Source organism: Coturnix japonica, chromosome 1, assembly GCF_001577835.2.
Source record: "Coturnix japonica isolate 7356 chromosome 1, Coturnix japonica 2.1, whole genome shotgun sequence".
NCBI lineage: Eukaryota > Metazoa > Chordata > Aves > Galliformes > Phasianidae > Coturnix > Coturnix japonica.
Genome location: NC_029516.1, coordinates 174,456,260 through 174,527,233, shown reverse-complemented (window position 1 = coordinate 174,527,233; position 70,974 = coordinate 174,456,260). Strand labels below are relative to the sequence as shown.

Below are 70,974 nucleotides of genomic sequence, written 5' to 3'. Positions count from 1 at the left end.
AGCCAACCTAGGGAGGAGAAACCTCTGCAAAATAACCCAAGCTCCCAGGGATCATAGAATCATTGGATGGTTGGGGCTGGAAAAGATCTCTCAGATCCCCAGCCCTAAAACTCTGGTTTGGTGCAGCCCTGTGTGACATGCATTGACTCTGCCTGCTCTCAGGTCCAGATCCTACAGCATGAAACTGAAGATGGGGCTGTGACGTGGTGGATACCCCACCCCTGCAGATACCCAAGGTTGGGCTGGATGGGGATCTGAGCACCTGATGGAGCTGGGGGTGCCCCATTCGTTGTTACAGGGAGTGGTACCAGATGGCCTTTGAAGGGTCCCTTCCAACTCAAGTCATTCTATGATCCCATGATGCCTTCTTGCATTAGGATGCAGAGGACATCTTCCTCAAAATGACCAGGAATGAATGCTAAATTGGCAAACAACAGATACGAATCTTATTTCAAGTTGAAATCTACCATGATTGGAATGAAAAAGGTCAATTCATTGGTCAGTGAAGTCTGATCTCTTCTAAGGGTATTTTGTTAAGAGGAAAATCTCCATAGGTTGTTCCTACACAAGGCCAACACCTCGCCTTGCAGTCTTGCTCCTCGCCTGTGGGTGTCACTTCAAAACCACCATCCCTGGGCTGCCAGGATGGGAGAGCTTCCTCAACCTGGAAAGGGTGTTGTTCCTACATCCTCCCTTACAATTGCAAGTAATCTGTTTTTAACCCCAAGACTTTGAGAAGCGTTGACCCATCGTCTTTTTTTAAGGCTCGCAGTGTTGACTGGGAGGGGCTGCTGGGGCAAAGAGTGTGTTGGGGGCTTCTTTTCTCTCAGCAGATGTGGGATTTTTAGTCAAATCTTGATCTGGAGCAGATTCTAAAGAAGGGCCAAGATAATGGAGGTTGTTTTAGCCCAGATTACCAGGTGCTGGAATTCTGTTCATGAACATTCATCCCCCTTTGTAAATGCACCATGTTGCCTCAGCATTTTAGGACCCCAAGCAAACACATGTCCATGCTTATAGGAGGTGTGATGGTAATGAGAGCTATGGAAAGAAAGGAATCCGATATTGGCTACAGACCAAAACCATTTCAAGTCCATCTCTAGCCACCGCCATCTAAATGTGCATGGAGAATCAGGATGGCTCATAGAATCATAGAACTGAGTAGGAAAAGACCTTTAAAAGTCATCTAGTCCAACTCCCCTGTGATTAATGGGTTCTTAGGAGAAACACTGTGGCTCAGCATCCAGCTTCACTATCCAGCTCATCTTGGTCAAGCTTTGAACACTTTGACCCTCTGTCCACAGCAGACTGTTTCCCCTCCAGCATCCTCCACTAAGCAGAGAAGTACATGATGGTACACAACCATCTCTTCAAGTGTTATTAGCAAAGCACTTTGCATTTACACCCTCTGCTTATGAAAAGGGAGAGCCAGAAGATCCCAACCTGCCCACATGGGTACGTGACTTGCTCCAGGTGGCCCTGGTCCAGCCTCATCTCTTTCCTGACCACAGCATTTCCATGCAGGGATTTGGAGGATGCATCACTCCTATCACCAGGTTGGACTTTGTTTGAGGTTGTCGGAGAGGAGGTGTCATTTGCACAGAGCTGCTATTTTGGCTTTTGAGCAGTAGCACACACAGCATCAATGTGAAACAACTCTCTTCTTCAAACTCAAGCTTTCAGATGAATCCAAAATCTCACAAAGCAGAACAGCCTATAATGGCTTCAGTCTCATCTAATCCTAAAAGCTTGGAGGCACTACCTTAACTCTAACAACCCTCTGCTAAATCATATCCCTGAGCACCACAAGGTGCTGAGCATTTTCAATGCCTTTTTGTCCCAAGACCCCCAGGGGACAAGCTGTGCTGTTCCAGCCCATTCTGCGTGGTGCTGGCCTGGCTCTCCCCAGCCCCACGAGCCAATCTCCCCAGTGCTGCCCTAACACCTTCCAAGCAGTGAGGAAGGAAAGGAGCTTCTTCAGCCACGTTATTTCACTGTCATGCAGCAAACACGCCTGCATTAGCCCTTTCCATCAGTCATCCCACAATTACACCTCGACTGATTGACTCCTCTCTCTTCCCTTTCAAAAGCACAGCATTAATGTGTGAGAGAGCTGGATTTACTCCCCTGAGAGACCCCTCTCCCCCATCCTCCCCTCCCCTTGCCATCTGCTCATGACAAAGTGCTCTTGGCTCTCCTCCTGGACACCAGCATCCATCCATCTCCATCAGCACAGCGAGCCGTGCTGAGCGCGCTGCATAATAACACCTCTGCTTCCTAATTAGCCCCATGTATGCTGATTTCCTAGCCACAAAAAATCGGTTCAAAGGGCAGGAGAGCAGGGAGTGGGAAGGTACCTTGTCCTCAAATACCCATTTGTTCAGGTTATGAATATGCAGAGCTGGGTGACAATGAGAGGGAAAATATTTGGAGTTTTTTCTGTTGTTGTTATTTCATCTCACTGAGTTTATACAGGGATGTGACACACAAGACATGCAGAGACCATCTATCTGCTTCCCTTGTTTTAAGGGTTCTCTTGGATCCAGAGAAGAAATTCCCTGGGATTTTTACAGTCCTTTTACTACACCTCCACATATGGAGGACCATATTCATCCCAGCTGTGGCTGAGAACATCAGTATGGCCTAGAGAATTCAGAGGCATGTTTTGGGAATGGCAGGATGGGGTGGAGTGATGAAAAGGCTCTTTGCCCACAGCCACTGAGTCAGAGAGACCCGAAAGCTGCTGTTTTCCCCACTGCAAACCAACTCTGACTTGAATTAAAAATTACTATGCCAAGAAACACAACGTGCTGGGGGATGTCTCAGCAGTGTGAAACAAAGGAGAGACCCACCTACACCTACATAAACCCACCTCCCTGCAAAGGCAAATAACCCTACAGAGAAGGCTGGGCAGAGACTTCAATACATGGGTTGGGAGGAGTTAATTTTAAGGCTTTTCTCCATGATATACATAGAAATGAAGTGCATTATGGAAGGCTTCCATATGGAAGAGAAACCCAGGGCAAGCTCATGGAGCTGGTAAGAAGCCACCAGGAGAATTAATGACATTAAAGTTAATATTCTTTCCTAACACAAAAAGCTTTGCACTCTAAGCAACACAAACAGAGGGTGAAGATAAATTGCTGATTGGAAGCTGACGACTGTTCAGGGACAAGGGATATTGAATTGCTTACATTTAATTTGGGTAGATAGGGCAGCCACAGCTGGCATCAGTCTGTGTTAGGGCTTCGCCTGCATGTGTCTGTACCTGCAGTCAGTGCTGATGCAGGGCTGACTTCAAGAGAAATGTTATGATTGAAGTTAAATGCATGAGATACTGCAGGGAAAAAAAACGTCTGTATCTTTGAGAGAGTGTGTGGAGATGTCCATACAATTATATAATCTAGATGTTGGACCAGAGGAGCCACTGACCCCAAGACAAGCCCATTTTGCCAGCTGAACCATCCTGGCAGTGCAGCTGCAATAGCTGCAGCTGAAATTGCTAGAGCAATGAAGGCAAGCTGGCTGACAAGGGAGGGCAGGGTTTATTAGGGGCAGGGCTTTCTCTTTGGCTCACTACGCTCCTATTCAGATGTAGCTGGTATGTTGTAACAGCCTTGAATTGCAGCTTGGTTTTGCAGCCAATTGTGGGGTTAGGACGGGAAAACATCTGTCCTGTCCCCATCTGATGCTTCTGTCCCTCCAGCCTCTGACAGATGCTCTGATTTACAGATCCTCTCACTGCTGCAGACAAGACTCCAACCCCATCCAGAAGAGCTGTGATAAAGAAGGACAATTAGGCAGTTGTGCCAGCACAAATGAACAAATACTCGAGCAGCTGAGACAATCTGAACAGATTTCTATTGGGGAATGGAGCTGCAAAAGGCCATATGGCCCACAATCAAAACAGTGAACTCGTTATATGAGTTTCCACTCCGAGTGGGCACGGATTCTCATGGTTGTGTTTGTAAAGGGAAAAATCTTGCAGATATAGCCCCTATGGTGGGGTGCACGATCCAGTTCTGCCCTGCTTTTCTAACTGCTGGGTACTGCAGGGCACGCACTGATGTTCCCTCTTCATTTTCTATATGGGTGCTTGCAAGATGCTAAACACACAAGCTGGACACCAACAGCTCACACCAACTTGGGGCTTTCCCAGAGGACCCAGCTTACTTTGGGGTATCCCTGCAGCTGTGGATAAATCCTGCAGTCATTTCTTTTGTAATGAATGCATTTAGTCTGCAAAGGTTTGGGTACAGATTCTGAGATCCTCTCTGCCTTCTGCTGCCATGTCAGGGGAAGCAGAGCACAGACTGGATTTGTCTTTTCCTCAAAGGAGAGGGAAAATGCTGGCTGTAAAAGCAATGCATCATTGCAGCTGCAAATGGTCAGCTTGCAAAGGGCCTTGAGAGGATGTCAGCTGTGTTCAACAGCCTTTGAATGTGATTTACGACTCTGTTCTGATGCATCAGCAAGGAAATGAGCAGATCTGACCAGAAGCGGCTCAGGTGGTATTCAGCGCAGGCCATGCTGTACTGATCTGGTGTTGACCTGGAGTTCATGGGCAGCTAATGAGCTTTAAAACACAAAAAAATGAGTTACATGAAGCAGAAACCCAAGGAACATGCACCAATATAGCCTCATTTTGAGAGTCTGTGAACATCATCAAGAGCTGCTTCTGAGTACCGTCAGTACCCGCGAGCTGATGTGGAATTATGGTTATCATAAAAACAATTACCTTTATTATTATAATGATCCTTGAGATTAATTTGATTTCTCAGGGCTTTTGTTTGTTTGGTTGTTTGGTTCTGTAGTCATCACTGTAAATCCTCCCAGCTTTGTGTCATGCCTTCAACCTGAGTCTGCACCACTGATGACAACCCTCTGATGGTGCCTGAAGCTGTCGGACAACATCTTTGGCATTTCCTGCTCCTCCAAAATGGGTCAACCACTCAAACTGAAATTCTCACAGCAAAAATAAAGACTAACGCACCTGGGAAACTCATTTAAATGCAATAAATGGTGTCTCTGAAGAAGAACAATGGACAGTTCTTACTGCACTGAAGCTCAGAAGGTAAGAATACTTTGGGTCAGGAAAGACCGAACTTTGATGTTTGCACATCCCAGTGTTTCCATTTGAACTTCTCTTCAAGCAAAGGAGGAGAATAAAAACTCTCCAATGCAGAGAGCTTTGCTGATGGGAACATGCAATAACCATAACTTGGGCTTGGCTTTTTCATACTCTCAAAGTAATTTCCCCCTGCTGTCAGGAAAATGTACGGCCTTTCTTGAAGTAGCAGAAGCACCCTACAAATCAAGGTTTTAATTGAGCTGAAGACTAACATTGCTAGCATTTCAGATTTGATTTTTCTGCTGAGCTGGAGCCAGGCTGAAAACAGCGACGTAGAGAAGAACACAAAACCAGGCAGGTCTTGGACCGTAAATATTTGTAACTGAATCACTGCAATAATAAGGAAATGAGGCACAGACCGAATGTCCTAAGAAGCTGAATACCCAGATCATATTCTGATCGGAATTCTTAAGGTCCAAATCCTTGACTTAAAGGTTCTGCAATTTATTTATTTACTTACTTATTTATATATTTATTTTAATAAATGCTGTTATAAATGGCTCAGAAACCATTCACTCCTATAAGGAAAGGTTGAGGGAACTGGGATAGTTTAGCTTGTAGAGGAAAAGGGTGCGGGGAGACCTCATTGTGGGCATCCAGTGCTTGAAGGGAGCGAATAAACAGGAGGGGGAACGGCTGTTTGTGAGGGTGGGCAGTGATAGGACAAGGGGGAATGGTTTGAAAGTGAGACAGGGGAGGTTTAGGTTGGATCTTAGAGGAAGTTTTTCCCCCAGAGGGTGGTGACGCACTGGAACAGGTTGCCCAAGGAGGCTGTGGATGCCCCATCCCTGCAGGCATTCAAGGCCAGGCTGGATGTGGCTCTGGGCAGCCTGGGCTGCTGGTTGGTGACCCTGCACACAGCAGGGGGTTGGAGCTGGATGAGCACTGTGGGCCTTTGCAACCCAGGCCATTCTATCATTCTATGGTTCTATGAGAAACACACAGGAGGCAGCACGTGGCTGTGCAACATGAGGTTCTACTCTGTTCCTTAGGGCTGGCCCTGAGCACCATTTGAGTGTCCTGGTGAAGGTTTTTTCCTAACAATTCCAATTGTCTTCCTACAGCTGGTTCATAGAGGAGGCACAAAAGATAGGCAGGGACTCTGGGATGACCTCAGACCCTCGCCCCATGCGCTTGCAATGAGCACAAAGGCCTTTGGGCATACATGTGATTCTGCCCTTGGAGCAGATCCTTGCAGTGATTCTTATCCAGCCTCAAATATCAACAGAAGAGAGCTTTCCCTTGAGCTGGTTGGCCCAGACCTGACAAACCCATTATTCAGGGTGCTAGGACCCTGCCACCCAGAAAAGTGAAGGCTGATGTTTTCTGAACCTCACCTTGTGCTGAGTAACATGACAGTGATGGATCCTCGGGGGGTGAGGCGGAAGGGTTAACTCTGACATTACCAAGGGAGTAGGAGAAAGTTTATTTCTGGGGTCACTAATATGGTCCCTTTGCTGGAGGTCCAAGCCAGCCCCATGGAAACTGCATTTCACAGATGCAGTCTTACTACCCACACGCATTGCTCTGGAAATGGCTTTTATAAAGACTAATTGGTATGAGAAAACAAACAGAGAAGCCAGGAAGGGAGGTAATTATCCAGCATACACAGTAAGCCTCCAGGTTTCGGTTATTTTTAGAAAGGGCCCAGGCTAAATGCATAAGTCAGAATGGATGTAGATGTGGACACATCACATCCAGCAGCTCCCAGCTTTCAATAGTAACCGAGAAGAACAACCAAATGCAGGCAACTCTGTGTGCAAACATCCATGCTTTGAGCACGTAGTAGGTTTGCAAGCACTGAAGACTCATGCAAATTTGGGCCATAGAGATGAACGTATTCATTTGTGAAGTCAAGCTCAAGATTTGTCTGGAAGGGATTCATGATGGATAACTCTACAGGAGGTTAATAAATCTAATAAGTGAATGTAGAGGTGATCTAATACCTCCTTTTTCATTTTGTAAGTACTGTGATCTCAGAGGATATTTAATGGCTTTGAATAATAAACAACAACTCTCCAAATGGGAAAAATATATATCATGCAAAGTAGAAATGCACCCATTGAAATTCTTCAGTGAGGGAAAGAGAGAGAAAATCAGATCACTCTGTATTATTCCTGTATGAACAAGGGGACGTGGCTTAGTGGCCATGGTGGTGATGGGATGGTGGTTTTACTCGATGCTCTTAGTGGTCTTTTCCAAACTTAATGATTCCATCGTTCTATAACAGTCACTTTAACAAAAAAAAAGGGACTTTTCTCAGTGTGACATCACCATGCCCACGTGGACCAGATGAAACTTCTTATCTTTGGGTCAGATTCTCAGCTGCATCTGCAGCTCTTTGACGTGGTGCAAAAGGGAGGAGGCTGCACGGTGGGCTGTGCTGTCCCCCAGAACAGACACATTCAGCCTCCAAATGGGAAATGCAGGAGGTGGAAGAGTTAACAGCCAGGCACTTTCAGCAGTAAATCATCTGCCTGCTGTGCATCAGCAAAACCTCATCTCCATTCATCACAGCTCAGGAAGCAAAGTGCTCTCGTCTGGCTGGCTCTGCCAACAGCCAAGGGCTGAGCAGCTTGTTCTGCTCCACAGATGAGCTGGGCTGTCTCTCGTGTTCTTTCCATGCTTTAATTTTGATTGATAATTGCACAGGGCCGTCTCCTTCTCACAAAAGCATCATTTGAAGACCTTGATTCCTTAAGCAAGGCTGGATGGGAACGGCCAAACTGCATGAAAAGCTCACAGCAATGCTGGGGTATGGGACCTCCCAGCACCTATGGCCTGACCTCAACCAAGGATGCTTTGGCTGCAACATCCCATCATCCACTCCGTCATCATGGAGCCAGGAGTTGGGCTCTGTGAGTCTTATAGATCCCTTCCAACTCGGGATATTCTATGATTCTACAACCCTCATCAAGTAATTACTTACTGGCCCCACTAGGTACCTCCATAACATCTCTTCTGATGGCCAACAAGCTCCAAGGCCAATTCAGTCAAAAAAATCTACCTACAAATACATGAAGAAAGGCTGTTTTGGTTTATTCCCACTCTGTTTACACAGCATTGCATATCACTTAGGGAATTTTTGCCAGTATTAGCGGTCAGAGAAGCATTTCCTCCTGATGCTGATGCATTTGAACCCCATAAAGCACAGAGTGACACTTTTTTTGGCCCAAGAGTTTATTTACAGGAAAACAAATGCGATTCTAAGGATTATTCAGAGCCGGATCAAAGGCTGCAGATCATTTCAGCCAAGCAGGAGGTGTGGTCTCCAATTGGTTGGCTTTTTAGAACAGAGTAAGCATTTTGTTTTGACATTCTCAAAGTGAACAACACTGCATAGAATACTAATAGTAATAATTTAATATGATATCTCCTGATCGCATTTTGTTAAGTATAGATTCCAACAAGGAGAATTATTTCTGCCTTCTTCACATCTATGTGCATAAACCCTGGCCAAAATCGAGCATAAAGCATGCAGGAAGAGTTGCTGTGCTGTTCAGAATAATAAGAAGTAATTTGGTATTTGGGGTCAATCCAAATCTATTAAAGAAATAGCAGCAATTCTCCTTACTTCGTCCTGACCGTGCATTGGAATCATCAATAACAAGAACTCACCTATTTCTGCTGCCACAAAGCTTTTCAGCATCCCGCTGAGCAGAGAATGAGAGCACAGTGGGAGATCCCAGAGGAGGATAAAGAACTGAGAGGGGCAGATGTAAGCAGGTTTGTTTGCACAGGGCTATCCAAAGAAATGGAGCAATGACTGGTGCCATTGCAGGACACTCCTGACCACCTTTGAAAGATCATAGTGAGTGGGGAGCCTCCTGAGGTATGGAAGAAAGAAAATATCACTCCTTTTTTTCAGGAAGAGCAAGAAGGACATAAACAACACTGCATTCAAGCAATTTGCCTTTTTTATTCCTTGGCTTAGCAGTGAATTGTTGAATTTGTTGCCATCCTCTGCACAGAATCATATCATAGAATGATAGAATGGTTTGGGTTGGAAGGGACCTCTAAGATCATTCATTTCCAACCCCCTGACACAGGCAGGGCTGCCCCCCACCAGATCAGGCTGCCCAGACAGTAAAATTCTTAGAAAGAACGTGTTGCATACTGCATTTTCCCCTCATGGCGGTCACAAAACATCTCAGTGTAATCAACAACCAAAGGAGGTGTTAGTCAATAAAGTAAGGAAACATTTCAACCAGTAGGTACCAACTGGATGGCCTCCAAAATCAGTGATGGCCTTTGGGTCTTTTGGGGAGATCCACAAGGCTTGATGCCGTTCTGCATTTTCCTCAATGACCTGAAAATAAATATCAAATCACTGCTGACATAAGTGGCAGACAGCACAAACGGCAGCCAGCACAAAGAATACGATGAGTCACACGGAGCAATCTGGATCGCTTGGGGCTGAGCAGCCAAAATGCATCTTAATAAAGCCAAAAGCTAAGTCAGGAGCTGGGAAATTGCAAGAGGTCGTGGAATCATAGAATCACAGAATGGCTTGGGTTGGGAGGGACCTCAAGGATCATGAAGCTCCAACCACAGGAGGCCACAGGTTGGCAGATACCTAATGGATATCAGCTTAAGTGATGGAGCAGCGCAACCTTGACATACCATCGGGGACAATGCATTTCTATACTGAATTAAACTGGTCATCTTTCCAGTGTAGCAGTGCCAATTCCAACTGGATCAGAGGAGAGGTAGCAGTGACACCTCACAGCCAATGGCAGTATGGACTGATGGAATGTCTGGAGTGCCTTTTAGAGTGTAAAGATGTTCAGCCTTTCCTCATTTTATGTTCTCCTAATGCTGGGCTCAGTCTGCTCATAAAAATGTACGTCCACTTTTTGGAGTCTCCCTGCACTTCTTAGCCAGCATGTTTGCAGCAGGAACCTGATCAGAAGGTAGCAGAGCCATGGGTCATGGTGGAGGCAGAAAGAAAGCTGTGTATTTTGGTGTGTTTAACCTTCAGAATCAGCAGAGAATAAGGACATCTTCATGGAGAGCAATATTAATGAGCTGCAGAAGACCAGAACTTCATATCTGTCATGGAGATATCAGCTTAACCACGAGGATACTGGCAAGTAAATAGTGGCCAGGCCCAGCAAAAAATACCCTGTTATAAAAATGATCAATGGATGCCCAAGGTTGGGGCATCTGTGCCAATGCAGAGCTGTAACAAACCTCATTTTTCAGCTTAATGCTTAATGCATCAGTAGATGCTTTGTGACAATCTTTCCCAATGTGACAAACGCATAAGGCGAGAGATTTTTCTCCAGCGATGATTCTTGCTCTGCTGAAATTGTCTCTACAGGAGAAAGCTGGGGAGACTCTACCGTGTGTAATGAGAGGTGACTTCAGCATTTGGAGCAGGCAAAGTGGAAGGCTCAGATGCTGCAGGTGAGCAGGACTCTGCTGATTTCTGGGGAGTGTGGAAGGGGAGTTTTCAGTCCAGCTACTTGCACTGCGTATGAGGGAATTTATGTGCAAATGAACAAGAGTTTAATGGTTGTTTTTTGTTTCCCACACTGGAAATCCAGCATCATCTGCAGGGATGGGGCACCACCACCTCTCTGGGCAGCCTGTTGTATTTACTTGTGCACTAGGGATGGAGACCAAATGAATAACCGGGGAAAGGTGGGACACTGAGATGCACGAGTGGAAAAATACCATTTAAATACTTAACTAAGGACCATTTTAAAGCTTACTTTAAAGTAGCGGGATTTGTACTTGAAAACCAACAGAAACTTTACCTTTGTTTACATGACTTTGGCCCAGAAATCTCTAAGACCCCCAAATCCAGTCCACCCCTCCATGCCCACTGCCCACGTCCTTCAGTGCCACATCTCCATGGCTCTTGAACACCTTTGGGGACAGTGAGCCCCCAGTTCTCTGGGCAGCCTGTGGATATCTGCAGCCCTGTCTATCCCCATGGTATTATTTGGTTTGATGGAGCTATGAGACTCGACATTCAACGTGAAATCCACTTCCCTCTTGTAACAAAAATAACATCCCCTTCCAAACTTGTCTCACAGTTATCTGCAGCCCAGCAACATCGATTCATGATACGGTGATGGCGATAAGAACCCAACTGTAGCATCTTGTCAGCTAATTCAGCTTCCTCCTTCCCTTGAAACCTGTGGCTTATCTTGCATCAAAACACCACTGGGGACAGTACCTTCCAGCCCATTCCCATTCCATTACCCCAACATAGAAAAGCCATTTCAGGATGGTGATTTCATTATACATCATTGATAGGAGATAAATTATTGAAGCAGATTCATAAAAAATGAAAGACGTTTTACACAGAGAAGGAGTCCTGACAGTAACCTAGATCTGTCACAAAAACTGATTGCCACCACATAGGAAAACCTGCCCCTCACTGGAGCAGAGAGGGGTAAATGATGAAAGATGCATGAGGCTGGAAAAAGAAAGCGACTGAAATGACAGAGTGGGAGATAAACACATCAAGGCGATGGAAACAAAGGGGAGAAGACAATGGAGGAGAAAGGGAGAGCGAATGGGGGTTTAATAATTCAGGTCAGGATTTCTGAAGAAACAAGGGAGCGTGCCACCTATGAATCACTGGTACATATAACAAGGAAACATTATTCACAGCATTAGAGACAGCTGTTGGGCTTGGCCATTCATCCAGACCTTCGCTGGTGTAAACCAGCAACGAGGGGGTCATTCTGGGGACATCTGCACCCTCTTGAAGAAGTGGCCTATAAACCCAATAAATACAACTCCAGTAGTTTTAGCATCTACAGCACTAAAACTGTGGTCCTCAAATCCTAATGGAATACCCCCTCGATGGATTTGCCTGACAGCTCCTCTCCCACCACCTCTTTAAAAGGAAATAACCATCCAGATTAGGAGTTTTGCATCATTAATTTGTGTTAATGCCCTCAGTGCCTCCCATGAGCTTCATGAGGCTTCCCAGCCATGGGGATGCTTTTACCTGGACAGCAGTGCAAGGCCTCCAAGCTGTGCATCCCGAGTCCTACAGAAAGTGAATCCCATTCTGAAACACGCTGTGACCATTTTCCTCTTCTTTTGGGGGTTTGCTGTTCATGGCCCAGTTTTACTTCCCAGCCCCCAGGTTGCAACAAAGAGCTTTTCCTCCTGCCTCTTTCTCCCTCTGTTGCAGTTCATTTCTGATCTGGAAATATTCCTTTCCTTTCCTTGCTCTAATTTCTGGTCTCCTGTGTTGCTTCTATTTTAGCCTCGGCTTTGCTCGCTTGAGGGATTCCCTCCCCTCCATTAGCCTTACACTGCTGACACAAAGCCCAGCCACAGCCGTACAGAGGTACCAATCACACTAAGAATGAAAGCAATCCTGCAGAACTCAGCTGCACTGAATTCATCCTGCTGCTGGGAGCGTAATTCCTATTAATGACATCTATTACACTAATGCCTCAGCGTAAGTGAAAGATGGGCAGAGAAGTGAGAAGCCCCAAATGAGGAAAACTCCTGGCTCAAATGCTTCACAGTCTAATGAGAAAAGCATGGTAGGAAATGAAGTACAATGCCCTGGATGGGCAGTATGATGGTAATGAGTGTGGGAGAGAGCTCAGTGGGGGGGGACTGTGTAAGGGAAGTAAAGTGAGGTGGTTGTTACCAGGAAGAAGAGGAGGGAAGAATTAGAACAGGAGAACAGAATATATCGGGGCACAGAAACTGTTAGCATTTCTTAACAAACTGACTATTCCTGCTTGTGGAAAAATCATCAAATCCCACAGTGGCTTGGGTTTGGAAGGGACCTCAAAGATCATCCAGCTCCAGGGTTCCTTTAAAGGCCATCCAGTCCAACTCCCCTGCAATGAACAAGGACACCACAGCTAGATCAGGCTGCCCGGGAAATATCAGTTTCCACCACTGAGGTCTGCTTTACCATATTTAGGTAAGATTCTCAGCTGACTTTTTCCTTTGAACATCAGATCTAGAGACAAGGATTGGCTCCAAGGCATCAGGAAGCAACAGCCCCCATAGCCATGGTCCCAGTGCCCTGGGATACCCACAGCTCTGGGCATCTGGAGCAAAACTTCCTGCAGGCCTCCAACGTCTGGCATGAACATTTTGGATGGAGCTCCTCTCTAATAACGGTGTGATCATGGTAATTAGACACAAAATAATTTAATTACTTAATCATGTGTAACAAGGAGCCTTCAGCTAGTAAGCGAGGCGCACACTCAGTGCTATTATTCGCAGGCATGTAATCTACTTCCCTTTGTGCTGAATATTTCATTAGTTACTATTCACATCTTCTCAGAGGTGCTTTGCTATGGTTCGGTGACTGGATTTGCTCTGATTTCTTCTTGGCTTATGAAAATCATGTCACCAGGAATATTCCTCTGTGTTTTATTCCTTTAACGAGAGGAATCTTTCCAACCTTCTTGTTGCCAAGGAGAACTCACACCACAGATCTCAAGGTGAGTTTAGGTTACTTTTGGGTGGCTCCCACCATTTTGGCACCTTTGGGATTTTGGACATCACAGAGGGCCTTAGCAGTGGTACAATATGGACAACAAACAACAGGAGAAGCCAAGGGCCTCTGCAGGTGGAAGAGATTGGATCTACTGTAAGTCTGGATGCCTCATGCTGTTGGCCATCTATAAGGGACAGGCCGTAGGGCTGGGGTACACCTCTCATCATGCATCATACGGACATAGACAAACTCACCCAGAAAAGAAGATGGAGATATGATGGAGTCATGGAACATTACGGTTGGAAAAGACCCTTAAGATCATCAAGCCCAACCACTGATCTCCACCGTGCCCCCTAAACCACATCCTGCAGAGCTTTCAGTCTTTGAAGGATTTTGGTAAGACCTGCTGATCTTCCCATCTGAACTTCCAGGGCAATGTCTGAAACCCAGAATGATTCTCCCATGAGTTATGGACATGAATCTGAGTTCCCTGCTGCCCGTGTTAACCAGAGAGAACAACGAAACCAGTGCCATTCCACAGCTATGAATAAAGGGAGCATTGGACCCATTTTCTTTCTCTGACTTTACTGGTTATAAATCAAGGCACAGTCATGCTAACTGCATTATACAGATCCCGGTAACTTCTCAGTATTTGAGAGACAAGAGAAATTATCGTTCAGCTCTGCTCATCAGGTTTATTGTATGCCAACCAGACGATACACATTTCATGCAGACTATATGTTTGCTCCAACCGCCACTCGGAAGAAACTGCTCAACTTCACGTGCATTGCTCCTGCACTAAGGTACTTGGTTCTTGGTCTGTAGCACCAGTGATTTTTTCAGGGGTCCTGTAAGCAGAGAAAGAGCATCATTGCAAAGCTGTCAGAGCATCTGGATCATGTCCCACAGCAAAATGCCATCCCCGAGACGGAATTTGCCCCATGACTATTGACTCTACAGATCACTCCCCATGCAGCCCTGCATGTTTGGTATGTTCTCAAGACGGCTGGTGATCCTGGTCCTGGTCTCTGTAAGCAGATGTTTTAAAACCCACAGATGCTCATTACACTGAGAGGGCTGGAGCTTCTAATCCACTTAGGACCAGGATCAGGCTCACTCGTCAGCCATGAAAAATGCTTGCCAATTGATTATAACCTGCATCAAAAGAGCACCTCGCTGTAAAATTGTCTCACAAAGAAGCAGCTTGTTTCACTCTAGGTGGGTGGTGAAAGCCCTACAGAGCAGGGGAGCAAGGCCCTTGTGCTGCTCAGGAAGTACCCAGTGCCTGTTAAAACAGCAGATATAAAAGAAAGCAGAAGTAATGAGTCCTGAACCCCACCTGAGAACATCCCTCCTCCTCAGTGCCCCCAGAAGACACCAGGAGGTGGTGGTGACACCATGGTGTAGTTGGGATTAGCTCTGTCCCTGGGGTAAAATAGGAGGGATGCACCAACTTGATCATCAAGTTTCAGTTAAGCTACATATGCTATGGGTAAACTACAGCAAGTAAACATGAGGTGGAGCAAGAGAAGACGGCTCTGGATTTGGGGCAGATGCTGACAGAAGTTTTGGATGGGTGTTGAAGGGAAGGATGGGTCATCTTGGAGAGAGTGGAGGGAGTGTAGAGGGAGACACAGAAAAAAAAAGACTGTGGGAAATAGGGAAATCTGTGTTTGCTAGAAAAGAGGATCTTCAGGGCTGAGGAGAGATGGGATGGATGGGGAAGGGTCTGTGAGGCTGAAGAAAGCAAATGGAGAAGCAGCAGAAACATGTTCAGCTTTAAGATGGTTGCTTGGCATGGTGGTTACATTAAAGGATTATGGAGTTAACCTGAGTTCCCCACCCTGACCTTGGGTTTATGTAGGGAGCAACCCCAGTCCTGAGCTTAAAGCAGGGAAGGAGAGGATGACACCAGGGCCAAGAGAACAGTGATCACCTCCTTAGCCAACAAAACCTGCAACCCAGATGTGAGACCAACGTGCCCATGTGAGCTCATGGGACTGCACAGTGTGGAGAGCTCCTGCAGGGCAGCTCTCACTCCAGTACTCACCCTCATCCTGCCCTTCATGCTTACACTGCAGAGACTTCTGTTGCCAGATGTTGTTGGCAGAGGCCAGCAATGCCTTTTCCCAGCATAACCAGTAGGCACTGTTTGGAGGCAGCTTGTGTAGGAATGTTCTTACCAAGTCCTTCCAGCCTACAGGTTCCCATGACTGGGAATTAGGTGAACCCAGCACCCTAGAGGAAGGGATTAGGGAAAAAAAAAGGAGGGCAACTCTTTGGAAAGCTGTCCAAAGCCTGCATATCCTCTCCAGTAGTCAACATGTCCAAGGGCACGGGCAGACCCAAGGCTGTCAGCAGCTGTTCCCAGGAACAAAGCAGGTATCCACATCTAGTCACTGACAGTCAATGAAGCCAGAGCTCAGGTCTTTCTGTGCCCGTGCTCATATGATGCTCCACAATGCAACAGATCAGTGCCAGATTAATCCCAACTCTTCCCTTTGCTTCTTGTTCAACCCTGACCGAGTTGTCTGAGGAATTCACCCTTCTCAGAGGCAGCCAGGAAAGCTGTTGTGCGCTGTGTATGTCTGCAGATGGCTACTGCTCCATGGTAATCTCTTGGCTTATTTCCAATGTGTTTGTGCATCCTTCAGCCACGTAACTGGAGGAGAAAAAGGCTGAGCCCCATCCCCAGCCCCCGCCTTCTTCTTTGTTTGCACTGAATGCGTATAATAGTATGATTGCAAAGCTCATTCAGAACCTGCTTTAAACTGGAAGGAATGTAGCAGGGGGAGGAAATTACATTAATTTCCCTAGGAATTGGCATGCAGAGACAACACAGCACTGCACAGCCTCTCACCAGGAGGAGAGAATCCAGCCCTGGTTACCAGTGTTGGGAAAAGCACGGTGGGAGGATGCAAACGGGTGGGTTGAAAAGAAGCTTGATAATGAAATACAACAAATCTTAGCACACAAGCAGCAACATTTACAACTGATCTTTGACTTTGCCAAGTGAGAGAGCGGTCTGAAGACCCTCACACCAATGAGGACCATCCATGTCAAACTGGTGAAATCCATTTGTGTAGGAGAGGTTAATTATGGGATGTGACCGGGTCAAAAATGGACATGGATTGGAGATGACACTGTTATTCAGATTACAGTCAAGAGATAGAGATGAAGAGAGAGCACAAGAAATCCAGCAGGGGTTGGTTTCCCAGAGGCAGCAGCGATGTCTGGAGAGCTGTTTCTCATCCCACGAATGACTGTGCTCTTTCAACTTGAGATCCAAACCAGCTTCCAATGATGGTGACCCCAGCAGTTATCCTGTTGGTCACAGATGTGGAGGACCTGCTCCTGGATCGTCCCTGTTTCTCCCTATATTTGAGACTCTGTGTTTTGGTAACCTCTTATCAAATCAGGGCTGGAGATGATGTTAATCCACAGCTGAAAAATTACTTTAACTCAAAGCATTTCAACTATGTGATAGCTGCAATGAGCCCATACAGAATCACAGAATGCTTAAAGTAGGAAATGACCAGAAAGGTCATTTGGTCCAACAGAGCCAGCTCCAGGCACGCGAGAAATTAGAAGCTGCCTTCAAGAGCAAATAGAGGAGATCCTCTACTGGTGTCTCAGGAACAGCAGCACAGCTCCAGGCATGTCTATATATATGTATATGTCTATGAAGTCTGATGTCAAAGGGATATTTTCTACAAAGAACTAAGAGAAATCTGCCTCTTCTTTCCCAGATAACTGACTTTCTATTTAAGGCCTTTGTCCAATAGAACAGCATTCATGGTGCCTGGAAGATAAGAATAAATCAGCTCCTTGCCAAACGTTTTGACAGTGAGGTTAGAGAACGTGGAAAATCACTTCTTCTGAATGCTTTATTACACTTTGTGCAACAAAGTTTGCTTTCTGTGATAAAAGAGACAGAAATAAGTCTTCTTTGTCGTGGGAAACAGCCATAGCATTGTACTCAATAATGGCCTCAGTTACATTCCTTGGAAAGGGCCACAGCATCAGGTAGTGAGAGATGAAGCTCTAAGTCAAAGCAAGCAAATGAACAATTTCAGCATGGATCCAGATCTAACCTAGAGGATTGCTCCAGAACTTGGTCCCCTTTTGTAGTCAAAAGTAGGAGCCTGGAGGCAGAGGAGGCACTATGAAAGTAGAGAAGTAGTGTGTAGACATGGGAGGCACTGCCAAGAACAAGCGATCCTCTTTCTTTCTGTTCCCATTCTGTATGTATCCCAAAATCCCCAAGGCTTGGGGAAGTCAAGCACAAAACAGCTGCAGGTCCCACTTGTCCTCAGTGAAATCTCCAGGCTTCAATTGTGCTCCTGCTGTACTCACAGGCTGACGGGACCGTGGATCCAGCACTGGCCTGGGATGGAAGGAGCTGATGTTCAAGGCATCTTCTGGTCCTCAAGAAGCCTCCTGTGCATCCATCTCTGAAACATCTGCTGCTGCTCAGCCAGCTTCTCTTTCTTCCCCTGAGAGCTATATCTGCTTGGCTTTCCACTTCTGCTCACTGCTTTCTGTATCGTGCTGGGAAACGTTTCCTTTTGCATCAGCTTCTCCTGATCTACAGAAAAAAAATGTATTTGCTTAACATCAGCTTCTTCTGCTCTGAGCTTCTCCCTTGTCTTCCCAGGCTGTTGCATTTGTTGTGTCACCTGCCAGACCAGGACATCTCTGCACAGTGCTGAAGAAAAGCCAAACTCTTATCAGATGCACCAAAACTGAAAAGGACAGGAAGTAAAGGTGCCCTGAACATGATGGGCTCCCAAATAGACAACAAAACTTGTCACTGTGTCTGTAAAATAATAATAATAATAATAAAGGTATCACAGCAGAAAAGATGAGCAGAGCCATCCCAAAAGCCTACAGATAAAGCTGCTGTAGCAAGATCAACTGCTGAACTGGGCACAAGGACAGACAAAATGCACGGCAGACACAGCTACTGAAGCCACACCAAGAAATGAGGAAGGGCAGCCGGTTGGTGAGGTATTGTTTATTCCAAGCAGAGCACGTTACTGCACAGTACAGCAAAGAAAAAGGCTTACAGACCAAAAGAGATGAGACCAAACATGAGACAGCAATAACTTGGGAAGGATGGAAGGAGAAGGTTCCTGGTGAAGCTGGGTATTTAGGAAGCCCTGGAGGAAATAGGATCTGGAAGTGGCGGAGAGCAAAGGGTTGGGGAAGCTGTTGTAGGACAGACAGTGAAAAGACGAAGGGAAAATAGAATCATAGAATCATTAAGGTTGGAAAAGACCTGTAAGGTCATCAGTTCCAATCATTAATCCAGCACTGCCATCCACCACCAAACCATGCCCCCAAGCACCACATCTACATCTTATAAACACCTCCAAGGATGGAGACTTCACTACTTCCCTTGGGCAGCCCATTCCAGAGCTTCAAAGGGCCACTGGATTGGACACTCACTGCCCCAAAGCACTAATCCTTTAAAGGTGCCTGCTGGTTGTATCACAGCTGACAGATCTTTTGGAACACAACAAGGTGGCCACAGCCAGATTAGTCCTCAGTTGGGTAATAAATCCTGAGCCAGGCTCAGGAGCACATCAGACCCACAACCATGGACTGTTTTCAGGATAGATTATCTTGTCCATTGGGTACTGGCACCATCAAGTGCTCCTGGGTGCTGCTTGGTTAACTGGGGCAGGCCTGCCTGCCTCTGTGTGATGAGCTCCTCCCTACCATGTCCCATGGAGGATGGTACCCAAACCCCAGAGCTAGGAAAGGCACATAGGTCTCTGACTCCCAAAGAAATATGGGGAGAGCTGGTTTTTCAGAGGGGTTTGGGATTGCGGCATGACTCAGGTTAGGGGAGGGAAGGAGGTGGGCTGATGACAATAAGAGGAGTTTGGAAATGTTTCCCCTTTTCCATCTCTCACTCAATAAACCGTTGACATTGAGGGAATGGTTATGATGCCTCTATGCTCTCACACACCCCTGAGGTCCATCACTGCTCCTCATCCATCAATTTTTTGGCAGCTGGTCCGTGCTGTTGGTTTCTATGGAGCAGACATCCTGCAGGGAGAACTGGCATTTTAGTGAGCATGAAGATGCCTTCCATCTATGAAGGGGCTTCCTTTTTATCTTTGGGCTCACATCTCCTCCACGTGACAGCCCTTATTATTAGGGAGCTGTTTCCGGGGCATCCTACAACAGAAAATAACATTGGTCACAAGCAATCTCCCCACTCCACAGAAGATGTCCAGGCCTGAAGTGCTCAGAGCTGTGTGGGAGCAGACCCAGCCACATCAGAGGAATCACTTCCCACCCAGAAAGCTCACGTGAATAAGGGCAATAATAGGCTGTTAAAACCCCAATGGGATTAAACTTACCAAGAGAGCTGAAGTCGGTGTCTGCACATCACCATATATTGCAACAATGCAGAAAATCTTTAAGATGTTCTTAGAGCTGAACACAGTCGTGTCTTCACAGTCACACCAGGGAATTCTTTTCTTTACTTCTCCTCTTCTTCATTCAGTGTCGATGTGCTGTTGGGATTGGTGGTTACTCCCTGGCTGCCCAGAGGTACCAGCTGTGGCAGAGACATCTTCCTAAAAGGTCACTGCAGTGGCACAGCTCTAAAAGAACCCGAAATCCAAAGGACACTGAGAAACAAGAGGCTGTGTTTGTATAAGGGCTGACACATCAGCAGATGAAACATCCCTGCTCATCCTTTGACCTCAGTCAAATTTTTAGTAACTCATTCCCAGCACTTTGTAGTGATACCAACACTACAACCTTACAACAGCCTTTGCAGACTGGTGGGCAGTGCCAGTCACTAACGACATGGCAAAGATTAATGAGTTAGATGGCAGATGTGAATGTAGACAGGGATGACTGAAGAACAGGGATCCTAGGTCTCCATGCCCATCATCAACCCTATCAGTCCTTGTCTCCTAGCAAAGCATCCTGCCCTCCAGGAGCAGGCTTGGTGACCACAAGCAAGTTCAAAGAGCAACAGGGCAGCGAGGGCACTTTTTACAGTACTGACTGTGGGTGGCTGTGTGGGACCAGGTGGATCACATATCCATGCTCTACTTTGCATCTTGGTAGAAACGTTTTGGCCAACATAGACATTCACAGACAAGCCCCATCAATGACCAGCCTTTAAATGTGAACGTTTTCTCCAGTTCCAGCTATGGTAGGGATGAAATGATGAATCTCAGGACCTACAGCTTGACTGAAATGCTCCAGAACTCATGTAGGTATGCATGATAGATGAGCGGATGAAGCTGGTGGAGAAGGGAGAGGGAAGGCATGTTGATACAGTACGATATCAGAAAACAGCATGTAGTCACAGGTAGAACGGAGTCAGAGGATGGCTTGTAAACCAGAGAGAGATGGAAAATAGCACCCAGAAACAGAAATACGATAAAGAGTTGGTGCTCCATGGAAGACAGCAGTGCAATGCTGGAGGAGAGATTTCAAGAGACAGCCCCAAAGCAGAGAATTATTCCCAGGTGAATGGGGATGTTATTGGGATATCCACTGAAAGAGAAAACATGGCTAAAAATAAAAACTGCAGGTAGGAGCTTACAGGTAAGGGAAAAAAAAATAGATGAATCTAAGAGCAGACTTCACCATTTGAAACCGAGCTGCACCCTCAGTCCTGTTTTCCTCTCAGTCAACACTTTATCCATACAGTCAGCACTGCCATTTGTACACCCATCAGCACTTTGCATTTCCACAGAGGCTGCCAAGTGCCTGACCAGAGGTGGCTAGGCTTGTCATATGCTGAAAGGGCTCAACCCAAGCATTTCCCATCACCTTCAGCAAAGACTTACAGCCTTTCAGCCCCTTATGGGTCCTTCAGGTGGTCTGGGGCACTAGCAAAAGCTGTAGGCAGTTGGGAAGAGGCAAGTCATTAAATCCCACACGGCCACAGCATCTCCCCTCCCTCCAGCTCCTGGTGGTTTCTGCTCCCTGATGCAATGCAATGCGGACACAAGCGTGCATGTACGGCACTCACCAAACAAACCCTCTGCTCGACACGCCATGGGTACAGAGAAAATGAAAGCAAACTACCTGCTCCGTCCACACGACTTCACTGTCCATCTTCACCCTTGCAAACGTTTAGCTCTCGGGTCAGGCTAGGCTGAGGGTAGCAGCTTTCTAAAGGGAGCCAGGCTGCAACAGCTCAGTTGTCCCTATGGCAGGCATGGAAGTGGTGGCTCTAGCAACACAAATCTGATTATGGTTGGAAAGGTATTTCACTTAACTGTGCTTCTTATTGAGAAAACAAGATCAAGGAGGTGGTATTTGTCTTTAGCATTTATTTATCATTGGAAAAAAAAAACCCTTTGAGCAAGCAAAGATCACAAGCACGTCACAATCAATTGGCTATACATTAATTTGTGTGTTTGGGTGTGTGTGTGTGTGTGTGTGTCATTCTCATACGAACAGCAAGAATGAAAAAGCACCACGAGGAGGTGTGCTTCACATGTTACAAGAGACAATCTGTGATACGCAACCAAACCCAGGCCACAAAATATTAATTAGACACTTCCTATCTGCCTCCAAGAGGCAAGAGTTTGTGGAATTCATGGGAGCCATGTTTTCTCAGCAGACGCGTTGCAAATGAAGAAGCAGGTGATCGGTGTGCAAAGCAGTCAGAAAACAGGAGCTCAGTAAGCAATTAGCACCATTTTGCAGAAAAGGAGTAACAGTACAATACAGTGAAAATGAGAAAGCAAGCAACCGACAGCATAGGAACTTTCACAGGGTAGAAAGCATGACATTGGGTTCTTTGTCTTTTTACAAGGAAAGCAAAACATATTACAAGTTAGCGGTGAAACAGAATCAGCATCGCGGTAGCTGGAAACACAGAACAGCAGAGCACTCTTTCCCCATGGGATTGACAAGCTCAGAGTCCAAAGTGAACTTGAAACGGCAGAGATTTGGTCTCGCTTCTGATAAACCTGAGTGGGTCGGATGGGTGTGAAGTCAGCGGAAGGTTGAGCAATGTGGGATTTCAGCCTGAGGCCTGACTGCTGCTGTTCCTGGCATTGAACATACATCTAAACTCTGTTCTCAGATGTGTGCTAAAGACCTGGGAGCAACGGACAGAATTTATAGCTCCACTTTGTGGCTATCGGAGATGGAGGCCCTGAGAGTCTCTCAGTTTAATTCTGCAATAATGGAAGCCTTCCAAGGGTCGTTCATCCCACCCAAAGAGGTGTCCAGAGCACGTGGATCAATGGCTCTTGGAAGGTGTCTCCACTGTAGGAGCTCTGGCTGGCTAACCCTTCACATCTAGCTTTGTAGTTGGATGCCACCCAAACCATCATGTATTAAGGAAACGTGAGGCCATATTCTGACCACTCGCTGTGCATATTTAATGCAAACACCACGATGGATGCTGTTCATTGTGAAGAAACAATCCTGAAGACCAGGATATCAAGCAGTTGATCCAGACCGTGGATATGTTTGCAGTAGGTGGTCTGAGCATGGCTCTCACTGACAGTCCTTTGGGCAAAATTTGGTCCCCGTTGAATCAAGGGGTAAGTTTCCATTGAATTCAAATCAAAGTGGTGGTAGCTGCACTATTTCTTCCAATGTGACACTCAGGGGCAAAAAATGGTTTTGCATGGTCTTTTCTTATGGCGTGGTGGGCTATTGATGACTGTCTACACGCTTTCCTGACATTTTCTGCCTGCTGTGACACGTCATCTTCACAGCTGTTGCTACATCCTGAGACAAGAATGGACTTTATTGTAGAGTTTGAAGATCTAAATGTGAGCATCTAAATGCCAGGAAACCACACAGAGCCCTGGAAGCTCGGGCTCCTCTGGCCAGCTGTCCCTAATGTGATGGGTTGGGAAGGGCTGAGGAAAGCACTCCCCTCTGCAAGCTCAATGCAAGCCTTTTGCTGAGCTGCTCTGCGGGCAGAGCTGAGCTTTGCACTCCAGCAGTGCTGTGGGGGATTCTGAGCATTCAGAAAAGCAATGGCCGCTATGGACAGGTCAGCGTCTCCATGGAGCATGCACATAAAAAATGCATTACATTCGCAAAGATTTCCACAGTTTTACTTCCTGGAGGATTTCCCTGGTTTCCTCCTAAATATCGGAGGCTTAAATATATATATTTCTATATATGAATATATATTTTCCACATACACAACCTGACTAGCTCATAGCACACAGTTCTAACACAGCTAAGCTTGGAAATACACCACTGAATTCAGAACACTACACTTACTTATACTCAAAGCTTCAGGCTGTTAGCGCAAGGCAAACAGGACACATCACACGATACACTGAACTTGGCATTTATTCATTACTAAGGCCAGCAAATGTCACTATCTGTATACCACAGAGCTTACCTCCTCCTTGGAAACTTTCTCTCAGCCTCGTAGCCCATCACTCACACGCACTTCCAAAAGATCCATTTCTAATAGGGTGAGATTCCAAAACTGAGACTCTTTACCCTCTCAGCCCATTTATTTTCCTACTGGATAGTTTCACATCTCTAAGATATCCTAGCAGCAAGACTTTCCTCACTCCAACACCTCTACTGCAACACAGTTCTGAAATTCCTCTTCTATCACCACCCAGCCCCACTTCCCATCCCTCTCTATTTGTTCTTCCCAATTGTCTGCTCTATGAAAGCTTCTGCATGGAAACGTAGAACTGCAAAAACAAAGAATGACCGTGCATCTCGACTTGCACCCTCTCTGTGCAGTTGCCACGGGAGAGTTTCACAGCTCAGCTTGATCAGATCAGAGTTAATCCTGATATAATTAGAACCAAATCCAAGAGTTACGCATGCAGATTTGGATTGGGACCACACCTCATCCGGCTCCCAATGGCTCTACGGCCCAAATTCTGGATTATGCTATGCCAGTCTGGCCCACCAGCATTACTTCATACTCACAAACAAATGGTCCCGCTCTGCATACAGCTTCCAGACTAGCCTTGCTGGGAACAGTAAATAGCACTAAAAACCTGAGATCCTGCTTGAAGGCACTCTGAGGATCCCAGTAACTGGTTTATGGTCCTGGTAGGTTGCTTGCAAGCCAACATGAGCTCCAACAGCCAGAGTCAAAATAACAGAGTCTGTTGGCTCCAGCCAACCTTGGAGAGTCATTCCTTTCTACCCTTTGGAAAGCCACATCTGCAAACGAAACCTTGTTCTGGAATCTAGCTCTGGCTACTGGCACTCCAGAAGTAAAGAAAACAGACCAAGATACAAAACAAACCAGAGACAATCAAAAAGATGCACATCCTAAGCTAAACAATTGGGAAGAACTGCCTGCAGGTAACCTGGTCTGACCAGCCACACACTTGGGAAGTCTCCAACTGACCTCCATGCCTTCCCTCACTCCTATCTTGTATCAAGGCCTTCAAGTGATTATGATGAGCAAAGCTGCCCTGATGCAACATCTACCACAGCTATACCAGGGGATAATTTGGCTCTTTATTTGCAATGGGATCTCCTTCCCCATTGCTGGAGCAAAATTCCAACTAGTGTCAGCAGGAGAAATGGCTCTTGGCCATGTCACCAGTTCTAATGGACTGACGGCAAATCCACAGGTCCTCTCCATGTTCAAAGGCCTGCTGACACCAGTGGGAGATGACCAAGCCTAACCCCAAAAAGGGCCTTGTGGGATGAGAGCACAGCCCCTTGGCAGCACGATGGGCACTGAAGGACCAAGGGCAGGGACAGGCTATTGCACACAATGGCGGCTGACCCATAACCTCCCTCTCCTACAATCCTCATGCATTCCCACATCCCTCCTGCGCTCATCCTCACTCTGTGCAGAGCCGTGTTGTGCAGGCAAAGCAGAACAACCTGACCTCAGAAACAAGGATTCGCTAATCCTCCTTGGAAATAAAACAGAAAAGCTTCTAATACAGTCAGAACAAAAAGCAGATTAGAAGCCTCTAATTAATTTTGTGGCCTTTATTTAATCAAAGGAAAAAGAAAAAGAAAAAAAAAATAAAAGGAAAGGAAGAAGGAAAAGAAAAAAGAGAAAGAAAGGAAAGTGCAGTGACATTTACTCTTTTGCCTCAGCCAGTTTATTGTTCATCTCTTTACTTTTCTCCTTGTCCTCTGGCTTTGTTGTGTTGGAGGTCTCGGCGCTCTTTTTCTTGGCAGCCCGTCCAGATGCAATCTGCTTGTCTTTGGCCTTTTTCAGGGGTTTATGGCTTGTTGTGGTCTTTTTTGGTTTGGAAGGCTTTACGCTAGGCTTTTCCACCTGCATGGAGGGTGACATGCCAAACAACACAGAGACAAAGAGAGAGGGAGAGAGAGACACAGGGACAGGTGGAAAATAGGATTTAGACGAGAGCCATAGGGAATGCTGTTTATCTATTCAGCTATGCCCTGCCATGAAGGGAGGAGAGCAGCTCTCTGACTTCAGGAGGGCTTTGTAAGCCCAAAAGGGGCTCTTTCTCTGGGTTGAAAGCCAAAAAACAATGCTCAGGACAAAGAGGCAGGTACAAACCCAAGTTACCTGGGGATAGTTGGGGTGTGGGACACTGAGTGGCATCTGAGCGAAGTCTACAGCAGTGTCCTGCATCCACCTGTTTCTACAGCCCCCAAAGTAGGGGAGATTACTTCAAAAAGAAGAAGGAACAGAAGTTTTAAGCTCTTCCATGCTGGCCTTGCTGTCCCACCAAGACCTCACAAATCCAAGCAGTTACAAACTGTGGGAAGGAAAATGATCCCAGGCTAAAAACTGAATCCAATTACAGGCAAAACCTCTGATACTTGGAGAAAACAGAGGCTGGGTGAGATTTCAGCCTAAGCCCTCCTGGACACACCCTCCATCTAACCAAAGCACAAAGGGCTTAACGCCAGGATCCGTGAAGCTCTCTGTGTTAACTGCAGATGAAGATCTGGCTCTCACCAGGTTGTTCCTGGGATAAAGTGTAATGTGATGTGTCAATAGCTTTAAAGGGAAAAAGAGAAAGCCATCTAGATTAATTACCTGGGAAATAACAAAGCCAAATACAGCTCATATGGGCCCTACCCTCATTTTCGTACAGTTCTGATTCCAAAGTACATCAACTGGCCTAGACCCCAGCTACAGAACTAGCTGATATTTAATGTCCCTTCCAACCTAAACCATTCTCAGCCAGCCCTGAGGATGCACCAATTGGACAGAAATGGAGATACCACATAAGAGGAACAAACACAAGCGGTGCTCAGCCCAACCTTACTGTGTTGGACATGTCCTACCAGGAGCAGGGGTGGCCCTGGGGCCCTTCTGATGTGTTCCTCACCTTTGGAGGTTCTTTGTAAGGTTCACTGTAGAGAGTGCGTATCCTTCTGCGCTCCAGGAATTTGTTATCAGCTGGAGCAGGCTTACTGGTTTCCCCCTTGAACTGAGCGCTGTAACTGGTTTCATGGGTCATTTTCTCATCTGGAGGCTTGTACTGAGCCTTTGCTTTTATAGCCTTCACGGGCTTGACGTCTATCCAAGGTCTGAACTCGTTTCTGAAGATCGAGAAAGAAAAGGTTTCATGAGTCAATGCAAGGGAGGAGCAACGGTGGTGGGAACACAATCTGCTGCTCAGCAAGGTCTAATGGAAGGGGTTTTGCCCTTACAGATTTCATTACATTAGGCAAAAATGAAATGAATTCCAGAGTTACTGAAAAAAATTAATCCTTCATTTCCTTTGGATGGAGCTGCAGCTTTCTGAAAACAAAACTAAACAAAAACCAAAACACATTTCAAAGGTATTTCGAATCTGATGGACACATTCTGATCCCCATCTTTCTCTTGCATTTTCCCAGCAGAGCACCACCATCTTTGTGGTTTTGAAGCAAACCATTTCATTTTGTCTCTAAAATCTGCCATTCATCAGAGAATGGAGATGGAGAAGCTCCAGTGTGCTGCTGCCTTAGATAGGCTGTGCAAAGACACCAAATCATCACAGAAATCATAGAACCATAGAATGGCCTGGGTTGAAAAGGACCACAATGATCATATTTTTTCAACCCCCTGCTATAAAGCAGGGTCACCAACCATCAGACCAGGCTGCCCAGAGCCACATCCAGCCCAGGCATGGTCCCTTTAGATCCTGAAGACTCCAGCACAAGCTCCAGGAGTTATTCCAAAAGCAGTGGTAGAAACCCTCTGCAAAGAGGTGATTTTCCTTTGGAGAACAAAGCTCTGTTCTTAACGTTGTGACCTCTGAGGCAAGGGTGTGGGGGGCTGAAGACCCCATCCCTTCCATATAGCTGCCCCATAGGATGTATCACCAAGCCCCATCTCAGGGTACTGCATCCCTGCCAGTCAGTCCTTCCCTTAACAGCTTTGAGCATCTTAATCAGCTTTGACAAAATCTGACAAATGGTCCCGAAGATGCTCAGCTTTTACTTTTATTAAAGTCAGCAGCTGGGCTGAGGCCAAAGGCTCAGGAAAAGCTTTAATACATGCACATTCCTCCTTCAATTAATGGAATGCCTGCATTACGGTCTCACCACATCTGCAGGATGACTACATCCTTGTATCTAACACAGACACAAAGTCTGCAGAGCCCAGAGAACCCTTCCTATGCCAGAGGTGGGAGATTGCCTTAGGGTGACCTGCATGGCTCCTTGGGCTCATTTAGACAGCTATATTGATGAACCAAATTCCACGTCCATCTCTCCACCCTTCCTTAGTGTTGATTCCAGATACATCTATTTTTTTCCCTCAATTTCTTCACATCTCTTCCCAGTCTGTTACTGCTAAGCCCTTCCTGAGCTTGGATAATAGTGCCACAGGGCCACAGACACTGCCTGCGTGAAGGATGCTATTCTTCATGGAGTTGTGTTGCACTGAACAGAAACACATGAATGGGCTCATCTGTGTCCCCACGGCTGCCATTCACCAAATGTCACCCATTCATCTACAGATATCCCCTCTGCAGCCCATTGTTAAAATACCTCTTCCAAACAAAGGCTTGATTAAAAAATGATAGGAAACATCTTTAAAGAGCTGGATTAAAGATGTGGTTTTACTGATAAAATCCAGCTGCAGCTCGTAAAGAAGATGGTAAGCTTCTTCCTAAGACCCACTTTTGGTCCATAAGTAGATTACATTTTCAATTGCTTTTAAAGGAAACAAAATCACACGACATTTCTCCACATTCAGGTCTGTCTGTCACTCATCTCCCTTCCCAGCAACTCCTGAACCCACTCTATCTTTTCAATTGTATTTGCAGCAGAAAGCCCAAATGTGAAAATGACAATACACTGCATTACAATGAACAGAGGGAACATCCAAATGGTGTTCTTCAGCTGAGGGAATGCCAGGCAAAATTCATTTTCCTACCCATTCTCAGGCCACAGATAGGTGGTCAGCCAACCCACGCCTACCAACAAGCCAACCAGTAAACCTGAGCTATCTCTTATTGCATCCAACAAATGGATAAGAGACAAAGGATGGGGGCAGCAGTTCCATGCACACAGGGGCTGGAGCCTAAAGGTGGAAGACAAGGCAGGATTTATTCATTCTGCTGCTCACAGAAAGCTTGGAAGCAGCGTGACCGTGTTTGTTACCATAGAGTCTGGTATCCTCATTATGCACAGCATTATGCAAACACACAGAAAGAGACGGATGCTCCCGGAAAGCCCAAAATCTCTATAGACGAGACAGACACATGGGGTGGGAAAAAGGGCTGCCAAAATGCTAAAGCAAAAACTCAAGCGTAGAGCTGAGCTGTGATGTCTGCAGAGGTACAACCAATATTACTACTGCCAATCACAACCAATCATGCAGAATACCCCAAGTCAGATGGGACCCACAGGGATCACGGAGCACAACCCCTGCCCCCACAGCATCCACAGCCCCCACCCTATGGCTGACAGTGGTGTCCCAATGCTCCCTGAGCTCTGGCAGATTGGGACTGTGAAGAGTCTAAAAGAGCCCAGAGCTCAGACTTAAAGTTCACCTACACCCTAAGGAAATCCCTTTGCTCACACTGCATGATGAGACATGAGTATGGGCTGGGGTCAGTGTGGCCATACCCAACACCCCCAGTTCTGCTTTCTTTATCTTTGTTGCTCCTCATTTTTTGGAGGAAGATTTGAAGCATCGCTATCTCTGCACAGCATGAAGGGGATGAGCTGAAACAGCAGCAAACTCCGGGTCTCCTGATTTTCTGCCCAGCTCTGAGCCTTGTAAAGAATAATCAGAATCAATCAGGAACTCAGTGCTGACCTCAAATGGAAATCGAAATTAAACTCATCAGCAAAAAGAAAGATGAGACATTAGATGACCTCTTGCAAACCAAATGCGGCAGGAAAAACTCCAACGAGGATAATGGGAGTTTAACCATCTCAGGACAAGAAGGCAACCTTGCAAATCAATGGGTGCAGATCATCTCAGGGGATGGCAGCAGCTGGGGAGGTGATTGGTGGCTCCCAGCAAAAGGAGGGGAAACAGGGTCAGGTTCAACCACTTCAAAAAGGACTTTAAGGAGAGGTTCCATTTGCTCCAAATCAGCCCACAATGCCAAACGAATTCTGCTGATGGCAGTTTTATTAGCGCTGACCCAACCTGATTCCCTCCTCCCAGTGTGCAAGTAGGAAACATCCAATGGCACAAGCCAAGGAGATGGGGAACTTCCCCAAGGGGAGAACTCCAGCTTAATCTGGAAAATGGCAGCTCAACCCCAGATGGAAAACAGTCCAATTTTCCACTGAAAAACAAAATTCCTTTACAAAACATTTGTCCTGAAAGGCTCAATTCACTCTAAAATCAAATGTAAACTTTCTTTTTCAGTCTATTTAGTTCTCTTCCATCCCTTTTGTTTGGCTCATCCTGATCACGGCGACATGAAATGACAATAGATACCAATATGAAAGTAAAGTGCTTCGGAAGGAATACTTCAGAACGTCACATTTCTCTTTAAGATTCATCTAAATTTAAAAGGAAAAAAGAAATAAGTGAAAAAAAATATACATTTTGGCCAAATTAAGTACTGAATTATTCTGGGATTCTCAATCTTGCCTTTCTCAAATGATTTCTCCCAGGAGATTTCCAGCTCCTTTCTTTTAACATAGGAAAAGAATATCCATTGGAGTGAAGCAGTGGGAAACCTACAAACAAGGACAATGCCTGGTCAGCCCCTGGAACACACAGCTAAAGAATGTCGCCAAAGTGCAGCAGATGGTGAGGTTTAATTAAGTCCTGGCTGCATAGATGGACTTTGAGAATATTTAGAGTTATCAAAGGAAATTTCAGCAACATGTTCATACAATCATGGGACCATCAAGGTTGGAAACATCCTCCAAGATCCCCAACCCGACCCCACCGTACCCACTGTTAACATCCCTAAGGCACCAAGTCTGCAGCTCTTATGTGTGTGCTTAAAGACAGCTTTATCCTAATGCCCACGCTATTATTTTGTACACAATAATTCACTGTAAAGCTGCGCTGGGAGCTGTGAATGGTGCCATGAAGCTCCTGGTGCCCGAGGAGGGGTGAAAATCTATATATCCCTGGGTAAAGCTTGTCACGTACAGCACTGGTATAGAAGAGAGGGATGTGCTGAGCCTCCAACAACTTCAATGCTGGCTGAAGCAGGCTGTGAGCAAGACATGATTAATGAAAGGGATGAAGTCAAGTCTTCTGGCAGAACAGAACCATGCTGCAATCCATTTATGAAAGCTGCTTGAATCAGCAGCCTACAAATCATGGATATTGCACTGCCCGAGGGCCACATAGCATGGTTTTCCAAGGATGAAGAATTATTGCTCGTGTTCAAAATGTCCCAAATATATGACTGAAGGGGATAGCGAACATTGCGAAGGGCCAAGAAGCTAAAAGAGTCACAGAACTGCTGAAGACCAAATGCTAACAGCCCTGGCATTGCTCATGCCTTGAGATAGAGATGTCCAAGAGAGCTGATGACTTTCCGTAAGGAACAGTCAGTTCTGGGACACTGAATAACGTGGAGAGGTCCATGCATGATAGAAATGAATGAACTGGACCTTAAATTCAGAGCTGAGGGCACATCTGGGCACCCAAGGCCCATTTACTTGTGGTCCAACACTCCTGTGATCACCTCTGGGGAAAGATAATGGGAGATCCCACTGTTTAAATGTTCATCTAGAGGTCTGGGAAGAGGTTAAACCCAACAGCTTTGAGACCTCAGCAACCTCCCTGCTGTGAATCATAACCTCACGGAGACTTGCTAGTTTATCCCTGCCTAAATTTCCCTTGATGTTACAAGCTCATGGGTTCTGCTGAGGAAGGGATAAAGGGAAGAAGATGTGAAAACACTACTGGGTTTCTAATAATCTTATTTGTAATCCAACTCAATGCAACTCCAGCATTCACTTTGTAACAGATGACTTTCCCAGGGTCTAAAAGGTGACTACCCACAGCACATCTCATTCAACTGGGAGATCCAGAGCCAAAGACCCGATTCCATTCAAACAGAAAGATAAGGCATGGTCTCAGTATTCCATTCTGGCAACCACAGCCATATCCTACACCAGGCCTTGACACCAATGGTCCGCACGTTGGCCATACCTTCTGGAAGCTGCTGTGCTGTCACTGTGCAAGCTCAAGCCTCTGAAGTCAGTGAATTTAATGTCACTGGTGAAGGCTGCTAAGAAAAGTTCCCAGGGTGACCACAGCCTGTTTCTGAGCAAGCCTGCAGAAGTAACCCGTCTATAAATGTCACATTCACCCCTGGAAAATGGGTCAGGGCAAGGTCGAAGCACTGCTGACATCCTCCTTAATGGCCTATTCTCCAGCTGGTTGGAACAAGAGTGGTGTCTCATCCCATTTCCCTTCCCAATGGGCATGGGAGTGTGAAATTCACCACAAGGTTAAGCAAACAAAACAGCTCATGGTATGGATGCATTGACACAAGAGCAGCACAAACAGGGCAGGGTAGCAAGATGAAGACAACTGCACAGCTACCGCTGAGTAATGGATACACACACTAACAAGGCTGTTGGTGGAGAAAAGTTCCCAGCATTTTTATATGACTTAAAAATACATTATTTCAGTTCAGCAAAACACTTTATTACATGCACAGTGGCTTCCTGCTGCTCCTTACACGTAAATATGGGCATTCTGAATCACACATTGAAAAAGCTATACGTGAATCTACAGTGAATTTGAAGAAGGGAACCTAACTCAGCAAGAAATGCTACCTGACGTTGAGGAAAATGAAGCTTTTTGGGTCAAGAAAAGCAATTCGAGTTGCTTATTAGGAAAATCTTCTCCCAGTGAGTGGTCAGGCACTGGAATGGGCTGATGGTGGGGTGGGAGGGTCACTGCCCTGGAGGTGCTCAGTGGGCAGCACTGGGTGGGCAGCTGGATTAGATGGTCTGAGAGGTCTTTTCCAACCTTAATAATTCCAAGGCTTTATAATTGCGTTTCATGAACCCATAATAAGATCAGTCCACCCAGAGATCCAACAGCACGACGGGGTGGGAATCCAAAGGCATCCCCATTCAGCAAGGATGAAGTGCTGCTGAGGGAGGGCTCACAAAGTCCATTCACCCCTGTGGTCCCCCAAGAAGGGTCTGCTGGGAAAAGTCCCATCCTGACTTTCTGGGAAGCTCTGGCTGAAGTCCCATAAGCTTCATGCCAGCTCCTCTTCCCGTGATTCTGGCCCTTCTCCAGCCATGCTTTAATGATGCTGCAGTTCAGCTGCATCAGAACCGCAAGGTTTGTCCTTGAGGCAGAAGATGCAGACAGGCAGCACTGGGAATGGCAGATAAGATTTAGTCCAAATTGGTTGAAATGGTCACACAAATCCTGGTGCAGAAGAATGGGCGTCTCGAAAGGAAGGTCAGGAGATGAAATGGAAGCTCTGGCTTTCTGCTGCAGCAATGCTATTCGACTCGCTGCGTGTTTCTCCTCCCTTTAGGGAATCATTACTTCCCTTCTTTCTGTGATTCTAATGCAGCTCAAAATTAGCGTTGCACTTGGACTGCCTTTCTCATCTGCATGACATGGTAATTGCTCACCCTGATATGGGAGCAGAAACAGATCCAGTGGTGTATGGGGTAAAGGAGGAGCAGCACACAGTTCAGACAGCAGCTATTGGCAGCTATTGGCAATTGCTTATTGCATTGATGACTTTGGTCATAGGCTGCTCACCACAGGAGCTGCTATATTCCTGCATCTGAATATCCTTTGTATGCTATTTGTGCACCAGGTGTTCTAAGACTCAATGGTACACATGAAAAATGAAGGAGAGAGTAAGTCTGAATTTCAGTTACGATAAAAAATGCCACTCTGGTGTCAGCTTTCATGTAAGATGCAGTTACTTGATTTCAAGAGGTGTACAAGACAAGGCAAAATCAACAACGATGTGGCCACGCAAGGGAAAGTGAGAGCTTGGGTTGGGATCCCCTTGAATATCTCAAGGGGACAGACTCTTCAGCAGGGTCTGTTGTGACAGTACAAGGGGGTTCAAACCAAAGAGGGGACGTTTAGATTGGAAAGGAGGTTTAGACAGGAAAGGAGTCATGTTCAATAAGGGCAGTGAGGCACAGGTTGCCCAGTGAGGTGGTGGAGCCCCATCCCTGCAGACACCTGAGGTCAGGGGAGGACTGATGGAGCTGTGGGTGTCTCTGTGTATTGTGGGGAGTGGGACCCAATAGCCCTTAGGGGTCCCTTCCAATTCAACCCACATTATGATACTATGATTCATAGAGGAAGCACTGAGGAATAAGGACCACCAAGTAGAACAGCACTGAACCAGGGTGCCAGCTCCAGTATAACGTGCATTTCAGGGCAAACAGTTCCACAGCTCATTGAGCTGTGTGTCCCAAGCGTGCAACACAAGCAGGTGAACTCATGCATGGGGAGGAAAGCTGCGCACAACATATGCAGGGTGACAACTACGCGGTTACAAGTAATGCAACATGAAGCAGACGAGTGCAGGATTAACCTACATTTGGTCTGACCACGTGCTTGTTCTGTGCCAATGTTTGTGCACGTGTTTGAGCTTGTGGTATTTCTTTACAAGATTATTGCTTTTAGCACATATGGTGAGTTGCTGGATTTGACAGAAAGGGCTGAATTCTGCTTTCTCTTTCATGCCTTCCCGTGCAATGTAGCCACTGAGTTAAAATTACAACATGGTAATTATTTTTAAGTGGAAGAAGCATAATAGAGATGGATGTTACATGAGTCTTGGTGGAGGGTCTTGACCTCAGCATTCCAGCAGGGCGGCAGCACAGGCTGCCCAGGGAAGTGTCCCAGAAAAGGGGAGATGTGGCACCTGGGGATGTGAGTTAGAGCAGTCACAGGTATGGGCTGCTGGTTGGACTGGATGACCTTATTGGTCTTTAATGATTCTGTGACTCTACGACCCTATGATGATGGAGCCAAGGGAAAGCAATGTGGGGCTGAGTCACATTCCCCCCGCCCTGACCCCTTTAACAGACCCAGAACTGAGGTGTGAATTTGCTTTGTAACGGAGAGCAGATTTTGGTGCCTATTTCTGAAGATATTATACTCGTAAAACACATCATTTTTAATGGAGCAATACTCAGTCCATGTGGTTTATGGTCTAGTCTTTCCTTAGGAGATATCCCTGCTTGCAAAAGGCATAAAAGTGGATAAACTGTAGAAAACGTGTTGAAAATGCCCACTGTGAGCATGGGAGCCATCAGCATCACTGGGGCATGGATGAGGATGTGAGGGGAAGACACACTGACCCCAGCTCCCCACTGTAGGATTTGTCCCATAGTATTGGATCTGCAAACACTGGGACCATCTCGAGGGAGGCTGAGAAAGGGGCAGTGTGGCAGATGGCTGCATGGCCACATCTCCTCCTAATTAACCAAAACGAGGGCTGGCGTAAATGCACAAAGCAATTACCAGGCACTGCTGGACCCACACTGACTGCACCAAAGATGTCATAAATAGAAGACTGCAAGGAGGGCTGGGGAAGCTTCATAGGTCTGCACCTTCTGCAAACCCAGATCTACAAAGGTGCGCTGCTATCCCCTTCCTAAAGCAAAACCAAACCAGACACCAACAAAAAGTGGTGGAATAAAAACAAAAAGCACACATTTACAGCTCCTCTGCAATGAACAGGAAGGAGGATTCATTATTGCTAAGCACCGCCGTGCGCGTAGCAAAGGTTTACGGCCTCTCTACTGGGTAAGTAATATGCATTTGGAAAGCAGATGATGTGCAAATACTTCTTCTTTTGGAGCTGTTCCAAGCTTCATCAAGAAATAAGACATGCAAGGGGTAAGTGTATTAAGCAGGTACTTAATTGAGAGCCGAGACAAGAGATGAAGGCGCCATCTCCCAGGCACAGCACACATGCTTTAAGCACACTCCTGGATTGATATTTATTGCAACTGACAGAGCAGAAAGGCTCGGAAGAAGCACTCCTTCCCCCTCCATAAATAATTCACCCATCGTAACAGTTCATAAAATGTTTATATTAAGTAATAATTAAATATTGCATTGCCTTAAAAAAAAAAATAATAACTTAGGTTGCAGCCAGGAAGAAGGGTGGGGAGAAGCGGTTGCCCTGAGGTTGTCACATTGGGTTTTCTCTGCAGAGTTAAAGGGTTTCCCAACAAATGGGTTTTTTCCATTGATCTCCATGAGAGGAGAATATGGATCTGTTTTCATGTATGGAAGTTGTGTGGTTTTCCATGCAAAGGCTTTGGGCAGGGTCAGCAGTCCCACATTAACCCTATTAACTGCTGAGCAATGACTTTCGACTTCAAACCATCAGCTATGCACACAGGCTTCAAACCCATTAATGGGTTATTCGGTCTTTGGTCATGGAGAAACACAAGGTCCAACATGGCATCAGCCTCCAACAGCTGCACCTCAGCACGGGAAATAGGATCAGGAACCAGGCAGAGAGAGCAGTGATGGCTGATAACATCAATCAAATGTCATCGTGCATACACCCAGGCAGCTCTTATTAAACCTTTAATTGCTTGATCCAACCTGCGCCCTGGGGAACGTAAAGAAAAGCAAGCGGCACCAAGGTCACTGCAGGCAGAAAATCAATGCGGGGAATGAATGCTAATGACTTTCTTTCCCCCTAGTTTCAAAAGGAGGGACTGTGGAGACATCCTGCTGCCATCTCCAGAGACCACAACGTCTCTCGGCCCTGCTGCAGCAAAACACTGGGCATGTTCTTTCATTCTTCACCCAAGCCCTGCTCCTCTCCATGGGTTGGAGCATCCCAAAGGAACGCCATATCTCTGCAAAGGAACTGCTTCCTTCCTTCCTTATCCGCTTCCTTCCTTCATTATCCGCTTCCTTTGCGCTCTGCATCCTGCCCACAGTAACTGAACACCTTCCCCCTCTTTACTGACCATACTTTCTGTATGATACCTTTGGTCCACAGTCCTGAAAAAAATACAAAGCCAAATCCTGAATAAGAGTCAACCAGAGGCTTTACTAATGTGTAAGAATGACACACCTTATGCACCACATTACATACGTACCAGCACATTACTTGTTTTGGTGTGGCTTTTTAATTGTGTTTTTTTTTTCTATAGTTTCTTTTTTAATGCAATAATATTTCTGACATTTGTTTTTTGAGCTACCACTGTTGATTTCTCCCTGTTTGTCACACTCCCATCTCTCCTGAACCACTTCACAGCATCACAGAATGGCCTGGGTTGGAAGGGACCTCAAGGATCATGAAGCTCCAACCCCCCACCACAGGCAGGGCCACCAACCTCCACATTGATACCAGCCCAGGCTGCCCAGGGCCCCATCCAGGCTGGCCTTGAACAGCTGCAGGGATGGACGGGGCATCCACAGCCTCTCTGGGCAGCTGTTCCAGCTCCTCACCACTCTCATAGTAAACAACTTCCCCCTTCACATTTATTTCAGGCTGTTCCAACAGTATGTCAGGATGTCTTTGAATTCCCATTCCAGCATGCAAAATAATTTCACCAAACACAAGTGATGGACTCAGCATACAGATGAAATATAGCACAGTACAGGCAGTCAGATGGGGTGGTCCTAAAGTCTCTTTCTGCTGTCCATGGTAACTCACAGATAATTAGTGATAGGATGAGAGGTAATGGCTTTACACCATGCCAGGGCAGGTTCAGGTTGGATATAAGGGAAAATTCCTTCTCCAAAGAGCACAGCTCCCAAGGGAGTGAGGGTTCACCATCCCTGAAGTCAAGGAGTCATGGAGCCACAGAGTCAAGGAGTCATGGAGTCACAGAGCCATAGAGCCATGGAGCCATAGAGCCATCAAGCCACTGAATCAAGGAGTCATGGAGTCATGGAGTCATAGAATGGCTTGGGCTGTAAGGGACCTTAAAGACCATATAGTTCCAAACCCCAAAATACGTTGTTTCTTCCAATCCTTTTTCTTTAGCCCACTAACAAGACATACAAGAGCAAAAGCCCACACAGATCAACTGGTATGTTCTAAATGATATTAAACATCTGTCCAAAAATTAGTTTGCTGTCATCAGCTGAGGGAAACCAGGAGGTGCTGTAAGGATTCAGTGGCTGGTGCCTTCTGGCCTATGTGCTGCACATCAATGGTCAGATCACCTGAATATACTGGTAGCTGAGAGTATGGAATGGATGTAAATGAATAAAATCTACACAAGAAAGAGGTAAAATCAACACATTCATATATTTTCCGTATAAATATCCTCTCTTTCCATATGATCTCACACAGAACTTTATACACCGCCCTCCTATTATAGCGTACTTATCCTGCATATATCATATCATAGCACTCCTTCCCCTTCCCAAGGGATGTCTCCATGTCTCCCAATACAGCAGAGGGATGGAGTGCCCACAGCAATCAGAGCCACAGTGATTCCTCTCATTTTGCCTTCTGCATAACACAACCATGCAACTTCTACACCAAGTGCATAGCCCCAAACCTTGGATGCTACCAGACTCTGGTCTCACAGCCCATTCATATGGGCTAGGACTTGGTGTCTGCTGAAGTCCAGGACTCAGACCACATCAATCAGCAGTATTTGCCTGTGTTTCAAGTGCAAACTCAGCCTTTCTGTACTTCAATAAATAAATAAGCAAGTAGAGTGGAGAGGCTATGAAAGCAACGTGTACATAAATAGACCACCTTGAGACATCCTCACCCTTCCCACCGCAAAGAACAACACAAGCCTTTGTTTTTCCCATTTTGTATCACATTGAAAGCGTTGTGTAGAAGCACCAAGATTGCTAGAAATGCCTGAAGAGATACTGGAAGATCAGATCATAGAATCACAGAATCACCAAGGTTGGGTTGGAAAAGACCCACAGTATCACCCAGTCCAACCATCCACCCACCACCAATAGCTCCCACTAAACCATGTCCCTCAACACAACATTCAAACGTTCCTTGAACACCTCCAGGGTCAGTGGCTCCACCACCTCCTGGGCAGCCCATTCCAGTGCCTGACCACTCTTTTGGAGAAGCAAATGTAGAGATATTGTAGTAGATATTAGGTTGTAGATGGTAGTAGATGTTGAGATAGGAAGGGCTGAACAGACAAGTCTCTCCCTTGCTTAAAGCAACAGCACTTCACATTTAACGAGAATTCATCTTCCAGTTGTTCACTTCCATCTTCATATCTCCCACCACTCTCAGTCTAAACTTCCAGGAGCCAGGCTTTGCAATGGCTGACTCAAATACTGGACTTAATGATCTTTATGGATCCCTTCCAACTCAGGATGTTCTCTGAAACTGTGATTCTACAACAGTGCTGTCAGGACTTCAAAATTATAAGCCCCAATATGTATCCTGGCTTCCACAAACCCAGCAAAGCAGTGGAAATATCAGACTTTTGCATCTATTTTCCCCCTTAGTAGGGGAAATAGATGCAAAACTTGCCCAAAACAGAGCTCGCTCTATTGCACTGGCAGCAAAAGTGTGGCTCAAACTGCAAGAACAGTGCAAGATATCTTGCAACGTGACCTTCTGGCAGAGCTCAGGGTTGATGGAGCCCCCAAATCCATCAAGTGGAGGTGGGAAAGGAAAAGGGTACCCTGCTCTGCTGGGAATGGCACCCTATTGGCACCTGCTCCATGAAGGTCTCTGCCAGGAAACCATCAGCCCCACTGCTTCCCAATCTGGGGAATGGGAAAAGCTGAGTTGCAGCAAGATGAGGACAAGCATGGAAAAGCAAATCTGAGGCATCAGGATGAGGATTTAAATCCTCAACAAACCCACAACGTGCTGTCTTACAGGGTGTGGGAATACACAGCAGCCCTGGCATGGAGCACCCTGTGCATTGCTGCTTGCTTTGCACCAGCCCATGCAAACCCCTGGGATCCCAAAGCAGCAGCAGCCTCTGCATGCACGCACTGTTGCAGTGCTGCAGGGTTTCCTCAGGTGAAGGCACCGTGTGAGAAAAGGAGCTATTAATAGGAAAGCAAAACGTGTTTGCTACAGAGCACCTGCAATGCTGAGCTTGGGGAGGGGAGATGACACGGAGGTTAAAGCAGTCGCTGAGCAGCCCCGTGTGGGTGTATATATAAACACAGTGAGACAGAGGACGTCTGAAGGGTATCCAAGGCGCTGAGTTACCAACCCAAGGAAATTAAACTTGCATCCTCTGTGGGTTCCCTGAAGCTGCCCTTCCCTGCTGCTCAGCCCAGCGCAGCAAGGCTCACCTGCAGATATCAGCACCAGAGCTATGCTCACATCCAGCAAAGAGCAAAGGAGAGCAAGATTGATGGAGGGGAGAGTGCAAAAGTACTGAGAAATCAAAGGGTTGTTCTGCTGGTAGGAGACAGGGAAAGCAAAGGTCATGCTCTAAGTGTGAGAGGAGACAAATTTACAACAGCTATTTGTGATTTATTTGGCAATGGAAGGGCAGAGAGAGTCCTGCTGTCTACATGAGACCATCTCTCCTTATCTTTATTTATTGTTTGCTCTACAGCAATAGCCTGAAGCTGCCATGTGGAACTAGGGGTCTGCTCAACAGCATCTGCTCCTGCATGAGGAAGCCGGTGGTCCAAACAGGCACAGCAGTGATGGGGAGGGGAGGAGGAGGGATGTCTGACACGTCCTTTGATACTATAACTGACTTAGCAGACAAAGGAAATGTGAAAATCTATCTAAAGCATTTGATACCGTGCCACGTGGGAGATTGTTAATTAAGCCAGCGAATATGAACATCAGCAGAACGAGAAACTGGGCATGGGAAATGGAAATGCAAAGTGTTGCATGCTGAGCTGGAAGGAGGTTAGCAGTGCTTAACGGTGCTGGGGTTGACACAAAAGTAGGGCAATGCTGATGAGACCTCCTAATGGCACTACACTGTAGGCAGCACTGGTAGGGAGGAGGAGACAGCATGGAGGAAGAAAGGGATTGACCTTGACTGCCATGCTCAAAATGGGTGAAAATCCAGCATGAAGCTCCAGGCTGGGCTCTAATTACTGGGATTTCTTGCTATGGGGTGGCAGCTGGAAGTCCTTAAGGAAAATGATGGGGTCAACGGAGATAGGGATGGCCACAAAGATGGTGTGGTAGGGTCAGGAAGAGATGGGCATCTCCTCCACAAACCCATAAACAGCATGTTGGATCCACATTTTGGAAATGCTGGTTTCCCCCAGGAAGAGGGAGAGAACAGCTGATCAGAGGTACATAAAAAGACTAAGCAATGGGATGCCTATAATTGGACTTAATGGTCCAGTGGGTTCCATCCAGTCCTATGCCTTGAAGTCCCTGCCAATGGTAAGACAGCTGCAACACTCATTTCAGTTCTCTTTATGTCTTCTCCATGCCATTATCCCACACAGCGGTCCCTGAAGCACCACCAGGATCTACTAAGGGTATGTACAGAGCCAAAGCCACTCAGCATCTCCCATTCAACCTCCTTTGCTGGATGGATAAAAACTCCCTGCTCCTTTCCCTTCTTTGTAGCCAACAGCAAATTTGGATCCACACATCCATATGGATTAATGTAACATTGCTCCCATGCAAGATGAGAGGTCATAGCTAAATGATGTTGGGAGATTAACTCTGCCCAGAAAAGCTGTGCTTTATTATCTCCTCCATCCTATCTCAGCACTGGGATGTGGACCAGACGACACCGGGAGGTCCTTCCAGCCCTACATTCCTACTTCCATAGTGATGGAGTTTGAGCTCCCCATCCTCATGTGAGCGGCTCCGGGGAGGACATCCCTCCTAAGTCAGCTCCTCTGTGTCTCACAAAGCACACAGCAGCTCCAGCACTGACTCATTCATCCCCGCAGCTCCTACACTTCCCATTTGCTCCACATTTCCAGGGCTTGAGATGAGCGACAGTGCATGAGCAACAGGCACTTGGTTCACGCTACAGGAGTCAACACTACTCCTCTCATTTCCTCTGATAGGAAAATAAATCAGTGGGAAAAATAAATAAACCTTTGGTCTATATACATATATATATATATAGGCATCTGGATAGGGAGCTAGGATATATGGTTTAGTAGTTTTCTGTAGGTATGGTAAAGGGAGGACGGTTGGACTGGATGATCTTATAGATCCTTTCCAACCTTGTGATTCTATGATTCTGTATGTCTCTGGTGATGAACCTGAAAACAAAGCCTCACAATGTTGCTTCTCATGGGGAACTTCATTGCATTATTACTTGCTTCAATACAAAGGGAGCGATGTTTCTCACATGGGACTTCCCCTTTCCCTTTTATTTTTATCTCCAGGGAAAAATACACAAACCCATCATTCCTCCTTGCTGTAAGATGTCCCTGTGTGGTCCCTCAAGGTCTGCAGGGAGCAGAGAGGAGGGTGATGAAAGCAGTGCAAACTGGCCCCATAGCTTTGCCTGGGCAGCCCGTGTTTTGGGAAGGGATCAGGTGGTCCCTGGGCAGCCCTGCTTCTGTTTCCCCACTGCAGAAGAGAAATAAGACCCTACATGGCAAGCAGATGTCAACATGTACAACCTGATCACCTTCAAGCCAACTTGCTCCCAAGGAGTTCAAACAACACACTGTCCTAGGAGTCCTTCACTTACAGAAAGCATTAGGATTGGATACGCGCTCAGTCATTTCCCTACATAAATGGTTTTCCCACTTATTCTATAGGATCTCATGGGCATGTTGAGTCTCCCGCAGGCGTGCAGTGCTGCCACAGCTGCTCTGGACTTGCTGAAGGCTTGAGTGAGCACAGTAGGGATGGGGTGATGGCTGGACTTGGGGATCTTGGAGCTCCTGTCCAACCTTAATGATTCTATGAGTGGGCACGGTGGGGATGGGTCGATGGTTGGACAAGATGCCCTTGGATGTCTTTTCCAATCTTAATGATTCTACTGTTCTAAATAATCCTCCAGCATCAGGGCTGGGAGCAGCCTCCATCCTCCATGACCAGCACCATCAGGAACTCTTTCTGCTCCATCAGTCATAGAATCATAGAATGACAAGGTTGGAAAGGACCTACAAGATCATCTAGTCCAACCATCCTCCCTTTATCATACCTACAGCAAACCATTAAACCAGATTTCCTAGCTCCTTATCCAGTCTGGGCAGACCCAAGTGGTCACAGCACGCGGTCCCTGCAATATTCTCTATAAGAAGGCAAAAAGAAGAAGGGAATTCCTCTCTTTTTCATGCAGTGACGACCTTGGTCTCATTGCTGAGCACATCCCATGCTCTGCTCCAAACACCCCAGTAAACAACACAGCAACACAGCGCATTGACAAGCCATTAGTGCTGTGTTCTTTGGTTTCACCAAAGGCCCCTTCTCAGCCCTGAAGCATCACATTACGCTGATTCGTAGCACTGGAAGGAAATCTCCCCCTGCTCTGCCTCCAGCCAGCAGCCACACACCAGCAAAGGGCACAGAGGACAAAGCCCCATCTTAGCCACCCCTGGGTTGTTAGGGGGTAATTCTGGCTGCTGGGTGGCCCCATCCTTAAAATGGAACCTCCATCCTTGGAGATGTTCAAATCCTATACAGGCAGGGAGACCCAAGAGCAGTGAGGTTTTCCATAGTAACAGGGATTCACAAAGTCTGGCTTTTAGAAACCCAAACAAGAAGCAACAATTAAAAGATGCCTGATTTGAACAGAAGGCGAGAGCAATTAGCCACAACATCAAACCTGGTCCCTATTGAGTCCAGCACCTGAACCCATCTGAACCCTCTGCACAGGGGAAGATGCAGCTGTAAGGACTTGTTGGAAGCAGACTATGGGGTGCACATAGGGATGGAATGGCAAGTAATCCGCATCTAAATAATTACATAAATAAGCCTAATTATCCTTTGTAGCCGTGAAAGAGTGCAAGGCAACAGCTCTGCAGCTCCATTCCCAACCCCAAAACAGGCAACTCAAATATCCCTGCCCATTCTCTGCCACCTCAGAGCACCTGAATCGCTGCATCCCCAGACAGATGGACGTGATTCCAAAATACAGCAAATACAAACCCTAAATCCCATTGCTTGACCCATTTCCCAACTGGAGAATAGGGGCAGTGGGACAGAAAACCCAGCCTCACAGCAAACCTGCAAGGATTTACTACCTGTTTGGTGGCAGAGCACGATCTCCAAACCCCCCCTTAGGGAAGAAAACTGTTGTTTCCCCAACTCACCCCTGTGCACATAGGCACAGGGACAAGCAATAAGCTGCAGCCACACCTAGGTCACAAAGCAGCCCCCCCAGCTCTGCTCTCTGCCATCCCCACCCTCAGCAGAGGTGGGCTCTGCCAAAGAAAGCTCTGGAAAACACAATCACAGCAAACCCTCCTTGCAAACAGCCGTTCAGGGCAGCGGCCACTTTGTTTTGCATTCCCGACGCATCCGACCCCGCTGAGAAACACAAGCAAAGCGAGGAGATTAACGCTGCGAATGCTAAAAGGGGTGAAATCAGGGCACTGAGACTGGGGAGGGGAATAAGAGGGGGAGGGAGAAAGGGGGGGGGAACACAGGGACGTGCCACCCCACACTGCGCCGCGTTCAACATGGCAGCATCCCAAGGCTGCCCCACCCAAGCAGCGCAGGGCAAGCATCACCCGCATCCCAACGCGGCCCTGGGATGCTTTGTCTTAGGGATGCTGCTGGTCCAGCATGGCTGGGGGCTGGGGATGATGCTGTTGGGATGTAGGGGGGAGGTCTGTGCAGCCAGGGACAATGATGCTTCAGGATGCAGGGATGCTGTCGGGATGCAGGGATGATGTCAGGATGCAGTGAGGCTTCTGGATAGTAAGAGATGGGGATGCTTTGGGGATGGAGGGCTGCAGCTGGGATTCAGAGATGCTGAATCCCAAGGGATGCTCTCAGGATACAGGGATGTTTTCAGGATGCAGGGATGCTGTCGGGATATAGGCTCACTGCTGGGATACAGGGATGCTGTCGGGATATAGGCTCACTGCTGGGATGCAGGGATGCTGTTGGGATGCAGGGATGCTGTCGGGATATAGGCTCACTGCTGGGATACAGGGATGCTGTTGGGATGCAGGGATGCTGTCAGGATATAGGCTCACTGCTGGGATACAGGGATGCTGTTGGATTGTATGGAGTCGCTGGTCAGGATAGCAGCTCACTGCTGGGATAGCAGGATGCTGTAGGGATGTAATGGGATTGCTGTCAGGATATAGGCTCACTGCTGGATACCAGGATGCTGTTGGATATAGGCTCACTGCTGGGATAGCAGGGATGCTGTTGGAATGCAGGATGCTGTCAGGATATAGGCTCACTGCTGGGATACAAGGATGCTTGTGGAATGCAGGGATGCTGTCAGGATATAGGCTCACTGCTGGGATACAGGGATGCTGTCGGGATGCAGTGAGGTCTCTGAGCACCCAGAGATCCTCCTGGAAGGGACTGGCAGAGCTTTGTACACGGCAGGGAAATGCCCAACGCCCCATCACAGCGGGTGGGGGCCGCGCTGCAGACCCTCCCCGTAGGACCCGAATAAAGCGGAACGGGCCGAGAGCCGGCAACGGGGTGACAAAGAGACAGCGAAAATCCTCGGGAACCAAACCTCCCCGCCCCCCGCGGATGGATGGGACGGCAGAAGGGGGGTCTCACCTGTAGGACGAGCTGACCCCCGCCGCCACCACCTCCTCCTTGATCTGCCGGTTGAGAGCATCGGCGGCCGCCCGACCCCGGCCCTCCTGCCCGCCCGCCTCATCGCCCCTCTGCCTCCCCTTCTCTCGGCCATCCCCGGGCCGGGCCGCCTTGGGATGCTCGTCGTCCGCTTCCACCTCCTCCTCCTTCTTCCTCCTCTTCTCCTGAGCCGCTTTCTCGGGAGATCCGCGCTCAGGGCCGAGCACGGGGGAAGGACCCGGTTTGGGGATCCACGGGTGGTCCCCTCTTTTAGGGATGGGCCAAGCGCGGAAATCCTTTTGGTACTGCGTCTCCTTCTCGAAGGGCGTATCGGACGGCTGGTACTCGCTTTTGGGTTTGCAGCTGGGTTCGGGGCGTTGCACCTTCCATGGTTTGTAGTCGTGTCGCATCACCGAGTCCGCGGGCGGGGAGCCGTGCGGGGCCGTTCCGGGCCGTGCGGGACCGGGAGCCGCGTCCCCCCCTCCCGCAGCCGCGGCATCTCCGCCGGGTTGGGTATCGATGGGCGCCGCCGCGCTGCGCGGGATTTGCGTGGGGAGGGGCTGCTCGGTGGCTTCGGAATATTTGGTGAAAACCAAAGGGACGGCGATATCGGCTTTATCCAGCTGGTTCCAAAAGCGGGCGATGCAGCAGGCGCGGGTGATGCAGGGCCACGCCATGGCGGCCCCGCTCCGCGCTGCTCCGCGCACTTTCCGCGCAGCGGCCGCACGTACAAAGCGGAGCGGCGCAGGGAGCCGAGCGGAGCGCAAAGCCCCGCGCAACCCCCGCGCAGCGCAGGGCGGCACGGGGCGGGGATGTGATGGGGGAGGGGATTATCGGAGGAGGGGCTCAAAATGGGGAGGGGCGCCCACCTGCGCTCATCGCACACGCGCAATGTATGTATGCACCTATATGTGTGTGTGCGTGCATCAGGACGTGTTGGCACATATACCTGCATGTATGTGCATGCATCAGGACGTGTTGGCACATATACCTGCATGTATGTGCATGCATGTGCCTTGCATGTTGGTTTGTGTTTGCATGGAGGGCTGTGTGTGGGTGTGTGCGTGCAGGTAGACATGTATGTGCAAGCGTGTGCCTTGTGTGTATGCATGTGACTGTGCATGCTCACACAGCTGCATGCATTCAGGTCATGCGTGTGTTCATGTGTACAAACATGTTGTGAATGCGGATGCGTGTATGGAGTTATGCATGCATGAATTCTTGCATGTATGTGCACATGTGTGGACCTGCATGCGTGTGCATGTTTGAATGTAGGGGTGTGTTGCTGCAAGTGTGTGCACAAGCCTGCATCCATGTGATTTCACTTGTGTGCACATAAATGTGTTTGCGTGTGCACAGATGTGTGCAGGTGTAAGTGCACTTGCATGTGCAAGCGTGTGCCTGCATGTGAATGTGCATGTGTGACTGCGGATGTGCATGCATACATCTTCATGCGTGCACAGCGCTGTGTGCATTCGGTTCACTGTGTGTTTGTGCAGCTGTTCATGTGTGCATATCTGTGTGTGGATGCATGTATGTGGTTATGCATGTCTGAATACTTGTATGTTGCACATGTATGTGCACATGTGTGTACCTGTATGCATGTACATGTTTGCACATAGGTGCATGCACAGATGTGTATCCATGTTTGCTTGCATGTGCACATTTGCTTGCAGGTGTGAGCGTGCATGCATGTGCCTGTGCACACAAACATGTGTGCAGATGTGTGTGCATGTATGTTTGTCACATGCATAATCACACGCATGCAGGCTCACACTTGCAAATCCACGTGCACATGGATCCAACTTGCTCACTGGGGTTTTGCACAGCACCCTGCATCCCTTTGGGCTCTGGGATTTTACATGTGCACGAAGCAATGGGCTGGATTTGCAGCAAAGCGCACAGTCATGCATCCCCCATCTCTGCTTCTTCCTGAGCTCTGCAAGGTTTGGCAGGGTGAGGATGCTCTGCAGATAGCAAGCAGAGCTGGATGAAGCTGGAAGCTGCAGAAAGAACAAATCACTCGGCGTCTCCCAGAGTGAACTGTGTGGTTCTATATATACCCTGAAGCTGCTCATTCACTTTCAGGAATCAGCAATAGAAAGAATCTAATCACTTACATCAAGTCAAATCCATTAGTTCTAATTAGCCCAATGGAGTTGCTGGCTGCAAACCTCTCTCGGAAAGCACAGGAGTTTAAAAAGTGCCTCAGAGTTCAAATTACAGCAGAAAGCAGGAATGGCTTTGGCTGTGGTGCCGTGATGGGATGTTGGGTTGGGTTGGGTCGAGGAATGGCATTCCCCTTTCTCCTAGATAAAGGCCGTGGTGCCACGATGGGACACTGGGTTGGCTTGAAGAATAGCATCCCCTGTTCTCCTGGCCATGGTGTCATGGTGGGATGCTGGGTTGGGTTGGGAATGACCAAGGACGCCATTGTCACTGCATTGGGATTTGCCCAATGGGGTTTGATGCCACCCAAGAAAGCTGGTTTGCATGGTGCTGGGGGTATCACATTGGGGAGGAAAGCACAGCAAACCTGGAATGTTGCAGCACCCCAAATTGGTGCCATTTCTATTTTTCTCTGCTAATCTGATGACAAACAGGGATTGTCTCCTTGTCTCTGATCACCAGCTGAGGTCTCACCACGTGCTGTGTGTGCAAGGTTTCTCCCCATGCACACATACCCACCAGCTGCAGCAGGTGATAATGGCATGCCATTGTAGGAGCAGTGCAGCAAAGCTCAGTGTAAGACCTTATGGAAGGGAAGATGGTTTGATTGGGTTGAGCTCAGTGATCCATATGGGTCCGTCCCAACTCAGTTCTGTGATTATAGAGAGACCATTGGCATCCTCACGAGAGTTGTGAGGCCTCAGCTCCAATTTAGACCCAGGTCACAGCTCTCCAAATGAAGTGCATTCACCTGGAGAAGTGCATCCAGCTCCACACCACCTTGATTAGGTGCAGAAAGTTCTTTTTAGCTAGATTCATATTCAATATCTCTGCTATCTCCATGTCCAAGCTGCATCCTTGAAGCATCATCTCTGCTTCCTCCTAGTAACTTCCCTCCCACTGGATGTACATCATTGCATTGCTCCTTGCAGGTGACCCTTTGGGTCCTTGGTCCTGGAGCACATCCAGCTCCCCACATGCAACCTGCTCCATTCTGGGTATGGGGTCCTATGGGGTCACCCCACTGTGATGCTGTGCAAAGCCTGATGACTTGCAAAGCCCACAGCTGGGTGACTCAGGGCTTCGTGGTTTGGCATTTAGAGATGGACATTGATCAACCCAATCACAAGGGCTGCTGATAAAGGGATTACAGAGAACAACCTATCGAGGGATTAAAGGGCTTTCTGCTCCCAAGCTAAATACAAGCCATTGGAGATGCGATAACTGACTATGATACCTGAGAAGGAAAAGGCCAAGGGGAATGTCACCAGAGAGGGACTATGGAGCACATGGAGAAGGAGGAATGGTGAGAAAATGAGATTTCAGTGACTGAGAATTAAGTGATCGGGTAAAAGAAGCAGCAGCCAAATTTCCCTGGAGGTGCTGCCATGGGACTGGCAGGGAGGAGGAGTGAGCAGCACTGGGTGGCACCAGTGCATGGAATCACAGCTCAGTGGTATCTCATTGATGCTCCCCTCCAGCCTCCCCACAACCAAACCCAAGTCAGCTCAGAGAACAGGTCAATGTGAAAGCAATCAGAGAAACGTGCAGGAGAGCTGGGATGGAAGTATGCTTCCATCTGTTCCACCATGTACAAATGGCTTATCTGTGATCTTTTGTAATGCTGTTAGAACACTATTTCCCTTTCTAGCTGACTAAGATCCATTGGCCCACCATCTAAGACTGCAACCTCTTTATTTTAAAGAAAGAAACAGAAGATGTTCAGTCACTCCACATCCGCACTGCGGCGACCTCTCGGCTGCAATCCCCTCTCATCCACATGCCATCCTCACATCCCATGCCCCTCCCATACCCCCTCCCTGATCCCTTTCCCGAATCCCCTCTTCAGCATGCCCAGTTCCCGCATGCCCATCCCCTTCGCCATCACGCCATCCCATCCCATCCCATCCCATCCCATCCCATCCCATCCCATCCCATCCCATCCCATCCCATCCCATCTAGCCTATCCCATCCCCTAAACATGAATAAGTATCTTCCCCTTCTGTGACCAGCATCAGCTTAAATTTCCAGCAGCAGTCATGCAAATAACATCTAATTGCTGGAAGATCCCATAGTGCAGGGCTCTGCCCCCCTGTAGCACAAAGCACAGATGTGGTTTCACCAATGCACAGCAATATCTACATCCCTCCCCCTGACTAACTGGAAACCTCTGAATCCTTTCAGGCTTTGGAAGATCTCAAAACCATTTCAAAGCATTTTTCTCTCCTGATTTAAGGAAACAGATACAAAAGGCAAATGGCATGCCCATGACAGAGCAGGACATCAATATTTATTACCCAGCTGAGCACTTGGTCAGCTTTTCTACAGGGCCAACTTGTACATCAATAAATCCAGAACATGATCTTTTTTTCCTATAATAATGAACCACAAGAAAAGAGCTGCTCAGGGAATCAGTCATACAGCAGCTGCAGGGGTTGGCACGACATTACTGGGGGCAATAGGTTCTTCCCAATATCTGGACCTTGTATGGGTCTCAGGTAGGATCCTTCCTAACAGCACAGGTAAAGAGCTGCCCAGTGAGACTTCAGGATGGGACACACACCTTAAGCATCACCCATGCACCAGGAGTGTCCCTGCAAGGAATGTCCCCTCCCTGGTCCCCACTGTGCCTCAGTGACCACCCACAGCCCAGCAGGACCTGGATCTGAGTAGAGATGTGGCACTTGGGGACGTGGCCGGTGGGCACGGTGGGATGGGTTGGGGCTGGGGATCTTGGAGGGCTTTTCCAGCCCTTATGATCCCATGATCTCTGCAGGGTGGTTTGTTTTGTTACTGCTGATGGTTTGCTTTGGGAATTGTTGATGCTTTTAGAAACTGCTGGTGGAAATTGCCAGGAACCGTTTCCAAGTGATGGAGCTGAAAGAGTTAAAAGATTTCCCAGAGCAGACAGGGCCAGAAGACAAAGAGGAGAGATGCAAACGAGATCAGAGCCCATTTTAGCTCAATTAAATCAACCAGTGTCCTTAGGAAAAGAGCCCCAGGGTCAGGGAGTCCTGAAGATGGAGGCAGAAAGATGCCTGTCCTTCCCATCCTGGCATGTTCCAAGGGCCTGACAAAGAGGAGGGCTTCTTTTCCAGCTCGCACCTCTGATTTGCTTTTGCCAAGGATTGTTATTTGCTTTTGTTCTGTCATCCTTGGCCGGGGTGAGTGCAGGGATTTGCAGTGCCCTCCGAGAAGCAAAGGATGCTTTTGTATGTGCGCAGTCAGCCCACTGTTTCATTCAGCCCAATGGATGGTTAATTCCGTATCCTGGTTACTGCTGAGCCCCGTGGTATTCTCAGATGACTCCTTTGTTTACCTGAGCAGCTTGTCAGTTCTCAAAGGATGTTTTTCCCGAAATCTTGGAGTTTTGTTTGTTTCCTTTTCAGCTGGAAGATTACAGGCTGGAATTTGATGCATGTGAGTTTTCAAAGGTACAGACAGGAGGACGTAGAAATGCAAAAAGGAGGTAGTGTTTCCAGGCTCGTGCACCCATGTAAGACTATGCAAGGAGGCACATAGACACGTGTCTGCCCCATCCATCCATCCATCCATCCATCCATCCATCCATCCATCCATCCTTTCATCCATCCATTTATCCACCTATCCTTCCTTCCTTCCTTCCTTCCTTCCTTCCTTCCTTCCTTCCTTCCTTCCTTCCTTCCTTCCTTCCTTCCTTCCAATCCATCCATCCGATCGCATTCCATCCTTTTCCAATCCATTCCATCCCATCCATCCATCCATCCATCCATCATCCATCCTTTCATGCCATCCATTTATCCATTTATCTATCCCGTCCATTCAATCCTTCCTTCCTTCCTTCCTTCCTTCCTCTTCCTTCCTCCTCCTTTCCTTCCCTTCCTTCCTTCCGTCTTCCTTCCTATCCTTTCCTTCCAATCCATCCATCATCACATTCCTTCCATCCATTCCATCCACCCATCCCTCCATCCATCCATTCCCCCATTTTATCCTTGATATTCTTTCCATCCATTCAATCCTTCTTTCCTTCCCTTCCTTCCTTCTTCCTTCCTTCCTTCCTTCCTTCCTTCCTTCCTTCCTTCCTTCCTTCCGTTCCTTCCTCCCTTGCCTTCCTTCCTTCCTTCCTTCCTTCACTTCCAATCATCCATCCATCACCATCCATCCATTGCCATCCATTCCATCCATCCATGTTCCATACCATCCTCACTGAGATTCAGAGCAAAGGGCGCGAGAGTGCAATGCCTGCACCTGGGTCGTGGCGACACCTGCATCAGTACAAGCTGGGGGTGTAAGGATGGAGCACAGCCCTGTCAAAAGGGACCTGGGGGTACTGGTGGATGGCAGCTGGGCATGAACAGCACGGTGCCCTTGTTGCCCTAAAGCCAGCTGCATCTTGGGCAGGAGATGGGTCTGTGAGCATCTGATGGAGCTGTGGGTGTCCCTGTTCATTGTGGGGAGTGGGACCAGATGGCCTTTAAGGGCCCCTTCCAACTCAAACCACTGTGATTCTGTGATCCATCCCTCCATCCATCCATCCATCTATCCATCCATCCATCCATCCATCCATCCATCCATCCATCCATCCATCCATCTCCATCCATCTCCATCCATCCTTCCATCCATCTCCATCCCTCCATCCATCCATCCATCCATCCATCCATCCATCCCTCCATCCATCCATCCATCCATCCATCCATCCATCCATCCATCCATCCATCCATCCATCTCCATCCACCCATCCATCCATCCATCCTTCCATTCATCTCCATCCATCCATCCATCCATCCATCCACCCCTGTCAGAGGCATGAAGTTGCTCATGCATCCTGTGCTGGGCAGTGAAACACATGCATACTTTGCATACCTTTCCGCTTCCAGCTCTTTCCACGCCCAGCAGACACAGCCTTGAGCTTTATCTACACAATATACATTTTGAATTGCAAAGCCACTCCTCTGCAAAGCCTTTTTCCTCCTTCCCCAGCCAATACTATTTCACAAGCTCCTTCCTCGCCTTTCCCTCCTGCTCTCTCCTGCAGCTGCTGTAGCACAAGGAGTGATGGATTTTGCTTTTCTGGAGCTGCAGAGCTGGAGGATACTTGCAGCACCCAACAACACCACAAGCTTCACACTGGCATAAAGTCAGTGACACATCCCAGCACCGTCCCCTGCATGTTGCACAACCCCTTTTACTGTAAAGCTGCATAACTATTGACGGGTGACTTTGCACTTTGCATTCACCACTTGCTGAGCTTCCTCCTCCTCCTGAGACCTGCAGGCAGAGCCCAGGATGAAGATCGAGTTTGCTCCGCTCTCCCTGCCGCTGCAGAGGAGACTTCAGACTGCGGCGGTGGTCCAGTGGGTCTTCAGCTTCCTATGTCTAGGTAAGAGGCAGCTCCTCCTCCTCCTCTGCCTACTTAATCTGGGTTGAAGACTGTGTAAAGCTTCTGCTTGGCCATGGCTGGACAGTGGATGGGTGTCTCAGCAGAACAGCAGCAGATTTGGGGGTATATATGGATCCTGGGACACACACGTCTCCAAATTGGTATCAGCAAATGAAGTATAAGTTGTGCTTTAGAGCCTCATTAAGTCTCTCAGATGGCTCAAACCTTTGCTACAGATCTGGGGTTGGATGGACTCTGCACCAGTGTCTGCAGGCCTGGAGCACTGGGCCACGCTGGTGCAGATGGATGTCTGGCTGTTTGCATGCTCTGTGGCACAACTTTAGCCCATGCTAACTAATGTTTTGCCAGACTCTACCTGGGTCCTGTTTGCAGCATGGATGTATCTAAGGTTTAAGGAGGATGGATGGGTTTTCCAGCAGAACAACTTACCCAGTAGTGGGGTCAGGCTGGCACTTGGCTTTTCAGTGATGAGGCTGACTGATAAGAGGACCAACTCAGCACAACCTGAGCCTTGTAGGACCCTTCTAACATGGGATATTCTATGATCAAAGGGGCAGGAGTTCTGTGCACACTGTCTTTGCATGCCCAGCATGGGCAGCCAGCCTTTGAACCCTCTCAATCAGCAAGGTTGATTCAAGCAGTGCCAGTGTGAGTCAGGCAATCTGGTGGCTGAGCATAGTCCACAGCCTTAGCTTGGCTCTGCTAAAGGCTCTGGGCTGGCATTGAGGACAGCAATGTGCATCTTGCAAATCTCACCTGGCTCTGGAGCTGCTACAATTTCAGGCTGAAGCAGTAAACTCCAGAGGAGCAGCAGTGCTGAGCCCAGCAGGTCTCTGAAAGGACATGGTTCTTGTATGGATATTCTTAGAGCTCACAGCTCACTTGGAGACCATGGCACATATGTGGTGTGTCCATGGCTGTAGTGCAGCACGGTTCACTTCCCTACAAAGCCATCTCTGTTGCATTTCATCCTCCTCTGGTTCCCCGTTTTTCTCATGGGAAGAAAGCAGTGATTACAGGGATGGTGTCACAATAAGCAAACACTGCTGCAGGGAAGAACAGAAAGGAAGACTTTCTGTTCTCCCCTGTCCTGCATGGAGGGACAGGGATGCGGCCTTGAGTTGTCCTTGCTGCTCTGCCTCTGGGAGATGAATCCTACACTGCTGGTCCAGGAAGGCTTGGTGTCTCACCCATGGCATTGCACAGCTTTGCTAGGGTTTTGTGGAAGGGTTTGAGGACATGACACAGAGACTTCTGCAAGCAAGTTGGGTCCATAGAATCATAGAATGATAGAATGGCCTGGGGTGCAAAGGCCCACAGTGCTCATCCATCCCAACCCCCTGCTGTGTGCAGGGTCACCAACCAGCAGCCCAGGCTGCCCAGAGCCACATCCAGCCTGGCCTTGAATGCCTGCAGGGATGGGGCATCCGCAGCCTCCTTGGGGACAATCATCTCCCTGTCCCTGCTGGCCACCCCTTCTTCATGCAGCTCAACATACTGTTGGCCTTCCAGGCTTCTGGGCTGTTCGTGCTGGGACAGGAATGGGCTCAGAGCATCATAAGATTTCACACGGGCAAAAAAGAACTCTTTGGATTAAGTGAAGGTCACAGTGTGCAAATATTGCTCTGAAAAAAAAAAAGAAAAGAAAAGAAAAAGAAAAAAAAAAAGCTGAATCAAAGAGCAAATGTTATTAATTTCACCCGCAAATGAATTGAGGGTAAAATTAATAACTATGCATTAATAACTATGTAATGCAAGATAAATGCCTCACTTGGATGATAAGTGGATAGATACGGACCAGAACAACACCTTCACTTTGCAGGGCACACCTTGAGCTTTGCACAGCGTGATAAAAAGAGAGTTAGGCATTATTGCACAGCTTTGCAGCAGACTCAATGACCTGGCTGTTAGGAGCAGTAACTGCAACCTCTGCAGTGTTCCTCAAGCAGTGCTCGTGTCTTGTGTGCACCTCGGAGCTTGGTTTCATGCTGGATGCTCTTTTGCCTGAGCCGTGGCTGTGGCTCTTCAAAGGAGCAGAACTAGGCATGAGCAGTGGTGTGTTGTGAGCTGGAGATTTGCATTGCATGTGAGACCTGCTGCTGTGCAGAGAGCTCAGTGCTCCTCCATCCTAAGCCAAGCTCCTTTCCTTTCCTTTCCTTTCCTTTCCTTTCCTTTCCTTTCCTTTCCTTTCCTTTCCTTTCCTTTCCTTTCCTTTCCTTTCCTTTCCTTTCCTTCCTTTCCTTCCCTTCCCTTCCCTTCCCTTCCCTTCCCTTCCTTCCCTTCCCTTCCCTTCCCTTCCCTTCCGGCTTCCCTTCCCTTCCTTCCCTTGTCCTTCCCTTCCTTCCTTCCCTTCCCTTCCTTCCCTTCTTTTCCTTCCGCTTCCCTTTTCCCTCCCTTCCCTTCCCTTTCCTTCCCTTCCCTCCCTTCCCTTCCCTTCCCTTCCCTTCCCCTTCCCTTCCCCTTCCCTTCCCTTCCCTTCCCTTCCCTCCCTTCCTCTTCCCTTTCCTTCCCTTCCTCCCCCACCTCCTCTCTAGCTCCCCTCTTCCTTCCTTCTTCCTTCCTTCCTTCCCTTCCTTCTTCCCTCCCTTCCTTCCTTCCTTCCTTCCTTCCTTCCTTCCTTCTTCCTTCGCTTCCCTTCCTTCCTTCCTTCCTTCCTTCCTTCTTCCTTCCTTCCTTCCTTCCTTCGCTACCCTTCCTTCTTCCTTCCTTCCTTCCTTCCTTCCTTCCTTCCTTCCTTCCTTCCTTCCTCATCCTTTCTTCCTTCCTTCCTTCCTTCTTCCTTCCTTCCTTCCTTCCTTCCTTCCTTCCCTTCTTCCTTACCTTCCTCCTTCCTCCTTTCCCTTCCCTTCCTTCCTTCCTTCCTTCCTTCCTTCCTTCCTTCCTTCCTTCCTTCCTTCCTTCCTTCCTTCCTTCCTTCCTTCCTTCCTTCCTCACCACCCATATCCCTCAACACAACCCCATTGGTCTGCAACATCTCCAGGGACGGTGACCCCACCACCTTCCTGCACATCCTGGCCACTCTTTGGGAGAAATTCTTCCTAATACCCATCCTGAACCTCTGCTCACACAACCTGAGGCCGCTGCCTCTCGTCCTAATGTGACTCATGAGCTGGGGAAGAAAAAAGGACTTGGGTCAATGTGGATTTCCAGCCCATTCTCACTCAGACAGCACTCTGATGGACAGGGCTTCCAGATGGAGAGGGCACAGCTCTGACTGGCAGCTCGGTGATCATCAGTGCTTCCCAGACTGTGCTGGGTTTGAGTAGGATCTGATGCTCCCAGTGATGCGTGATTGCATGCAGACTTTCCTTCTCTTGTTCTCCTGCCAAAACACGGGGCATGAGGGAGGCAGGGGGTAGAGGACAAAGCTGAGTACTGACTGGAAACAGCTCAGGAAGGTATTTAATGACTTGGGAAAGGCCCAACTTATTAATGACTTTGGGAACGAAATAGAGCGTGCCTATAAAATCTGTGATGACACCATGGCAAAAAGGCTGAAAATCCTCTGCTGGACTGGATTAGAGTTTAAAGTGAAGCCAAACGGAGGAGGAAAAGGTCCAGAATCAATAAGAAAGAAAGAAAAAAAATCAATGAAGAGTAAAATTCTTCTATATGGGAAGATGAAAAATTCAAGATCATGGACAGCCATTCAAAATGAGGTCCAGCAGCCTCTATGGGGGAGGCTGACGTGGTGGCCCGTGGAGAAAGGGGTCCTTCCCAGGGGTTGGGGTTAAGCTGCTCTTCTAGTCCATGGGGCAGATGGGATGAAAACCGTTTGTTGGCATCATAGCTGCCCTTACACTGATAGAATAATCCCACAGTGAGCACAGGGAAGGCTTGGGCTCCATCGCAGGGCTGTGCAGGGCAGGTCCCTCCATATGAGCCATCCCTCCCCCACCGCTCTTATCGCTCACTGCCTGCTTTATCTCCCAGCACAGTGCTGCACCGCTGCCTTCATCGCCCTCCTCTTCACCCGCTTTTGGCTGCTCAGCGTCCTCTACGCCGCCTGGTGGTTCACAGACAGGGAAGCACCGCTCAGGGGTGGGAGACGGATCCACATGGTGCGGAACAGCGCAGTCTGGAGACACATGAAGGACTTCTTCCCCGTCTCGGTGAGCTCCCTCCGTGCCCTCCATGCTTACAATGCAGGGATCGTCCTCCCAGCTTAGAGTCAATGTGTGACCCAGTGTTTTCCCATCATGTCCTTTAATCACCTGCTTTATATGCACCCATTTAACCTCATTGTGTATATAGAGCCATCTCCCCATGCCCATTCACTGTGATATGGTGGTGATGCACTGGAACAGGTTGCCAAGGAGGCTGTGGATGCCCCATCCCTGCAGGCATTCAAGGCCAGGCTGGATGTGGCTCTGGGCAGCCCCCCAGAATGTATATCATAGTCTCCTGGGTAGGAATGGGAACACAACCCAGGAGAGCTCCTGGTGGCTCTTACCATAAGAGACAGGTAATATTCTAGGACATCCATCAGGAATCACCAGATTCCCAAGTTATTATTCTCAAGGTCGCTGTAGAAAATGCTAGAAATGCTGCATGCTGTTTATGTGGTTGTAAAGATTATACATCATACACTGCCATAAAGCACAGCTTGAGCAGTGTCAGACTGATCTGTGTGCTATAACATAGAGGCCAGATAAGCCCAGCGACACCTCCTTGCCTGCCCCATGCACACTCCAACCTGAGCAGAGCCCTGGGCTGCCTGTCTGTCCTGGGGATGGGATGATGATTGGGGATGAGTTGATGGTTGGGGATGAACTGATGGCTGGGGATGAACTGATGGTTGGGGATGAGTTGATGGTTGGGGATGAACTGATGTTTGGGCATATGTTGATTGTTGGGGATGAGCTGATGGCTGGGGATGAGCTGATGGTTGGGGATGAGTTGATGGTTGGGGATGAGCTGATGGTTGGGGATGAACTGATGGCTGGGGATGAGCTGATGGTTGGGTATGGGTTCATGGTTGGATTAGATGATTTTAGTGATCTTTTCCAACCTAATTCTGACTCTGATTCCCTACCAGGTGGCACTGCCAGGCAGAGGGACCAGCAGAGGGAGCCTAGCTACTGGTTTTGCTTGCAGCACACTGGGGTGCACAGGGAGGGTTTGGAGCAGCCTTTGTCCTCGCTGCTCTGTGAGAAGTCATGCATTTCCCTTGCTTGTAAGGCATTTCATTTCACATCCTTCAAGCATGGGCTCGAATAAACTATTTGGGGATGAGAAATTATTTGTTCCTAACAGTGTAGACGTTAAGCAATGCAATATTGCTTTAGCCATCCTGTAAGCTCACAAGGAGCTGAACCGAGCTGAGCTTTGGTCTGAGTTGCACACTCCTGCTTGCTCAAAGTCCCAACCAGAACAAAGGTAAATGGGCAGCAGGACCTGGGGGACGTGGATCCAACACCATGGGCTGCATTTGTGTGTAGATTGAGTTTGTTCAGCCCTGGAGGATTAGTTATTCTGGGAAGATTAAATGTGGCTCCTAATCCTCCCAGATCCCCACTGCAAACTTATTGTGATCAAGCATCAGTGCCGGGAGGTGGGAGGCAGCAAGAGCCGCCTGCGCTGCTCTGCCCTTGGGTATTTCAGGAAAGGGATTTAAATGCTGCTCCTGTGGGATCCCTGGGCATGTTTGCTGCTGCAGAAGCAACGAGAGGTTGGGATGAGCATTTGCTTTCCAGAGATTGAGGCGGAGTGAATTTGCAGTGTGCTGCAGCAGGGATCTGCCATGCAGGAGCACTCGGGTTCCCAACGCGTGCAAGGAGCACCCTCTGCTGATCCCAGTCGTGCAGAATTGCTTTGCTCTTTGCTTTTGCCTTATTTTTGTTAGGGAACTGCCAGGATCTGAGTGAGTTTGGGTGACTGTAGAAGGTGGACAAGCACTGAGACCCCAGGCATCTTCCCAGGAGCATCTTCCCCAGGAAGGCTTTTTTTTTCCCCTGTATTTCAACCATATTCTCACCTTCATTTTTACACAGAATCATAGAATCACAAGGCTTCCTTATGCTGGGATTCACAGAATCATAGAATCACCAAGGTTGGAAAAGACCTAAAAGTGATTCTGTGTGTCTCCCATTTAGCCAAGAAATAGCACATCTTCACAGCTCTTCACCAACCCTCCTCCTGCAGCCAAGGTGCTCTGGTAAGCTCAGCTGAGGAGCACCATGGGCATGCCTAAGGGGAAGGCCTTCAACAAATCCTGCCTTCGAGTGCTGCCATCCATCAGAGCAGCCCAGCAGGTGTCATCTCACCAGCTTTATTCAGGGCAACCTGATAAATGTCTTTGTGTGTAGAAGGTTCCTGTAGTCCTCTAGGCGCTGTTTTCCCCTCTTGAATATTAGAATCATAGAATTACCCAGGTTGGAAAAGACCTTGAAGATCATCAAGTCCAACTGCAGCCTAACCAGTACCCTGACTCTAAAAGCCCTACACTAAATCATATCCCTCAGTACCACATCCAAACTGCTCTTAAACACAACCAGGGATGGCAATTCAGCCACCTCCCTGGGGAGCCTATTCCTGAACTTAACTAGCCTTTCTGTGAAGAAGTTCTTCCTAATATCCAACCTAAACTTGCCCTGGCGCAACTTGGGGCCATTTCCCCTCGTCCTTGAAGAGCCACAGGACACATTTAATCACCCTTGGGGTTATTTTTGAAGGTTCAGTGGTTGGACTAGATGATCTTAGTGGTCTTCTCCATCCTTGATGACTCTGGTTCTGTAAGTGCCAGCTGGATGTTGTTATCTATAGCAACTGGCAGAGTCCCAACCTCTTGGGTTCATGTTGGGTTTCTTTTTGTTGCTAGCTTAACTAAAATGTGTCACTGGAGACTTAGTGGACCCCCAGGAGCTCATTCATTCTCATAATTGCATAAACCATGACAGGGGTTGTTTGCGTGTGCTGTGGTTCTGGGTAAGCACAGGGCATCACAGCGTGGTCCAAGTGCACGTGAACCAAACCCTACCAGGAATATTTTCTTACTCTTCACAGCAGAACAGTACTGTTTGTAACTGGGGATCTTGTGCTTTGGCCCATGACGTTAAACAGCACTTCTGGTTTCCAGTACTTCTGGCTGTTCGTTTTGCTTCCTTCTGTTGGCTGGAGGAGAGGAGAAGGTTTGTTCAGGCAAAAGCAGCATACAGTCAGTCCAGTGACCCAAAGTCAACTCTCTCCCATTTTCTGAAGAGCTTCCTTACCCTGTGACTTGGACCTTCCTTTTCTGCCCTCATGTGGTATTGTGGCACCTGGAGGAAACACCAAGAGCCCAGAGACATTTTCTCCTCCTCCATTGCTCCTTCCATGGACTCCTTCCATTGCTGGGACCAGAACCTCATTCTTCCCTGAGGAGCTGCCAGCACTCGGATGTTTGCTTTTCCCTTTGTCTCCCATCACCCTTATGTGACGTGCTGACTTCTCCTTGGTACAATTTCTTCTTCCTTGGGCTTGCTCATTGGTTGCTGACATCCCATAGAGAACCTGACTGCATGCTTCTTCCTGCATGAGATGCTCTATGGAGGTGCCTGGGTGGAAAGCAAGTGACCCGAGGATTTGCTTAGAGTGAAACTGAACAGAAATTTATCCTACTTAGGAGCAGATTAATCAACATAACATCATTGGAAGTGAGTTTAGGGCCAGAGGGTGATAGAAATACAATAGCAATTCAGTTTGGGAGACTAAATGAAGAAGGCACAACTTTTCTGACCAGCTTTCCCGACCAGCCCCTGTCTCCCAACATGTGTTCCTCTGTCCCTTAGGATGTGATGACATGGGAAGTCAGCACACTGCCTGTCTGTCTGCCCGCTGGCACAGCAAGCACTGTGCATTGACCAAGCTCATCTCAACTTGACTCCATCCAGTTCACCACTTAACTGCTTGTAGATCCCTCCAGACCTACAAACAAGGCCAGCTGGGGGCTAAGTGTCCTGTTTTGACCCCAGGATATACTGATGTAAAAAAGAATGATGCTTCCTTCAAGCACTTTTGCACCAGTTTTACATGGGGAATCACCCTTCCTCCCTTTTCCTCTGGTTTGGAGCAAGACCATCCAGCACACAGACGATAAAAAAAAACCAGCCACACCTCAAAAGGTGAATTAAAACAGCCACATTAAACCAGCGTTTAAATCCTGAGCTGATACAGTCCCTTGGAAGCCCTAATTAGGCTAATTCAGTTGCAAAATGAAATGAGAAACAAAACAAATAACAAACGAAGGCCTCTTTAATTCCAGCTGAGAGCATCTACTTGTGATGTTAACGAGGTTTAGCTAATCCAGTTTAAAATTAAATTTGCTTGAGATCCTCACCCTACCTGGTCTCTTACTGGAGCCTCTAAAAAGCCTGTGCAGGCATTGCCCTAACATGGATGGTGACCTTGCATGGAGCAGATCTCACTAGAGATTGGGGACGGGGTCTTTCCCATGTTCTGGACCCACTTCTGGGTCGATAGATTAGGGGGAGGTTTCTACGACCAAGAAGACATTGGAAGCACTGAACATCCGCAGCGATGACACCCATGAAGAAGGATAATGTAGACCCCACCCTTCAAATTCATATTTATGGGTTGGGAGGGCCCCAGTCACCCCATATCTGGGATCTAGAAGGCTTTCTGCCCTGCCACCAGGACTCACAGCACACTGATGAGGGGTCAGGGCTGCTATCAGACACAAGGCAGCATCCCAGCCACGACAAGGGGAAGCCCTGCAAGCCAACACACCCATGGCTCAGCTTGGAGTGCATGACCCCAAGCTGATAAGAGCTCTTTGCTTTGGGGATGAAGGTCCCGTGCATTAATTTGTCACCCCTGTACCTTGAGAAACTAGTCTTTCCTTACCAAGAAAAACTTCAGGGCAAGAATGTGTCTCCCTTCAGTGTTTACACACAGACCAGCTCGGCCAGACCCTCAAGTCAATGATTAATGTTAAACTCACCCAGAAACAGCAGAGCAGTAGATGCCATTCAGCAGGAGCAGAGGTGACAACCCAGCCAAGCCAGGAGGAATGAGATTCTCACCTCTTGCACCTGAACCCCATTATGCACACTGGGGCTGCAGTGGGCAGAGCCTGGGCTGGGTGCTGCAGGTGTTAACTTTGCTGTCTGCCTGAGAACAGCTTGCTGTGCTGAGCTTCACCTCTGGCAGGAAGAGGGGAAGGAGAGAACAAACAGCAGGGACAACAAAGATGGGTGGGTTGAGTTGCTGTGTTTAAGTGATTCAAGAAGGAGAATAGTGGTTTAGCATCCAGAGGCTGACCTATGGCTTAAGATACATCACCCAAGTCTCTCCTCTGCTACAGATTTCCTTCCTGGTCTTTTGCAAGGAAATGGTTTCTCTGCAGGCTCTGGTCAAATCATGAGCCCAGTGACAAAGGCAGGGACCCTCTCTCCCTTCCTTTGCAAAGCTGAAAGAAGCAATTACTTAACAGTGTCATTAAGATGTGGTTGGTGCTGGAGAGGCTCCACCTTGACCAGACCATCAAACCTCGAACATCAAGGCTTCTACCACCTAGTTATTATAGAACCATAGAATCACAGAATCACCCAGGTTGGAATAGACCTACAAGATCATCCAGTCCAACCATCCACCCATCACCAATAGTTCTCACTAAACCACATCCCTCAACACAACATCTAAATGTTGCTTGAACTCTTTTGGGGTGACTGACTCCATTCCTCCCCGGGCAGCCCATTGCAGTTATCCTTGACTTAGAGCAGGGCTCTGGGTACTGAGCTCATGATTGAGCCAGAAAACACGTGAAGTCACGTAAAATCCCAATTCTGACCCAACTGCAGTTGGTAGGACTCCAGATATTGGTGGCCTTGAGGCCACTGAGAAGTACAAGAAATCATGTATCAGAAGCATTTCCTCCTGTAAGCTCCACTGGACGCTGATCTTCCATCCTCTTTCACTGAGGTGAGCAGCAAGCAGCATCTCCTAGGGAAGGTTTTTAGGGATGGGAGGTATCCTAACATGGCTTGGAGCAGATTGCAGGGCTGGGTGCTTGCCCAAGTCCAGTTTTCATTAGTAAGGAGGGTGGCACGACCTTGGGGTGCAGCCAGGTGCTGAGCCCGCTGCCTCCCTCCCTTCTCACACAGCAGGAGATTTAGTGGCTTGTGACGCATCCCAGCATCTCACCCTGCTTATAAATCATGCAGAGATGAAAGGTTGTTTGGAAGCTGAAGATAAATGCAGGATACATTGATGCAAGCTGAGATTACTCAAAAAAACTCAGCAAATCGTGGCGGGGGCTCAGCAGTTCGGCCATCTGCCCCTCTTCCTGCACATGGGTGGTGATGGGGACTTTGTTTGTCTCTTCCTCTCATTAGGAGCAGGCGCTTCAATGGGCACATGTGTACAGTCAACAGTGCTTTAGGGCAGATGGGAAATGAACCATGATGTCAAAAAGTAAAATAGAACTCAGAGCAATGGGTGCTTCTAGGAAAACAAATGCCCCATTAGCTGCTCCCTGCATATGGACAGAACCAGGGTACTTGAAGCACAAAGGGCTTTGTTTCTGCTTGTACATAAGTGCTTTGAGCTGTCTGGAAATCCACGATGGCTTTGTAATGGGCAGCCCTGGGGCTGAGAGAATCTTCAGCACCGATTTAAAGGTTACCAAGACATCAGCATTTGGCTGTTGGATGCTTCTGGGAGGGTTATGCCCTGTCTGTATGAGGTTGGGATTGCAGGATCTCAGTGGCACAGCTCAAGGCTGACCTGGTTACACTGGTCCTTCCATTCCAGATAGGCCATCACAACTGTAGCCCACAGAGGCCAAATCTTGGCCATTATCTATCCTTAATTGTCTCCTCCTGGTAAAATTGCAACAACCTTGGGCAGAAATCCATTGCTCCCTGGTGGACCTGCAGGTTACTTTAGGTAACTAACAAAGGCACAAGCTGTTGGGCTCTCGTAGGGTAGCCCATAATGCAAAGAAATCCATCATTTTTTTCCCTGGTAGCTGAGGTTTTCACCTAATGATGTACAAATCATTCTTCAATTACTCAGTGTGTTTTAGGACAAGGTGATTACTACTAGGGTGGTTCTGTTTGTGGGCTATAAGGGGCTACATAGGGGGTTATCCCACTTTGTGCATTTCTTTTTTCCCATATTGTAAAATGTACTGGAGGAAGTTTTAAAGGAAGTTGGCTCCTAACAACACCTAGACCAGCTCAAAGCAACATGGGCTTTGAGAAATCTGATCTACTGGAAGGTGCCCCTGTCCATGGTAGTGGACCCAGCCCATTCTATGACTCTATGAAGAAATGTAGCATTGGAAACGTGATTTTTGGGCCAGGAAATGGTGGGAGATACAAAAACAGGCAATGAAACTCATCTCACTGAACAACACTTGAGCTGTTCCAGTTGATCTTTCCCAGCAGAAGGAGGAATGGATGCCAGGAATCCCTTCTATTCTCCATAGCCAACTCTCTGTGTGCTGAGGTGACGCCATTAACTCTTGTTCCTTCCCTTGTCCAGCTGGTGAAAACAGCAGAGTTGGACCCCAGGCAGAACTACCTGGTGGGATTTCACCCCCACGGGGTCCTGGCAGTGGGAGCCTTCATCAATTTCGGCACAGAGGCGACAGGGTTTTCCACGATCTTCCCAGGCATCACCCCACACCTGATGATGCTCTCCTTATGGTTTCGTGTCCCCTTCTTAAGGGACTACCTCATGAGTGGAGGTAAGCAGGGTGGCAGCACTGATGAGCAATGGGATGAGTGGGTGAATCAGGGGTGTTTTAGGGAGCAAAGAGGGAAAAGATCAGAGAGGTCTGAGAAGGTCAAGGAGTCCTTAATGAGTGGCATCTATAGGCGTTGGATTCAGCACCAAAATCTCTCTGAAACAAAGCAGCTGCCAATGGCAGCTCATGGAGTTGCACAATACACAACAGGACAGGAAGCAGAAAGGAAAAGGAGTAGGTAAAAATTAAATGCAGATGGGAAAAAGGGCTCCAGATTGATTTGTGGAGACCTGGCCTACCATCTCTCACTGGTGACCTCGGAGTACATCCAATTCTCCATCTGAATCAGCTCATGGGGAGGCTGGGGCTTAACTGCAGCTAATGTGATGTGTTGTGATGTGGAAGAGCTCTGCATGAGCTGAGCTCACCATTTCTCTGGAGTTGGATGAAGAGGGAAAGTGGTGAATAAACAGCATTGGTGCAGATTTTACAGATGTTCAGTTTTAATTCCTCTCTACCTCCCAGGCCTTGTATCCTCTGATAAGGAGAGCGCGTACCACGTGCTGCAGAAGCCAGAGGGGGGAAACCTGTTGGCCATCATTGTTGGTGGGGCTCAGGAGGCTCTGGAAGCCCGGCCAGGATCCTGCACCTTGCTGCTGAAGAACAGGAAGGGATTTATCCGCGTGGCCATCGAGCGGGGGTGATGCAAAGGGTGGGGCTACAGGGTGCCTGGGGAGGGATGCTCTGGTCTGCGGGTGGTCAATAGGATGTTCCAGGTGAATTCTGGGGGGAAATTAGGGTGTTTTGGGGTTGGCCTCTCTGATCACTGTGGCCATGTGTTGTGTCCATCTCTCTGCAGCACCCCACTGGTCCCTGCCTTTTCCTTTGGGGAGAATGAGCTCTTTGACCAGGTGAGCAACCCCAAGGGCTCATGGCTGCGGTGGATCCAGCACCGGCTCCAGCAGATCATGGGCATTTCCCTGCCCCTCTTCCATGCAAGAGGTATCTTCCAGTACAGCTTTGGGCTGGTCCCCTACCGCCGGCCTGTCTACACCGTGAGTAAGTCCCTCCTCAGCAAAAGCCTGGCCAAGGCATGTTCAAGGATGGTCCCTGGGCTGTGTCTTTCTGCTGAGCCAAGGAACATGAGCTGAGATGGGCTGGGAACTTCTTAGCAGTGGAGCACCTCCCACTGCTCACACGCCCCTCTTGTGCCCCTTTTTTCACTTAAATATATATATATATATATATATATATATATATGTTTTAAAGAAGTCCTTGGCTTTAGGATAAGTTCCCCTAGGATGGAAGGAATACGTTAAAAAACATAATTGGGTAATACTGCCTGAGTGTCCAGGCAGCTCTGGAAGCTGTGGTGTGACATGCTCAGCTGAATGCAGTATTGGAGCATCTCTGGGGCAAACGGGTTAGCACAGAGAAAGGATAACACAGGGTTCCCTGCACACGCCGGTCTGGGACTCTGGCTTGGTCATCCTGCAGAACCCAAGTGGTCTGAACAGTGCTGAGAAAGCCCCAGAGCAAATTGAGATGCTCCATTGCCTACATGAGATGCATCCAGTCTCAGTTCCACCACAGACAAATTGTACAAACCCCTGTAGCAGCATTGGGTTGAGCTTCCAAGCCAATCACACAAGCATAAGTAAGACAGGACCTACAGGATTTGCCCAGCATCCCATTCAGATGCAGGCACAAGCCCCAACCTATCTGCACACCAACAAGCCAGGCTGGTTTTATTGGAGATAATACACAACAGGAGACCAAATTAAAAGAAAGGTGTTGGTTGTGATGAAATTCCACCTGGTTTCAACAGCTCCATGCTTGGCCCGCAGTACAGCTGATGGTCCGAATTAATGTAATTAAAGAGGCTGTTTGGAAAGGTCAGGGCTCACCCTGCTGATTAGGTTTGACAGTCAGCAATTACTTCTAATTGTTTTACAGCCTGTTTGGATTGACTCAATGGTTTTACAAGCAGCAAAGTATCAGAAGGGCTCCTCATTAGTTCGATGAGGAACAGTGTTACACAATGATGATGCTTGACAAACACAATTAGAGTCAGCGGGCAGAGCAGGAGAAGTGTCCCACTGCTGGCAGCTCTGGGATATCAATATGTTCTTCACACCTTTGGAAAGGTTGGACTCCATCTCTGTACTAACACATGTAAAGCGTCCATAGAGACCTGGCCTAATGGTTGCTCTTGTTTTCCAGTTGGGAAGCCAATTCCCGTGCTGAAGAAACACAAGCCAACGGAGGAAGAGGTTGATCGAGTCCATCAGAAATACTTAGAAGAGCTGAGCAAGCTCTTTGAGGAACACAAAGCTAAATATAACGTCCCAGAAGACAGTCACCTCGAATTTATATAGAGCTCCTTGTGGAAGCTGGAGGTGTGGACATCAAGCTCCAAGTTTTCCCTGTCCCTGGGACAGATTCACTTCATTTGTGGGTAATTCATGGTCCGTACAATGTGGGGAGAAGGACTTGGTTTTCCCAGCCTTTCCATCACTCCTCCCTGTGGGACACACAGGAGGTGATAAGCAAACAAAATCCCATCTGACTGACCCCACACCACTGAAACTCCTCAGCACAAAGCTCCCAGCTGGCCTCCATGCCAAGATATTTCCAGGCAGAGATGAATTATTGTTCCCTCCGCATTTAATTCAAAGTTTCATTTTCCCAGGCTAGATGGGTAAAGTTTGTGCTGGAAAAAGCCAAATCTTCAAAGATATCTGAAAGGATATAAAGACCTTTGCTGGTAAAATCACTTCTCGTGTGAGGAGCCCTGCTTATAACGAGCCTCAGACCCCTCCAGTGGGGATGCCACAGCAGCACTGAGCAGTCTGTGTCACAAATGATGGTGTTTCCTAAGGTGAGAGCATGGCCAGGTGATGGGAGAAGTGATCTGGGACAGGAAATATGGCTCACAAGGCCACATTTGGCAGGTGCTCAAGGCTTTAAATAGCTGCTGCTCCTTGATATACAGAACTTTATTAAACTCTGCGCCTAATGGGATTTTGCAGCATGGAAGTTTTAGGTGGCAGGAAGCCATCTGCTCAGATCAGCTTTATTTTACCCTCAGAGAGCCCTTATACAATCACATTCCCTCCCTCCATTTCTTTCTCTCCTTCCCACCTGTGAGGAGCTGCCAGGGATCCCAGCATTTGTGTTACTTGCACTTAATGAGCTGAACACACAGCTCTGCTCCTGGGGCCACCACTGTGGGGTTTCTGATTTTCACCTTCTCCCTGTGTCAGCCTCAGTGAAGTTGCTCCACCCGAATGACCGGCTGCACATCCCTCCTGTCCCCAGAAAACCAGCAGCAATAGGAAAAATTCATAGGGAGCCCTTATTGACATCGCTAACCGCTCCTGTAATCCCCCACTTAATCCAGTCAAATAAAGCAGGTCACCTGCTATGATTTCTTGCTTGTTTTCTATTAATAGATATTTTTTCTTTCGTCCTTAATTAAGGGCAGATGTGCTTGAGCAGGAGGAAGATGCATTAGGAAAAGAGCAGTAATTATCTCCCACCCTTTTCTTTTGCTGTTTGTCAGCACCCAAGCGTTATTGCTCTTCCCCATCCTTCCCCCTGCCTTCCCTTGTGCTGGTCCTCCTATCAGCAACTCTGCTGTGACCTCTGCAAGCAGCCTGGCAGGGGCTGGTGCTGGAGGAGAGTGATGGGGATGTCAAGTGATGGGGATGTCCCTGAGGATACAGACTGGGTGCTTTGGGGATGGGAGAGGGCTCTGGGGGTAGGGATGAGGAGCTGGGATCTTGATGCAATGGGAAAAGAAGAGGGAGGGAAATTACCTGTGCTTGAGGGATTTGGGGAGATGTTGGATGGGTGGTTGGGATGGATTGGATGATTGCTGGATTTGGGGAGATGTTGGATGGGTGGATGGATGGTGATATTGTAGAGATGGAGGAAATGGGGAGGAAGCAGGGTATGAGGTCTTGTTTATGGCATGGAAAAGGACCACAGTCATGGGTATCTGTAGAAGTGGCATGACCTTGCCCCAGCCTGATAGAGGATTCACATTAAAGGATGGAATCCCCGGCCGTCCATCTCTTCCCTCTGTGGATCCACCTGTGTGATGCCTCTGATGCCAGAGAAGCACCTATCTGAGAGATGGGACGGTCCACCTCTGGAGACAGAAAAAGCAGAAAATGGGTAATTGGGAAAATATCACAGGAGGAAATGGGGAAAAGGATGCTGGAGCTGCCTGCAGGCTCCTGGAGCAATGGGAGACACACGGGACCCCAAGCCAGCAAATGGTGGAGCTGGAGGAGAAGGGTCAGAGAAGGGCAGTGTCTATATATAATTGGCTTCATTTGAGGTCAGTTTTATCTCCAAGGCTGGAACGTGTCCTTGATTCCTCAGGGACCTGTATAGCCCATATAGCAATGACTGGGGCTTGTGTTAAATATAACATGGAGAATAATAATTCACAGGCGTCCTTGCTGCTGGGAGCTGTCCTGGGGGCTCAGAGCAGTGCAGGGTCTCAACTTCTTGAGGAACCAGAGCTGCCTCTGAGCAAAGTGCTCTAAGACAAGAAGCTTTTGTGCTATTTTGGCACATGTCTGGAGGATTAAAACTCCTCCAACACAACACAAGACAAGATAAACAGCAAGGAAAGCCAAGAGCTCTGGTCAGTCAGAGCCCTCCCAGACTGCAGCTATGTTTGAGTTTGGGCTCTGCAGCTCAGGATGGGCTCCATTTGAGACACAAAGGGTCATCCAAGCTGTGACTCCAAAATAATCTGAAAGAATCAGAGCACGTTTAATTGCAGCAATTCCACTCACTTTTCCTGCTTTGATTAGAGAAGTGAGCCCAAGGAGGAGGGCTCAGCTCAGTGCCTCCCTCGCAGATTGAATGAAGTCGGAGTAATAAATTGCAGCAATCTGGGACTTCTATGGAAATCCCGAATCAGAAAATATGGTGACATTTTGGAGTGCAGTGAGTTGATGCTCCTCACCTGCCTCCACCCAGCTGCCTCTGATCTCTCCAGTATTTCTGTTGCGAGAGGCTGTAATCTGGATTTGCCTTACTTAGCGGGTTCAGATCACGAGGCTCAAAAGAAAACCTCTGACAAGTGATGAATACGAAATACGGGCTAATTCCCCAAGAGGAGGGAAGCCAAGCAAAACACGGCTTGTCTTTCCGAAGCTCTTCCACACTGGCCCCAAAATGGGGCTGGAAGTTTTCTTGATGCTGCAGAAAAAAAATATGGGAGAAAATGGTGGTTTTACGCTCACTGGAAGACTTCCTGGTTTGAGCTCAATGAAGTCCCCAAATGTGGTTTGTTAAACATCCTTCCTCTCCACCACACAGCATTTCCCTTCCAAGAGGAGAAATAAAACTGCAAAAGCATTTGAAACCCATCACTTTGTTTTCAAAACTAACTGAAGCACTTAAGAGACCAACCAAGAGGCCGCAGCAGGAGGAGGTGGTGGAAATGCTACTGTTAAACACGCTCCTTTGTTTTAGTTTTCAATGCACCTCGTTTTGGGGTGACCATTTGGGTACCTCTTGGGTAGGATCTGTCTAGGATGGGGTTTTGACTTTATTACTCAGGCTGCCTTGCTCGGGTTATGAAAGATCACCATCAGAGAAATAACCCGCAGCGACCCACGTGCTCCATATTGGGGACATCTGATTCATTTCTTAAGCCTGTGCCCACTCCTGGCCCTGCCCATATCACAGAATCATTCATTCGTTAAGGCTGGAAAAGGCCTCTAAGATCCTCAGATCCAACTGGATTACTGGACTGGGTGACATTGATATACTGGAATGAAAGCAGAGCAAGTGTGCAGCTCAGTGTGAACAGGAACTTACAGACCAAAAGCACTGTGGGAATGGCTTGGAAGCACTTGGATTCAACAAACGATTGCAGAAAACGCATCTGCTGGAGAGACACATGCAGAAAATTGAGCATAAAATCACACGTGCACAGAAAAATAATATATATATAAACCCAGCAAAAAAACGCATGCACAAAAATGGAAGCATGGCCAATCCCCAGGGAAGGCAGTGCTCCAGGCTGATTTGATCACCTAGAATTGAAGAGGAGCAAATGCAAGCAAGCCATACTTTTATCTTCACCTCCATCAGGGCATTTGCAAGGACAGAACGTGGCGGCTGGCTGCAAACAGCCTCATGGCCAAGGGTACGTGTGGGTGCTGGAGGAATTCA

The 70,974-nt window shown here is 47.9% G+C and overlaps 2 protein-coding genes across 5 annotated transcripts; one reads left to right on the top strand and one right to left on the bottom strand.

The window, feature by feature from the left end:
• Positions 1-14,237: 14,237 nt before the first annotated feature.
• Positions 14,238-46,348, bottom strand: MAP6 (microtubule associated protein 6). 2 transcript variants are annotated; one of them, XR_004306005.1, is made up of 4 exons: positions 45,512-46,347; positions 26,837-27,050; positions 19,546-25,806; positions 14,238-14,416 (listed from the first exon to the last, which is right to left on the bottom strand). XR_004306005.1 is itself a non-coding variant. In XM_015852596.2 (4 exons), exons 1-4 carry the CDS (start codon positions 46,204-46,206, stop codon positions 14,347-14,349), a joined length of 1,176 nt encoding a protein of 391 aa, XP_015708082.1. In that variant the 5' UTR covers positions 46,207-46,348; the 3' UTR covers positions 14,238-14,346. The 2 variants fall into 2 exon arrangements, 1 of the variants encoding a protein (XP_015708082.1); XM_015852596.2 differs by having other exon boundaries at positions 25,610-25,806; positions 45,512-46,348.
• A 3,318-nt stretch (positions 46,349-49,666) lies between these two features.
• On the top strand, positions 49,667-68,200 carry MOGAT2 (monoacylglycerol O-acyltransferase 2). Of its 3 annotated transcripts, none has more exons than XM_015852595.2 (7): positions 49,667-51,118; positions 52,952-53,057; positions 57,012-57,190; positions 64,566-64,770; positions 65,296-65,470; positions 65,630-65,825; positions 66,994-67,128. In XM_015852595.2, exons 1-7 carry the CDS (start codon positions 51,044-51,046, stop codon positions 67,015-67,017), a joined length of 960 nt encoding a protein of 319 aa, XP_015708081.2. In that variant the 5' UTR covers positions 49,667-51,043; the 3' UTR covers positions 67,018-67,128. The 3 variants fall into 3 exon arrangements, with proteins under 3 accessions (XP_015708081.2, XP_032298204.1, XP_015708080.1); XM_032442313.1 differs by having other exon boundaries at positions 49,675-51,118; positions 65,630-65,829; positions 66,994-68,200; XM_015852594.2 differs by having other exon boundaries at positions 49,676-51,167; positions 52,713-53,057; positions 65,630-65,829; positions 66,994-68,200.
• The last annotated feature ends 2,774 nt before the right edge of the window (positions 68,201-70,974 follow it).

What these genes read in the sequence shown, in the direction of transcription:
- MAP6 (XM_015852596.2), bottom strand. Translation starts at nt 46,206, where the DNA reads ATGGCGTGGCCCTGCATCACCCGCGCCTGCTGCATCGCCCGCTTTTGG. An exon ending in CTTACAAAGAACCTCCAAAG is followed by an intron (nt 25,807 to 26,836) that starts GTGAGGAACACA and finishes CCCTCCATGCAG; the next exon opens with GTGGAAAAGCCTAGCGTAAA. An exon ending in AAACTGGCTGAGGCAAAAGA is followed by an intron (nt 14,417 to 25,609) that starts GTAAATGTCACT and finishes CTCTGCTTACAG; the next exon opens with GACCCCTGAAAAAATCACTG.
- MOGAT2 (XM_032442313.1), top strand. Translation starts at nt 51,044, where the DNA reads ATGTTTTTCCCGAAATCTTGGAGTTTTGTTTGTTTCCTTTTCAGCTGG. An exon ending in CGCGTGGCCATCGAGCGGGG is followed by an intron (nt 65,471 to 65,629) that starts GTGATGCAAAGG and finishes ATCTCTCTGCAG; the next exon opens with CACCCCACTGGTCCCTGCCT. An exon ending in CCGGCCTGTCTACACCGTGA is followed by an intron (nt 65,830 to 66,993) that starts GTAAGTCCCTCC and finishes CTTGTTTTCCAG; the next exon opens with TTGGGAAGCCAATTCCCGTG.